Genomic DNA, 60,423 nt, shown 5'->3' on the forward strand with positions numbered 1-60,423 from the left:
ACCCAGCTCGATCAGTGGTCCTTTTCACCCGGATTTGATACTAATGCATTTGTTTTGCTCATTATTTGAGAGATATTATAGACATATTGCCATGAATTAGGTGGCCCTGGCTTAATGTGTGGTGATGTCTCCCTCTAGTAGCTGCCCCGGAAATGAAAAATGCCTCCAACTTGCTGTTTTCAAATACGTGAATTTTCCATTTCCCCATAAATAGAGAACACTGGCTTTCACTCTGAGGATAATTGGGTTGATTCATACTGTCTATACATCTCCTGTGTGGCTCGGTGCACCAATGTATCTCTGGCTGCAGTGCACAATAATACATAGCAGTAGTCCTGGCCACTGAAGGAAAAATGTACATTGTGTGAGAGCAGCGAGGATCCAGCTCCATCTGTCCTGCGCTTACTGTTATCATTTACATAAGTAAACATGAGAACAAGGGAAATGTGAGTCATTCCGCTCTGATTCAGAAGCATTTTAGACCCTGCCTGCTTGAATGGAAATGCCCCAAAAGAGCATCAGACAACAGAGGATCTACCAACCAGCCAACCAGCTGTACAAATGCGTGTGTCAGGTTCTCTCTCTCTCTGTACTTTCTGTAATTCTTCACCCCAATTTCCTTTTCATAGCGCTGCAATGACTGGGTGCTCAAAAGCCAGTCATTTTTTCCCCTCAATGATACCAATTGTTCTAATAGAAGCTATTACCTCTCCCTGCAAACCTTGTCTCCATGGAATCCTCAGACCATCATGGCCAAAGCACCGATACCGTTCTCCCCTCTTGCACATCCGTCTCATTAGCACTCTCCATCACCCCCTTGTCCTCCAGGAGATGTCCAACAACGCTCATCTGCAGACCTGGCTGCCCCCACTTTCTGCCGCCTCACGCCGTGTATCATTCCCTGTCACATTTCTCTCCTCAATAGCCCGTGACAAGAGTCAGACGTGTGACCTTTTTACAGCAGCGCACACAAGACTCTGCTCCCAAACCTGCGGTCTCTGACTTTCCCTCTGCACACCCCCCTTACCCCCTGGATTTCACCAGGTCATCTGGTGTCACGGCCCCAGAGGTAAGTGCTGCAGTTTCTACACCAAGGGGACCCATGTGCGGCAACATTTCTTTGGTTTTGCACTTTTCTCATACCAGCAAAAAATGTGCTTTTAGACATGAAATCCAAGGTCCAACTACTGACACAAACAGAGGAGTCTCTACAATCAAATGCAAAGACTTCTGCCCGTGCTCACTGTGCGAGTTTGTTTTATTTTCTTCTAAAACCAGGAATCAGAGCACTCCATGTTTCTCTGCAGAACTGTAAATTGAAACTAAAGGGTAGATTGAAAAGGAGCCACTTGTATCGTATAACCAGTGACCTTCCCAAAGAACTATAATGCCTGAAACATCTTAAAATTTGTTTTGAATCAATTCAATATCACCTCAGCACAAGCCAATCTCTATATCTGAAAAAGGCTGCAGGAGGAACAAGCTTGTCTAAGCCAGACTGGCAGTGTGCAGGTAGGATTTTGATTACAGGAGAGTAGATACCACTTCTCCTTAATGGGATTGATTAAAAGCTTCAAATGTATTATCCTTTACATGGGGTCACTTTTATCTTGGGGTGTGCATTTTTTATTTTTCCTCACAGGTGCAGGTTCATCACTTCAGCTGATGCTAATGGAAATCACACGTTCTTGCTGGCAACAGGGCCACAGAAAGTTACACAAATCCTTTTACCCTCAAGTCAAGTTGGAAATGGCTTCGTCCAGAATAATAAAGTGCATCTATCAGACAGTGCCCTGGTCTAAAGAAGATCTTGCAGTACATTGGAGAGAATACTGTGCTGAAGAAGTGCGTGGCGATTTAGAGTGAGTCATTTATCCTTTGCATTGCAGGTTTTCTACCTGTAAAAGCAGGAAAAAAACCCTTTTTTCCTGACTCTGATTTCTTCATACTCTTAGCAACAGGAGCCAGTTCTTGCAAGCAACTTGAATCATACCTAATGCAGATCTGGGTCTTTCCAGCATCCCCACCCTCCAAGAGCAAGCAGGACCTACACTCTTTGGCATTTTACGGCATGGACTAGTGCACAGGTACAATTTCTTAGGCCTGACACCACTGTTGTGCAGTGCCCTGAATGGAAGCTCTGCCAGTCACGCTGATGCCCGGATTAACTTTCCAGCACACAGCCAGCAACAGGGCTTTCCATAGGCCTGTACCATGCAGAGGAAAAATGCCATGATGTACGTGAACCCTAAATTTGCTTCCGGGAGTTTGTGGGCCCCTAAAGAAGAGCATTGGAGAGAGAGTAAAAAGCACAGGGCAGCGCATTCTTGCTGTTTCTCCCATCCCTGGACCATGGATGCTCCTGGTATCAGCCGTGAATATTCTGCTGCTGCTCTGCAGGGGAGATATTCCCATTCCGATACTTGGATCAGCTCACAGCTGCTTCCTTTCTGAGGGTGTAAGTTATATCTCTGGTAGGCTAAGGAGAAGCTGATGCTTTGCAGCCGAGCCCAGTGGCTTGTCAAAGAAATCTCAAAAAAAAAAAAAAAAGGAGGGAAGAAAAAATAAAAAGGGTTGGAATCATGAGTCTTGCTGGCCTGGGAACAAGCAGCAGCTGGTGCTGGCCAGCACTGACACTGGTGAAATGAGCTGATGACATGGGGTCACCAGGGGTGTTGCAGGTGGACACTGCCCCATGTCCCAGACGTCACTTATCCTGGTCACTGGGGAGCCAGCACTGTCTGCAGACTCGGGCGATGACATTGCCCATGGCAATGAAATGGCTGTGCTGAGAGCCTTGAGCTGCATTCTGAAGCAAACACACCTTCACTTTGGTGCTGACAAGGTTTAGGTTTTGTGTTTGTCAGCAGAAGCATCGTGTAAAAACAGCCCAGGAGTCTGGACACACTCTCCTGCCCTTGGCTTGTGCTGTGGGCCAGCGGTGCCTGAAAGCCTGGGCTGAACTCCCAGCCCAACACCCTCTCAGTTCCATTGGCTGTGACAAGAATTTGAAAATCTGAAACTGGTTCTTACTGGTACCAGGTGAGCAACTATGCTCCACGAGGAATTAATGGCTGTATTGGCTGTCTGAGTGCCTGAGAGTGACTGATCGCTGGTGTCAGCTACCAGTCAGCAAGAGGAGCATCCCTGGAAACCCAGCTGAGACCCAGGTCCTGTGATTTCCCCCTGCAAAGAAAACATCATTTTTTCTGTTTTGCTTGCAGTAAACTGAAGCTGGTTTTCTTCCTCTGCCAGGGAACATTAGGAGACCTTTGATTTCTGACCTTGCCCATGCCAGGATGATTTGTTCTTCCCTTGCATTGCCTGACAGGTTCGTCTTTATGATTCTGCTTCTGCCCCAGGCTGCATTCTCCCCTTGGGCACCCGCGAGGTGATGGATTAGGAATCACCGCTGACTAAACAGATCAGTGCGAACCTTCCCTTTCCTTGTCCTTACCCGATACCCCGGTTGCTCTCACTCTCACCAGCTGGGCGTCCTCCATCTGCAGTCAGGCCTGACTCCATGTGATGGATCATCCCTCCAGGCAGCTCAACAACATTCTCCATTAGCTGCCAGAGCCCTGGCAGTGGGAGCACCATCAAAATTGAGTGTGTGGTACCTGAGGCTTCCCTACCAATAGACTCCACAAGACCCGGGCAGGCCTGCCTTTGGAGGTGATGCTCTCCGGAATGGATGATGGCAGGCGATGCGGATGGGAGGGGGGAATTTGATTAACAAAAGAAGCAATTCTTACTCCCCCGCTCTCCTCTCATTACTGGCATTTGAAAGCTGGATTCACATTTCTTCTGAGCTCTGGTGCTGTGTACAGATGTGAAGCTGTGTCTCTCGGGAGTGCTTCCACCAGCAGAATTCAGATTTGGAGGAAATGGGCTGGCGACACCCAGCAGACAATAATCTATTGGAAAGTATCCTCTGCAGATGTGCTTCCTCTTCATCAGCACTTACTATTATCAATAAGATTCCTTCTCTTGTGCCCCATGCTAAAAAAGGACTGATGTTTTAGCTTTTTTTTCCCCCAGAGGATGAAATAAATGAGTGAAGGAAAAATAAGCCAAAGTATCCGTTCTGGGTGGGACTGCCTCCCATGCAGAGAAGATGAATGAATCTGGGTGACACTGAAGCCGAGACACTAGCTTTGCTGGGCAACATCTGTACATCAATGCAGTCCTTAGGTTTTTGCTGTGACATGCCCTGTGCTTTCACCTCCTGAAAAAAGACATAAAACATTTTTTTCCTTCCGAAACTTCTACTGGGTTCAGTGCTCCCCTGAAGGTTATAGCAGCTTTGTGGACCGTTGCTTTTTAGCAAGGGAAGCCCATGGCACTTCAGCTCCTGTTCTCCAGGCTGAACGCCCCAGGTCCCTCAGCCACTCCCATCACATGTGTGCTCTCTCGCTGGGGAGACTGTGGGCTTTAAACACCCCCCAGGCTTTTGGTCCATAGCCTGAGCCTTTTGCAGGGTTTTTCCTCCAGTGCAGTCAGGTGAGAGCTGCTCTGGGCCATTTCTCATGTCACACAGGCCACCAGACATGATCTGTGCATCCAGGCTTGAAGTGCTGAGAGCATGGAAGGCAGGGAAGCTGGATTTTCTTTCCCAGTCTTTGTCCTCTTCTAAACCGTTTCACTCCTCTCCTCGTCCAGCGTAGCCTAAGGCACTTTAGCAGATATTTCTACCCAAGGCCAGGCAGCTGATCCCTGGCAAGCTGAGCTCAAGCCTCAGCACCGTGTGATCTGTCTAGCTGAGCTGGACTCAGCTGGGTGACCTGGAGGTGAATGAGTCTGCAGCCATCCCAAGGAGCTCTCTTCAGCATTGATATTTTCCTGCTTCTGGTGCTGCTCTGGACAAAACAGAAACAACAACAACAAAAAATGAGCCAAGCTGCTTGAGTTTGCAATCTCCATAGATGTCAGAGGAAGAGATGGCCACAGAATAAAGATATCCTGTTCAGAGGAAATAAATAAGATGTTGATTGGCAAGCTAAATCCTCCACAGTGTCGCTGCCCGTATGACTGGAATCCCAAATGAGCCAAACTGCAACATGTTTTATGCTGTTTCCGCACTCCAAATGCATTTTTCAATCTATTTCCTTAAGCCTGCAGGACTGCTGCCTCAAATTCCACTTCCCATTTCTCCACTTGGGCAGAAGCACTAAATACAAGTTCTCCCTAGTGACAGCACCCTTCATTTCATTTCTCAGATTTCTAAGCACATCGGAAGGGTTAGCATGTGTTAACAGAGCCATTGTCATGAGATAATGGCCTGCTATTAGACCATCTTTTTTTTTTTTTTCTTTTTTTCCTTTTGATGGCTGTGGGCCGTTTTCCTGTGATATGAGAAATGATGTCTTGCAGTTCCTGGACATATTATGGGATCAGCCTTGTCACACAGCCCAGTCAGTTCTCTGATCTCTCTTTTGAGAGAGAAAGAACAAAGATGTTTGACAAAATCAGGCCAGTGAAGAGGAAATAGCTGATCCCAGGCTGAATAAACCCTGAGCCTAAATATCACCAGGGCATTGCAGAGTGCAGGTGGGAAGGTCTGCCAAGAAGTCATCCTCTGCCTTTAAATGAAAACCTGTCTGCAAGGGGAATGGAGCTACTTGTCCTCCTTTGCACAGCCTGGAGAAATGGAAAGCACCAGCCTAAGCAGATAAATGTTGAGGTCAAAGTCTAAGGATTTATCAACTCTGGTTACCATCTCCACTTGCCTCTCCTTAAGGAAATAAAGCAGCTTAAATGACCTGGACACATTAAGTCTGAGATAATGAGCCAGGTAAAATAGACAGGGAAGATGGAAAAAAAGAGTGTGAGCAGCAGGGGACAGCTTAGAAGAACAGCCCAGCATTGCCATCCTTGTCTGGGAACCAGCCCATCATGGGCAAAAATGTCCCGACTGTCCCCAGAGTACAAGATCAGGGATGGGGTGGCCCCTATGGTCTGTCCAGCAAGACATCCAGCCCCTCTCCATGGAGTCTCGCTCGTGCTCTGCATTAAGGGATGCAGAAAGGGAGATGAGGGGAGCTCACAGATCAACCTCAGGGTTAATTAATGCTCCCAGCATAACAAGTGAGATGGAAACCATCGTTATGGCCAGTTCTGGCTCAGTGCAGCATCATTTCAGGAGGAACAAGCATCTTTTCCTTCCTGTTCCCTCCAGTGACAGGGATGAGAAGCCAGCACAGGGGACGAGTCCTGTTGGACTGGAGGTTTACAGAGGATGCAGGAGGCAAAGAGGTGCATTGAACTGGGGCCAAAGAATAAGCACGACCTCGGTGCAACCTCCCTGGAGCCCCACGTTATCCACCAGTGCCACCGATTTCCCTGTTTAGTGCCGCACACCCTGCAGAGCCGCTTATTTATTTACTTTTTTTTTGATGCAAAGGTTAAACAAATCAAACATTACTGATTCAGTGCACATGACAGAAGGCTAAGTGGTGTTATCTTTAATTACTGTCAGTGTCAGGGAGAACAAGCGGGTGGTGATGCGGGGGTATGGGTCTGGTTTTCGGGGGGGTTTGGCAGGTTGTCATTTGTATTCAGATGGGGACATCTAGTGACCACCGTGACATATTGCAAGGCTCGAGCATCCTGGTGCTGTGAGGGAGGTAGAAAGCTTGGTCTGCAGCCTCCTGGCCCTCTGGGAAAGCGAATTTTGCATTGGTGATGCTGGTTCCGCCCCCATCACCTTCACCTGCTGCTGCAGTGGGGCATCCTTCAGAGGATGCTTCTCTGGGTGCCCAGGGGTGTCCCTGCGTGCCGGGGTCTGTGTTGTGTGAGCCTCCTCTGACATGTCAGGGTGTAGCATGGGGAAATGGAGGGGACGGGTGCCCAGTGATCCCAGTTCAGTTCATGCGGCACTGGGCAAAGGCTGTTTCCAGTTCCTCCCCACCTCTGGATCCACCCGCTGGTCCAACGCGCTGTCAGAAAAGCAGCACAGCTCCTGCTCTGCGTGTCCCTCGTCCAGAGCTGTTTCTTCAATCAGGGCATGGCCAGAGCTGTGGCTGATCACCCGCAGCTGGGTTCCTGCATCTGGCCACGTGCACCCAGCACGGAGCCTTTGATCCCCACAGCTGCTCCGCTGGTGCTGCTGTCCCAAACGTCCTCTGCTCAGGAAAACTTACCTGCAGAGAACAACCACAGCTTGTTTTTCTTTTATTCATGCTCTCAGGCAGACGGCCTCATCCAGGCCAGGATGCCATATGCATTTTAAAGCAAGGATCCTTTCACCCTCACATCTATCACCCTAATTCTGACTTTTTTTTTTTTGGACAGGCCCCTGGGACATGAAAAAAACCCCATCTTTCTGTCACTACCTTCTCTCTGTGAGTTTTCTCACTTTGTTCAGTTATTACTAAAAGAATAAAACCTCTGGGTTTGAGAAGTTTCCATTGCTGTCCTACATGCTAAAAAGATCACACTTCAGTTCCAAATATACTTCGACTATTGTATCCCTCTTCTCACATTTATGTCTACCTTAAATTTTCTTTTCCCCTTACACCTGCTGCTATCAAGATCTCCTACATATGTATTTGAAATTAATTCTTTATTTCCCAAAGTAGCCCTTGCTATCAGCTCTAGCGGTAGCGCCAGTAATTACTTTCTTCCTATTAGCTGGTGAGACACCGTGGCTAATTTGTGGGTACACGGATGGAAACCAGAAGTGTCAGGTGATTACACTGAAGTTTGCATGAAAGGTCAGGAAGTGATTTCCCCCCGTAGGTGGTTTATTAATTTTATGCCTTTCTGAAAGGTCTAATAAGAGTCCCTGAGGCCCTGGGGGCCCATGGCACACGATCTGAGAACCACTGCAATACCCAGTTGGGTTCCCAGCTGCCTGCAGAGATCATAGAATGTCCTGAGCTGGAAGGACCCACAAGGATCATTGAGTCCAACTTGTGTCCCTGCACAGGACAACCCCACAGTTCAGTGTCTGAGGACGTTGTCCATGGCTTTATGATGCTGCCTACTCTGCCTCATTAGGGTTCACTTTCTCCATCCAGAGGAACAGGACAGCAATCTGATCTGCACCAAAGACCATAGCACTACCTGAGGACGATAACTGCTCAGGATTTATTGTTATCTCTAGTCTAATCTATGCAGTATATAACAATGGGAAAGGCCACAGAACAGTAAAATACCACAACAATTGTCAAACTCACAAAACAGTTCATGCCATTCTTGGCAGTTAAAAAATAAATAAATCCAAATGACTATCTGAAGTATAAAGCCACTTACAATTTATTGCCAGAGCTCTGATCCTTAGCAAGTTCATCATTAAAGGTGTTACGCAGGGTCCTGTACTCTGGCTTGTTGAAGCCTCTTCCCAAGTTGAACATAAAATGACAAATAATAATTTGCACAACCTAAATTTACTAGCACCTTAAACTATCTGTTCATTGAATTACTTCAGAGGACTGAGAGGAAGCTCGCTGCTTTTCACAAAGAACAGTAAATTCATACAGCCTGAGACAGGTTTCACTGCTTGATGTCGCTTTGAGAAAAATAATAATAATAACTGGTCTGCTACCTACCCATTCATTAGCAGCAATTACACTATATTAGTGTTACAAATTGCTATTGAGAGATGTTACCAAGCTAGAAGCCCTTGGTTTAATTGAAAGCACTTTTTTATTTGATTACTGATGGTCCTGTGTTATAATATCAATGACCTGCGTGAGAAAATTGCATCCCCAGAGGGATCTTGTTGGCAAAATTGCTCTGCTGGAAGGCAAAGCATCCCCCTGCCTTTGGGAGCCATGGAGGCTTCGGTCTTTTGAGGGCATGCTCAGCATCCAAGGGGAGGTAAGGAAAAAACGGTCGAGGCGTTTTTCCATACCCAAAGGACAGCATTATATAAATCATATAAATTATATAAATATATAAATGGTTTTGCCAAAAGATCTGAAAGAACCTGGGACTTGGTGGCAATGTGGAGAGAAGGACCAGTTATTTGTAGGACACAGCAGCAAAGAGATAGAAGTTCCATGTCTGCAGAAGAATCATTTATAACCTGCAGCAAGAAGGATTTCGCTATAAGCAGGTCCCTCCACATTTTGAGACATATAAGTGGTTTTTTTAGTTGTATGCAGCATCTTTTGTTTCCAAGATAAGCATGTAATTAGCTGAAATAAAATGCAAAGAGAGGCTCATCGAGTAGGTTTCCATCTTGCTGCCGTTGGCGATCCATTAATGAAGTCTAATTACAATGTCAAAAGCCTATGTTCTAGCCCGGTGACTAATTGACTTTGGAGATGGGAGAGCTCTTTTGTTGTTTTAAGCCAGGAGAAGCAGAAGGGAGGAAAACTAATTGTTAATTAGTTTAGTTCTGCTTTATCTGTAACACAAAACAAAATATCAGTTACAGAAGCAATTCTATGCCTGATAATATATCTTGACCCTCCCGCTATTGCAGAACGCTGGCAAAGCATTCTTTTCTGTTTACACCTGCAATTTATGGCTCGTTCCTATTTTGTGTTCCTTGAGGAGGATTTTGCAATGTGAAGTAGGCCCGGTGATGCAGAAGGTCAGCTTGGACTGAGGTTTTCAGTGAGTGAGGAGGACCTTCTTCTCATGGAGAAGTTAGTTGTGTAAGTCTGAAGGAGTTGTTATGATCTATAAAGAGAAATATGCTCAGGTGCTGCTTTGTCTTACTACAAGGTGCACATTAGATGATAATCCTGACAGCATGACCTGTGGTGGCTCTTTCTATTGAGAAAAAAATGACAAGCTCAAGCTTAGAGGTCTAGATTTTACATGCATAAAATTAGACAACAGAAATCTTTTCCCTCGAAGTTCAGGAGTTGGTAGGGGTTACTCTGGGATCAAGACTTGACTGAGAGGATGAGGTTTTGCTATCAGGAACTGTCTGTAGTCCTCAAGCTAATGCTTGGAAATGTGTTGACTCATTCCTACAAGACCAAGACTATGCTAATTCATTTTTTGCCATAAAAGGTGTTTTTTGTTTTGAGAAGTGTCTCAGTTTCTCTGTGGAACTATTTCTTCTCTTCCATTGAAATAAAAGGCTGTGAAATAAGATGGAGGGTTTCCTACCCACTAAAAAGACTATAAAGAGGTGATGTTTTCAGGCAACTACCCCAAAGCTTACACAAATAAATAAATTAAATTCCCTTTTAAAATTTTCAGCAAACTTTTAATATTCACCCAAAACACATCTGCTATGGTGACATTTCTGAATAGGCCAAGTTATTCTGAAAAGCTTTTCACGTAGTCTCAAGTATAAATATTTTGATACAAAAAAATAAAAATAAAAAGCCCCTCCAAACTCAAGCCCTTGTGCTCACATTCAACGGTGCACCATCGTGCCGTGAACAGACACGGCCTCTCGGCTCCACGTTTAGCCAGGCTACAGCTGTAGGAGACAGGCAGCGTGAGATGCTCCCAGCCCGCGTCGCGTTTTTGTCTTGCCAGTGCTGGGAATCCAGGAACAGAAGAAGAGTCTGAAAGGTGCTGAGATGAACTTTCTGGCTTTGAAGGTGCTTCGAGGCGTGGGATGAGGAAGGAGCTGGTGAGCCCCTGGTCATGGTGGTGATGGAGGCGCCGCTTCCATCGGCAGCAGCTCCAGCAGCAGTTCCGTGTAATTGAGGTTCTAATGACGTTTTGTAGGTTGGGTTGAGGATGTGGAGAGCAGAGAGCTGAGGAGCAGGAGCACATCTCCTGGGGCTGGTGGTCACAGCCCTGCCTTGCGCTGTGCGGAGCCACAGCCGCTGGCTCATTGCATGTTGTCAGGACTTACCCAGAGCAGGTCTAGCTCAGGCGCTAGTTCACTGAGACATAGTGAGAGCATTCACTGGCTAGGAAAGCTGAGCTTTTCCCTTTTTGTACTGTACAGCAGCTATAGATAAACCCAACTAGCAGCAGCATCCTATCCTATGTCGCCTGCATTGCACACTCAAGAGATCATTACTATATTTCACCTACTTACTGACAAATGCGTCATGCTTACAATAATAAGCTGATCGGCGGCTTTGATGTTTTACACCCAGCATCTGAGTTGATTTTAAGTCACTTTGACTTTTAAATTAAATTATCTCGTGCATAGAAACAAAAGATGCAGAAGAATACAGTGAGGATTCACAGAACTCATAATCAAGTACTTATTAACACATATATATATTAAGCTTTAAATCAAAAACAAATATTTCAATATCTTTTTTTTAATATATGCACTCTATACGATGCAACAAACATTAGCATGGTCTCAGTCACACACAGTGCTCTGCCCATTATACAATGTCTGCTCTACTGTTATACTTCTTCCCTTTTAAACAAATGCAGGTAGACTAGACTCTTAATAAAAATGCAAGCTGGCCGTAGCACTGCGACTGAGCCGCCCTCTGTTACGAGTGAAGGAGTTCTAGTTTGGTTACGTTAGGGAGGGAAATCATTTTGTTTTCAGATCTCAGATGATCTTGTTCTCCAGGGCTTCGATCCTTTTTGCCACAGCTTCCAGTGAGCAAGAGTTAAGGGCGAAGAAATGACACGTAAATGATTCATGGCTCAAGCCCCCTGGCTTGCAGAACAGATGATGGAGGGAGCCACCTCACTGGGAGCAGGTAGCACAGGAATGTTGTCATCATCTGCTCTGGCATTTCCAGAGCTGCTCAGGTTTAAGAACTTTTATCGAAGGTAGAAAATATTCATGCATGCACACATACTCACAGGCATCTATAAATTTACTATTAAAGGAAGAGGAAAAAATGTGGGAATGGAGTATGTTTTGAGTGGTTGACAGGGAATTCCTGACCTTGAGCAGCATGGGCTGCATGAAGAGCAGAGCAGAGAGCTTTTCTTAGAGTTATACGGTGTGTCGCAATTTTCTGCTCTTCTCACTAATTGCTTTTCATGATGTGCCTGGGAGCAGCAACCCACTGGGTGAGAACTACTGATTTACTCTGACCTTTTGCATAAGATAAGTCATGGATTTTAATCAATTTGAGTTGAAGAGTAGAAAATAAACTGTGCAACTGACATAGATAAAGCTTTAAAAATTATATTCTCCCTTATTCTCAGTAATGAAAAATCTCCCTAACCCTGTGTGAGCCACCCCAAGGTTTCAGTAATTTCTCTTCCCATGCAAAGTTTGAATCTTGCTCACACCTTAGCGCAGTATGACAGGGCCCAACATGGCAGGATGCGATCCTACAAACTCAGGTGAGATCCAGCTCCCCAGAGATATTTGCAGCGAGCAATTCCGTGAAAGTTGTCTCGTTTCCCAGCTTCCTGAACACCTACCCAACCTCCTTCCCCCACAAGTAGACTTTCCCCAATATCGCCTCCAGAAAGCACAACCCAACCCACTGAGCTCTGAACAAAGATGTCTTCCAAAGGATATATTTCTGCTGCAGTGAATTTATGAGGTCTTCTACTTTTGTCTGGAAGTTCACGATAGATTTACATTCACATGGATCTTCCTCTGTGGATCAGAGCATCAAGAAAATGAGTTAAGTGGCACACAAAAAAGAGGATTAAATCAAAATCACTGAGACAAGTGAAACAAAGCAATTCTTGTTTTCTTCAGGAGCGTTGCAAAGTGCCAATATTTCATATGAGGCACGTGATTCCTTCAAAACAAAAATCTAAAATAACTGTGGTAATTTTTTTTTTTAATATATAGATATAATTTTTAGACTCATGTTATTTACAGGAGGAGGAAGAGAGAAAAGGGGGGAGGAAGAGAGAAGGAGAAGGCAGTTTGTGAGCGGGGGAGATGGATGAGGAGTAGGGGTGGTTGTGGTTCCGGAAACCACCCAAAAGGTTGATGTCTCCTGATCCTTCCAGGTACCCTGCAAAGTCGATACAGCAGGAACAGAGAGCTGTTCACAACATCCATTTGAAGAGGCATTTTTGTCCTCCTGCTTCCAGCCTTCAAATCCTGTGACTAAATCCCCCCTTCTCCCCAACCCTCCACTCTCACCAATGCAGATTTTCATTTGTAGCTTTTTCCCGATCTTGCTGATGGTTCTGAAGTCAGCCGTGTAGAAGTAGTGCTCTGCTACTGGTTCTGAAGCAATTTCCCTCAGCTCATCCTCGACTGCGTTGCCGACACCCACAGCAAACATCCTAAAACCTGCGAGCAACAGGAACCTCTCAGTTGGACAAGTGTGGAGCAACTTGCAGCTCTGGTACCAACCCCCTGTCAGTTTGTACATCCTCGCTCGCCTTCTCAACCCATGGTCTCCACACAGCAGAGGTGGGAAATTAACTGGGAAATTAACCCCTTTACCCACTACTATTATAGATTTATTCCAACCAGGTCAACCAGGGTTCCAAAATATTTTTTTCAGGGAAAGTCTTACTAGAATTATCCAGACAATTACAACCATCACCACAAGAAGAATGTTTTGGAGCTACAAGAAAGGACAGATGATCATAACACCGTGGCAGGATCATGCACCCAACTAATAGTGAAGCGATAATACAGCAAAAGGAAACAGTGGAAGTTTTCAAAAGAACCCGCAGTCGCTATTCATCAGCCGATGTAGTGGCGAAGTCCCCTGTGCAATGGAGATCTGTGGTTCAGCAAAACTGTAGCTGAATCTCTTTCTAAAATTACAACTCATAGTCTGTCAAGGGCAACGCGTACTGTGCGCTAAGAACACGTCCGGGTTCTGTGCTTCACTGCCAAGAGACTGACTGGCCACCTCTGGCTTAAACCTGTTTCTATCGAACAGAACTGCAGTTTTCTCATTGACTTGAGTGGTGATGCTAGTTAACCCCTGTTTTAAAAGATTTGTCTCTACTTGTCCGTGTTCAGACACTGGTAATGCTTTCCCCTCCTCCCTTCTTGCCTTGTCTTTCTACCTCTGGATGTGTCCATTTTGGTTTTTATTTTTAATTTTTTTTTCCAAAGTTCAACTCAAGGAACATGTTTGGAGTTACAACACCGTGTTATTTATCCCAGTGAAATAACTTATGAGCAGACATTGGAGATTTCTCTGGTGGGACAAGAGAGGAGGAAGAAACAAGGTGTAAATTATTATTATCACAGAGTAATAAATTCTATGGATACAGCTTATAAAGACCTTTTGTTTCATAAGAGCAGAATATCCACATAACATGTCAGCTTGCTTTGTAAACATCAACTTCTCATGAGCTCGTACCTGACCTTTATTATTATGTGCTAGCCCTTAGTCCCATCTAGTGGTTGAGACTGAAGTTAAAAGGAAGTAAAGAATTTAGCAATTCATGAGTGAATTCACATGGGCTGCATCCATTTAACAGAGATGTCAGGAGACTGGGAACTTGTTCAGCAGGTCAGCAAAGGGGCAGATCTCAAGATGTTTATACTTCACGGTGTTTAGACATATAAACTTATCAATATGTAGCCACTGTGCGCTTTTAATATTCCAGTAGAAGCCAAAGAAAGTTTCTTATTAGTGTGTCTGGGTATGTCTGGAATTTGGACAGGGAGTCCATAGCAACTCCCTTAATCTGTGTTTCTGCTTTGTTTGTTGTTTTATTTCTTCTTTTTCTCTACCAGGCCTTAAGGCTGACACAGACAAGCCACACTCTTGTCCCTACAACTCCTGTTTTTCTCCAAGGGGCTCTCTGTTGGTCGTCTTTGCCACGAGAGCCACTGATGTTGACCTGCCTTCCATTACCAACATCAGACAAATCCTCAGCTTCTCCCTGCGGTTCCCTTCACATTTATGTGAATCACGCTAGAACACTGTGCATCCCATACCAAATACATGAAACTCCATCCCACCCAGCAGAGAGACCTCCAGCAGACTTAGATCAAAGACTATGGAGGGGCTGTGGGAATGAAAACCAGCTGCAGGCAGACGAATACTCATCTGGACCCCAGCCAGAGTTGCTCCAAGTTCTCTGTGAATGTGCAGGGATAGTCAGGCAACATCTCAACAAAATGATTCTATAGGAACCTGTTTCCATCCTAGGTGAGAGACATCTCTGGGAAAAGAGTCATACCTAGGTTGACAGTAGATGCAGTACCTGGTCCAAGGGAGAAACAGGCCACTGAGAAATCAGGAGACCTACCTAAGTCTTTGGCTTTCTTCGCAGCATCAGTGATGTAATCTTGTGACCGTCCATCAGTGAAGACTATGCCCACCTTGGGGACACCAGGCCTAGCTCCATTGATGACGGAAAAGGAATTGTCAATGAGGTACTTCAGAGCCTGGCCTGTCATGGTTCCTTTCTCCATGTAGGCCATCTTCTTGACTGCTGCTTTGATGTCCTTCTTGTTCTTGAACTGCCCCAGTGGAAACTCTTGTCTGACAGAACTGGAGTACTGAACCAGGCCAACCTGGGCCTGTTTCTCTGACACCTCTAGGGAGTCCACAATTTGGTTAATAAATTTCTTCACCAGCTCAAAGTTCTCAGGCCGCACACTCTTGGAGCCATCGATCAGGAAAACAAGATCCAGGGCAGATCCTGACCCACCACTGCAAGCTGAAGCAAAATATGAGAAGAGGGTGAAAGAAGACAGCAACTGAGACCTCAATTAATCGTATAGGAAAATATAACCCTAATTTCATTTTATTGCTAATGAAATAGCTTCAATCAATCCTCAACAACACTTCACACTGATGTTTTCAAAATATTTCGTGGTTATAAATGCATGGTTTCCTTTTCTGAACAGGACACATCCACCCTGTCTCAATACTATCCCCACCACACCACTGCAGATCACAGCTCGGCTCAGTGCAAATGAAAATCATTACACACCGCTGCAGGTCTTCCCGTCGTTGTTCAGCGTGAAACCCTCTTTACAAGCGCACTTGTACGCTCCTGGGGTGCTGATGCAGATCTGCTCACAGTCGTGGTCTCCAGTGGCACACAGGTCCGACACCACTGTAAGCGAAGGAGCAGATTAAAACAAGAGACCATGTGAAGGCCTCTCAACCCAGAGCCTAGTGGGCTCATCCACAAACGTATCTGTCCCATAAACTCAATGATAACTCAAGCCACACTGCAGCAAGACAAAGTCATTACTCTTGGATAGTGGCTGAAATAGAAGAGGCAGGGAGAAATTTTCACAAGTCTCCAGACTCCAAGGCACAGCCAGGACTAGAAATAGTCTCCGTAAGTAGGGCAAAAACCATCTGTCTGTTGCGCATATCACAATACACTTCACTCTCCAAAGCTGCTGCTTGAGATTGAGTTTCCAACCTACCATCTGGGCTGGCCAATACCCATTTTTTTCCAGCTATGTAGTACAATTATGATTAGTGAGCTCAGCCTCATGTACAGTTGTCTTTTCTGGATGGGATTCGTGTGCAAACATACTTGGAATTCACTTCAGAGCTACCCTTGCACGTGCAGCTTTCAGAATCGCAATCTACAAACATTTCTGCCTGCTGATCTTAACCTGGGTCTGACTCCTGAGATGCTGAGCAAACAGAAGCTAAATTGCAGCAGTGTGAGCCAGCAGCATCCGGTGACTGACAGCACTGTCACAGCGACAGCAATGACGGTGGAAAACAAACTCAAAAGCAAACAGATCCGGCTGAAGCAATTCATTTACAAATACCAGGGAAATGTGTGGAGAAAACTGAGCATTTCTGGTTCTGTTGTAATGATGGGAGGTGGCGCAAAGTCTTCCAAACTGATTATTTCAAGTTATTTGTGTTCCGCTCTGCACGCGTTTTGTACATCTGCTGGCCTTCCCAATTCACATGTCTGCATATTGTGCCAGCACTGCTAGATCTTTCCAGCAGATATGTAGCTCGTATAATTCGGAATATTACTAACCATGCAGATGGCTCTCGGGTTGTGTTCTCTGAAGTCCTACTGGGGTCTCCCTTTCCCCGTGTGTTTGTTGAGCATTATGGGAAACAGCTTGGCCAGTGCTGCACGGTTCTTCCTGCTGTCAGAACCCACAAACCGTGCTTGGCACTAGCAGGTGGTGTTTGGGTACATCTCCAAGGGCGGTTTTGTGCAGCTGCTTGCATAGCGCGATAACAGCCCACTTGGCAGTTAATATGGTGCTATCCTCTGTTAGCGATATTGATCCTTAGCACAGCGCTTCCCTCGGATGCATCTCTGAGGGTTTTTATCATGGGGAGAACTTTGTCATGTGCATGTTACGAATTTGAAAAGCAAGGCACAGAAAGGATTTTTTTCTCTTTATCTTTTTGAATGACACCAACACCAGAACTTCAAAACACGTTTTCAGGCCTCTCCATCTCTGGCTGACTCCTGACTCCAAGGCAGCCAACACAAGCTTCTACAAATATTCATAGCCTGGATTCCACCTCCTCAAATTTTGTCTCTATCCCCTCTTTAGTATGAAGTATTTATTCCCATCTTTCATGAGCTTTTGGTGCAGTGATGCCTGATTGTAATACATGACTCACTTTAGATTCAAAATTTTGCTCCTTCCTACAGAGGAAGAAGTTTTCCTTGATGAAAAGCTGCTCACCCCAATCATTTTCAACCTGAAAGTTGAAGCATGAGATTTTACACCTCTTGAAGAAATTGGTCTCGGGGAGTTTTATGGGTCCATCTGTGTGTATGTGTTTGCAGTGCCTTGCCATAGGCACCGTGGTGTATCACACCTTTTAAAGAGTGTTGCCACACGTCTGTTCTTTGATGGGATGGGCGTGCGAAACCCCCAGGCCTCTCTTGCTGACACATAAAATGGGTATTTATAGACCACCTCCTACAGTCTTGTGGGTACGTTTGAAAGTAATAAAGCTTTCTCACTCTGTTCACCACTTTGTATAGGAGTGGATATGCGTTTGTAGGATAGTCAGGCTCTTTTTACATACGGTGTAGAAAGGCATTAGATACTGCACCAGCCAGGAGAGTTTTCTGCCTCACAAGGCTTGCGAAAACAACAGCAGAGTCAGGCAAAGGCGGTTCATGAGACCATGTCTTGCTGAACTGGGAATTCAGAAGACAATACTAGTGGGGGAAATTACAAGACAGATTCTCAGAACTGCCCATATAGACTTAAACACAAAGAGAATGATTTTAGCTGTATAAAGATCACATTTTCTCTGTTCTGTTTCAATGACTCGGGGAGCACATGGGTCACGTTTCTAAACTCTTCTGTGCCGATGAAGTCTGGAGACTTTTTAACTGGAACCTGAAATTCTCTAAACAAAACCTGAAATTCTTGAAAGGCAACTTCAAAGAGCATCTCTCTTCCATACTGCTGCGTGCTGCTGCAGACCCAAATCCTTGGAGCAAGGAAGCAGATGGATGAAGGACGATCACACATACAACTTCCACCTGAAACTCTTGCTGGCAGCCACCTGCAGCTCTTGGCTAGGAACCCAGGGGCTGTGGCGAGGACTTACCACAGAAAGCTTCTTGGAACTTGTGGGTCAGCTTCTCTATGACACTGTAGCTCTCCACGTAGTCCACATGATCATCCAGGGGCTGGCTGGCGATCTGCCGCAGCGTGTGCATGTCCACCCGGCCAACCCCGATGGCAAAGATCTCGATGCCGGCTGCTCTGGCCCTTGCCGACACGTCCTGCACTCCGTCCTGGGGACGTCCGTCGGTCACAACAATCGCCACCTACGTAGAGGAGGGCAGAGACGAGGTGTATGCTTGGATGGGCATTAATATCACTATTGCTTGTGGAACAGCCGGGATTAGTATAGAAGGCTTTGTATTTTCTAAAATTAAAGAAAAAGGAAAGGCCACCCCTTCTTCTCTCTCTTCCCATTCTTCCTGAGATCACACAAGACATTCTTCTAGATGAGGTTTGTTTCTTCCTGAGCTGGAAAGGTGAAACTGCCAGGGACCTGACTGATTTAATTAAGGGAAAACTGGTGCATCTCACCCCTCAGGAAACCAAAGTAAAGGTTGTGTTCTTCATATGCAAACTAATGCTCAAACCAAACTATCTTCATGATGCTAAGGACAACTCTGACTCAGTATGAGACTTTAAAAATCTCAGGAAATCTCATGGAAACATCATAAGATGAAGACTGTCTCCCATTTTATAGATGGAGAAGCTGAAGCAGAGAGAGGGGAAGATCTGCCTAAGGTGACAGTGTGTGTCCGTGCCTGCCGTGATTTCTGATTCCCTGGTCCACAACAAATAACAGAGCTGAAATCCTAACCCTACTAACACCAGCATTAAAATGACAACTGATTTAAGTGGGAACTGGATTTCACCCTGGTTTAGATGGACCCCTGAAATAGTTGAAAGCCTCCAAGAGTCCTGCTCCTGTTGCTAGATTGTCCATTTTCCTCTTTATTTTTCTTCTGATAAGTGACCTTCTCAGAAAACCTTCGTTTTTGTTCTTTGCCAGTTCAACTCCTGCCACTTTTTCTTACAACTGTTTTCTTGTGACACAGCTGTCAATTCCAAAGCCACTGATTGGGATGTAATGCAGTATGGAGAAATATAATCAGCCGGAGCAGGTGAGCTGTTAAACAGAAAAAAACTCCACATCACAGGCAAATGCCCTTAGTAATACAGAAAGTAAAGAAACATCAAAAGAAAAAGGCAGAAAAAAAATCCATCTGGCAGCAACAGTGAATTTGAATGAGTTTGATCTGATCATTAAGGCATCATTTGCTATTCTCCTCTATGTCTTAGATGCTCTCCACCTTTCTGAAGATAAAAACAGACCCACCAACTGCTCGGTTAGGACAGTGGTGGCTGTTTTACATCCTCAGGTGGAAAAATGCCATCTCAGGTAAGGTCAGTGGTGGGATTCCCTGCTCCATGTGTCCAAGGGGCCTTGGCCATGCAGATAAAGTGGGTCCTTCCCCCTCTGCCCACCCTTCAGTGAGGGATAACACCGCAATACTAAATCTGCTGCCCCATGCAGAGCTTTCCTTCTATGCAAAAGATGGGCGAACCTGGAAAAAAGTAGAGCTTTTCAACCTGGTGAAGGTCTGTGAGTTCAGATGTTTACCTGCACTTCCTAAGCGCTACAAAACAAAAAATTCTGGGGTGCAGAGCCAGCCGTGCAACCGTGCGTTCTGCCAGGAGAGAGAGCCCTCGGCTCAGCCGCTCGCTGCAGGCTCACGGCTCTGCTTGCTGCATCCTCCAGCAGCTCCGAGACGGGGGCTGCCAATTAGAGCTTATCAAAAGCCAACCTGTCAGCAGACAAGCTGTACTATCAAGCAGCTTCCGCGAGCAACACCACCCTACGAACAGGTTTCTGTCAGTAGCTGTGGATCTTCCTTGCATCGTTTGTCACAGGATGGAGGTGTTGCATGTCCTCCTGGCATTTCTTTGTCTAAATATAGTGATTCTCCAAGTTTAATCAGTTCCTTTGGTTCTTCGTGTCATCTTCACATAGGCCTGAGGCTCAGATACAACCCAGGATCCACACCTGGATCTGATGGGAAAGATCTTCATGATGCATCTGTGTGAAAATCTACTCTAAAGCACTCAGAATTCATGATGCTTTCTGACCTGCTGTTGGAGAAAACAAAACTTCCGGGTACAAAGAGTCTGGATCAGAAATCGGGAATTAATCAGTGAACCCATGGCTAAAATGAACATTAACGGCGAATCAGACCAAGCACCAACCAGCCAGGGAACATGCCTGTGACCTTGATCAGGACCAGGCACTTACAGAAAGAGTGTAAAAATCCAACATGTATAAAGTAATCTTGCTATCATATGTAGTTATCTTGATAATTAGGAGATTCTGATTTTTCTTAGGACTCCGCCCCAGACTTTTGCCCTCCCTGTCAATCTGATGCAGTGAGTTCCAGTGTGAAAATACCCCATCCTTTAAACCTACCTCCAAATGATTTGCAGTCACAAGGTCTCTCTAATTCTCTGTGTTACAACCTTGTCTCATTTAAAAAGCAGAGAGCCCTGGCGTGTGCCTCGTTTGACAAAGAGCAGAGACAGGTTGGGGGAAAGGAGCAGCTGCCGCCGGGAGATGCTGACCCTGCTCTGCAGCACGGGGCCGTGCTGGACCCAGCAGGTGGCCATGGGACACGAATTAAGAAAAGGTGAAGGCTTTTGCTGTCTCCAATAGCTGAGCAGGGTCTCCAGCTTCGCCCTGAGAAAACTCACAAACTTTTGCTTTTCAAGGTCAAGCATCACATTTAATTTTCCTGTGAGTGCCTAACTTTCTTGTGTTACTTCTGTCATATAGAAATCCCCCATGTTCTCACGACACAATTTATTCTTGGTTAACTAAGACACCAGAGTATTCGCAGGCATCCCTAGGTACTCACACTTCAGGGTTGCCATGTGTAGGCAATCCAGCAGCTAACGAGGTGGCTGTGTCTCATTATGCAGTGTGTAAGGTGAATGCTGTAGCAGCACTGAAAGGGGAATTGGGTACAAAGTTGAATAAGCCCTTGATTTTCTCAGTAATTTGACAATCTAGTTGTTGTTCCTCTTAAAGGAAAGATAAAAGTAATTGGGCACCCCTGTAGTTCTTGATAAAGGTATAAACAGACTTTTCTCTGAGCTGCTACAGCAACAAATAGTGCTTTTCCCTGTCCTGGGGTGACATTTGCTGCACAGAGCACAGCAAGACCGAATGATCTTGTGATGCTTTGACCAGTGTCCCATGTGGTTGACAGTCACAGCCCAGATTTTTCCTAAGGTCTTGCTGGATTTCTGCTGTGTGAAGGAGCGAGGACTGTGTCCAATGTTTATGGAAGTTTCACCACACTCAAAGCAAAGAGAAAATAATCATTCCTCCTTTTTGGATTTTTCCAACCACTCCATGATGAGCCACATGAAAGAAAGGAGCACAGAAGAAATAGATAATTTCCTTACCTTATTAAAGTTGGGAGACTTCACCCTGGCCCCTTCAGAGTCATTAAAAACCCGGCTAATGGCAAACTGGATGGCCAGGCCGGTCATGGTCCCAGTGGAGAGCGGCTCTATCTTCTGGACCGCTTGCAGAAGCCCCGCTTTGGTTTGGTGGGTCTTGAGGGAGAACTCGTTCTTGACGGCGCTGGCATAATTGATCACACCCACCCGCGTGGAGTTGTGGCCCACGTCCAACCCCTCGATCACCCGGGACATGAACACTTTGACTTTCTCAAACTCGTGTGGGCGCACGCTTCGAGAGCTGTCGATGACGAACACCAGATCGGTGGGTTTGGTTCTACACAGCGTGCCTGGAAAGGGTAAGGAGGGACGAGAAAAATAAAAGGGGAGAAAAGTATACTAGGAGGGAGAGGGTGGTCTTGGAGCAGCAGCTGAAGGTAGAGGACCTGCAAGCTTCAATCCTTTCTCTGCCTGGCTCAGCAGCCCAGTGAGACCACTTTAACCTAATAGTTCTGAATGTTCTTTTTCCTTTCGTAGGAAAGTGTCTGTAAGAAAAGCACAGTTACCGGGTGACAACGTGCTGCTGAAGGAGCTGATGAGATACCAGCGCTGCGCTTCAGGGAACAGGTTACCCACTTGTAACCCCAGGCTATTGCTAATGTCTACGTGAAACTTAATTCACTTATAGCAGCGTGCAGGGAGGAATAGAGCTGAGAACTAAAGCTGGTGTGTGCACTTCTGCATCAAACAAGGTCTCAAAAGGAGCTATTGCATTTGGACACTGATAAGTAATCTACATGGAGATTCATTAATGAGATTATATCTTCATCATGCATGACCAGAACCAGGCAGGAAACTCAGAAGTTCAGGTTCAGTCATGAATCAAAATGCTCAGATTAACGAACGAACATAACATGAACCACTTTTGTGTTTTTCAGCTAGTGGCACTAATAATGTAACACTATAACACAGCAAAGATGAGTGCTGCTTTATTTCTGTGAGCTGGTGAGGGAGAATACAATGGAGAAGTGTAGAGCCACGTAATTGATAGTTAATCTCTACAACCCCACAGTAAGACGTGAATATCCACTGTAAAAAGTAAATGGTATAAACAGGAAGCACCAGCAATGCAAAGAGCTGAGGGATTTGTTTTTTGTTTCTCATTTGCATGCTGTTTTCCATCCTGATTTTCAACTGTGGCAAAACATAAAAAGGACTGATATTTTTTATTATTTTCTAAATGAATCGTCCCATTTTCCCCACCAGATCTACGGCATTCTGTTCTTTTAATTTTTTTCTATCATTTAGCCTGTCTCTGTAGGGGCATCAAGTGCTCTGTTAATATTTGATTTCTGCAGAGAGGGATGATATAGGTTATATCATAAAGGAGATTTCTGTGGACAGATTTTTAAATGTGAGCTTTTGGGCCAACAAATCTGTTCCAAATTATGACATAAATACTATAGCTAGTCCTCAGTGTGAAATCTAAGGAAGCTATCAGTCTTTCAGACAGATGAAAATAAATACCCTGTGATATATCCATAAAGAATATAACCAGGTTAGTTGTCTGAGAGACACTAATGCTGAATTTGCTTCTGGCTCCCAGAAAGGTCTCTCTAAAGCTGCTGTGTGTGGAAGGGCAGCAGGCAGTGCTTGCTTTGTCAGATACTCTAGTTTCCACTAAAATGCAGTATAACCTTTTCCCATGGGGGTGACTATTGCTGTGCCACCAATAATTCAGTGCATAGGAAGGAAAAACATAGTTGTCTGTCCATTTACCCCTTTACCAGGGGGTGGTTATGCCCATTTAGCAGATGAGAAATGATGGTATAGAGAAAGGCTCAAATCCTTGCAATCTGTTCCTTCAGGAATAAAGTGCAGATTCCTCTTTGCCACTGTAGCTAATGCATCACCTTTGTTTTCAGTGACAAATCAAGGAAAAAACCTTTTTTTGTATTTTTTCCCTAGGAACAGTTGGATCCAATAGTAGTTTTTAAGTATATATATCTATATTTAATGGAAGCCCTGTGATTTTGCCCTAAATAACATTTTTAACCTCTTTTTATGACAATGAAGTATATTCCGTAGAAATGAGGAGAAAAGATGCGATATCAGATGGGAGCTTTGGGATTTCAGCCACAGCTCCGGGTCTGCAGGACAGGCCTTGGTGACTCCAGCAGGTGACAGTCAGGGCTCTGAACGGCATCTGGACTCAGTGTAGTTTATTTTAAAGTTGAATTAAACCAGAAATAAATTCCTCCTCTGTTTTTAAAAATGTCCGCACTTGAAGTTATTCAGAAACAGCTGAACTTCATGCACTGATTTAGCAGAAAATATTTCTTAAGGCATCTTTGCCATGTTCTTTAAAAGAACAGGAAACCTGTCTCATAACTCAGAATTAAAAGGTGTTTATTTTAGAAATAGCAATCGCTCACGGTAGAGCTAAGCTGAACAGCTGATCTGTTTAGTTTCCTGACTTTAGCAGTGCTTAGTGGTTCTGCAGCAAAGATATTATAACTCTTCCTTTCCAAATTACTGAGGAGAAACTGGTCAGTATAGCAGAAAACTCCCCTTCATACGCAACAGCTCGGACTGCAGTCACTGTCACACCTGTTTTACAACTGTCAATCTGCCCAGGTATGTGAATTATGCATCATCATAAGATCATTCAAGTGTTTTTAAAACCCAGCAATAATTTTTGCCTTGGTCACCTCTCCAGCAGCATCCTGCCCCTGGCACAGGAGAGATGCTTCCTCACTACCGGATACTTGCTGACACTAATTGCAGACAAAAGACCTGCAACCTCAAAGAGCAGGCAGATCATCCCTCATCAGATCATCGCCCCTTGGAAAGACAGACAGAGCAGGATTTTGCTCAAATATGGATAACGTAAAACCTAGGAAAAGCCCATCCTCAGCAACCTGACCAGAGGTTCCTGCTCTGTGAGGTTAACCAGAGCTCGGGGTGTCTGGCCAGCTCCTCCTCGAGCTCCCAGCAAAACCAATCCCCTGCAGAGCTGTGGAGAGCAGAAGGTGGAGAGCAGAAGGTGGAGGAGAGCCCTTCTCCTGCCCGGCCACCTGCTGCCAACAGCAGTGAGCCCGAGGCTGATGCTACACTGGGAACTCGGGCTGACCTGATACCACCTTTGCTGTTCCTCCGTACACACCTCCCACTACTTCTCTAAAGCAAAGCAACAGGCAGATGCGAGCACATCGCCAGGCTTTACTGCCTTGGAAAAATATTTGAGAAAGCTCCTTTGCTTCCCTGACTGATGTTGGGTATTTCTTTTTCCTTCATCTCCTTCCCAGTCCCGAAGAAAGCTGGTGGCAAGGAGACAGAGGACGGACACCACACATCCCACCGCTGAGCTCCCTGCTTACCTCGGGGCTGCGGAGGTGCCCCATAAACTCCGTAGCTCTGGAGGAGGAGCAGCAGAGAGAGCAGCAAGGCAGAGAAAATCCTGTCCATGGCTGTGGAGGAGCTGGAGGCTGGATGCAGAGTAGCAAGCAAGAGCCTTGGCCCGGAGGTATTAACCTGCCCTTGCTCAGGGAGGCATGGGGCCAGCCCCTGCCACGTGTTGAGGGGGCACCGAGGGGAGAGGGACGAGAAGGACAAGGAGAAAATATTGCATGAAGGTGGGGAGAGGGAGGATGTCCAGCCCTGCCGGCCCCCAGCCCCTCCACAATGGCCTCATTGCTCCACCAAGCTGTAAAGAGACCTGCGAGGGTTTGGTATGTGGGGAATCCAGGACCATAACAGTGGGACCAGTGAAACCAGCCCTGGGGAACTGGGTTTAACCTGCCAATCGCCAGCTCCCGTCTGCAAATCCTGGGCTTTGCCACATTAAGCAAATGGTCTGCGGTGTGTCAGGCTCGTGTCCTTCCTCTGGCAAAGCCCGGGGAGCAGGGGGGACACGGGAATAAGGTCACACAAATCACCTCTCAGTCCCCACGTTTGCCAAGTGCAGGGCTGGAAACCAGCCTGTGGGACTGGGGGGGCTTTGCTTCTTTGGCTTAATTTGCAGGTGAATGCTCGGTTGCAGGAGGAAGAGGAGAGCAAGGTTTGGGGAGGCACGGGCTGAACTGTACAATGCAAACCAAATTTCTTCCTGTGGGAAACAGTCACTTTTCTATGAGGCTGTGCCCCCTGTGCAGGAGAGCAGGGACGGAAAGAACAAACTCAGTAGCCTAAACTAGATAAATAGACAAGAAACTTGGGATAGACAGACAGATTAGAAGTTTGATTTATTATTTACGGCATAACGTTCAGGTCTGTACACACAAGGGACATAGAGCTCCTGCCACAAAAAGCCAATAATCTAAATCAACAGATAAGACTGATGATGCTGCAAGTGAGCAGAAATCCAATGTTTTCTTTATGGAAGAACAGCAGGGAGATTTGGTACTAGAGTAAGATGAATTTAATGATGGGTTCATCACAAAGCAGTGCATCTATTTTATTTATTTTTTTTAACTACTGTATTACATTACTGTCAGTTGATTAAAGCCCTTCTCTGATGGATTAGTCTTTGCACACCTTTGCAGCCACACACCCTTGGAGCACTCATCCATTTAATCTGCATCGTGTTAGCGCAGGGCCATGGCAAACTACCTTTAATTCAAAGCCCAGTTTCTCTCCCCTTATCCAGAGTCACTCTTTACTCCAAAAGTGCTTCAGCAGAGACTGAGAGCTCCTGTGGAGAAAGGCTCTTTGATTAGGAAAAAAAGGGCCCGTCCTTAGTGAAGTTGCCAGGCTATTCTTAACCTTTTCTACATTAAAAATGTTAATTAAAGTATTAAAAGATGGCTATGTTCTTATGCAAAATCAGCATGGATTGTCCCACTGCTATCTTCCCAGGTACATACAGGCTTTCCACCATCTCTGGAGCTAGCCAGAAATCTTTAGCCATAAGGATTAAATGCTCCAGATGAGCTTTTTTTTTGCTCTCATTTCACCTCTTTCTATCATTGGGGCCCTTTTCCAAGCTTGGTGGCATCTTATTTTATTTGCTAGTTATCTCAGAGCCCCCAGTATTAAAAGAATCACTGTGCGGGACGTGAAAATTTCAGATTACCATCTAGTCTAGAAAACACATGCAGATCTTCATGTATACATATGCAAGCCCAAGGAGACCATTATAAAAACTTCACGTATAAATGCTTATACCTGTGGATGGATGCATAAATATTTACACGTGACCATACATGCATATAAACATGATTGCATGTATGTGTTTATGTATATAAATATGTATGTGTGCACATACATGTTCATGTATTTAAATATGTACGTGTGCACATACATGCAGACACATAACTCCCCCTCCACTTCCAGGCCTTTTTTATTTTAAAGCTGCCAATGAGGAGAGCCTTATTGACACATCATGGACTTAGATGAGTGCTAATATGTATAAATACTATTAACTGATATCCTTGGGTATATGCACACAGATATGTGTGCTCCCCAAATGCATAGAACAGCTACACTCCTACATTTATGAGGGAACAAAGTGAAAGAAAAGCATAAAATCTGGGAGATTTTGCCTCCAGCCCTGTCTAAGATGGGGTTTCTCCTGTCGCTCTGCCGTGCACACAAGGATCTCTTGGTGCAGACAGTACCTGCCTGCCATGAATAGGGATCATTCAGAGCCCTCTGTAAATGAAGTCTCTATGGCTGTTCTTGTTGAAGAAAATATAAAGTTTCTCTATGTCATTTTGCTGTTAATTAGCAAAGAAAGATAAATACATTTCAGGTGAATATTTTCACTAGTAGAGGTTGTGGCACACAAGCAACATTAAAGCTTTGAAAATGAGGCGAGAGGCAAAGGTGTGCTGGGTACTATAGGTCTGCATTTATACCCCTGTAAAAGCAGTGTTTATTTTTAAAATATGAAACATAATTTTTCCCCAGGCCTCCAAAAGTGAAAACACTGCATTCAATATTTCAAGAGGAAAATATACATTTAAAGCTCTTCCCAAGCCTGGTTGCAACGTAAACAGACAAACCATTAACGTCTCGTGCTGGCCCCAGGGCGGCCCTGCCGTTCTGCAGAGCCGCTGTTCCAGACTTCATGTGTCCTGGCCCAAGGAAGTTCTGCCTCTTCCTCAAACACATCCAAGTCCATGTCCCCTTACTAAAAAAGTGCTTGTTTTAAATACCAGTTCCCCGCTTTCCTTCCACTGCGCGATGGTCAGCAGAAGATCCCGGTCCCACCTCGCTCCTGCTGAAATCAAAAGCTTCAGACTGATGGGAAATTGTTGTGTACAGCCAGGGAGATTTTAACCCAAACCCATGGTCCCATTGTATTATTATCTGAGTGCAGATGGAGGAGAAAAGGCACATGGATGTGTTGTATTAAGTAAAAAATGTGACAGTGAAAGACAACATGTGCACCCATATGGGTTTTTCTAACGGGGATTTGCACCTCAGTCCCTTACTTATAGAATAATAGAATCATAGAATCAGAGACTCACAGAATAGTTTGGGTTGAAGGGACCTTCCCAGCTCCCCCAGTGCCACCCCTGCCATAAGTGAGTCTGATGGCATAAACTATATAAATGCAGATTCTTTCTCTATCACTATATGCACAACATTTCACAGGAATATAGATCAGATGGGAAAAACCAAGAAAAATGACATTTTAGTTTCAGTAAGGCAGACATGCTTTGTTTTAATTTGGCATTTTACTTTTCCAATTTGTTTTGCTCAAGTTTTATTTTAAAACTGTATTTTAGTTTCATATTTACATATTTCCAATAAACATACTGTTATTACATTTAATACCTTAGTATAAATTTCACACTGTAACAAACCAAAATGATAAAATCAAAATGAATCAGTCCCTAAGGCGCTTCCATGTGAATGACCCAGAACAATGTGAAAGTTTTCTGCCGGAAAAAAGAAATCAAACTTCAGGGACCTCAAGGCATTTCCAAACTTCCAGGAGAGTTCAAGCAGAAGGCATTTAAAGTATTGGATTTCTCTTTACAGAAAAGCACAGTGTTTGTAGCCCTGGACCATAATACTTCTTAGAAGGAGTCTGGAGATGAGGTTAAGTCACGCAGATTGAGGCAGCAGAGCAAAAAGAGGGACAAACAGCTAAATCTTGAGTAGTTTGCTGTTGATTTTTATTTCATTCTAAACAAAACTGGTAGTAGTAGTAAATACAGTTTTCTTGCCCTCCAGTCTTGGAGAAAACTCCAAGGTGTAGCAAAACACTCAATGATTTTTTTTTTTTGGTCTTTTTCAGGCTTCCTTTGATGTTCCTGTGTGAGCGTTTCTGAGCTGGATTCACAACCTCCATTTTTCAAATACTCAGAGAAATGTGGACAAAAGCTGCCATTTAGTCGAAGCTCCAATTCTTGTATTTTACCCCCACGATGTTTCTATTTCAGTCTGTGACAGGGGGTGGTGCAGTCCCTCCTACCCCTCTTCATTACCAGAAAGGATATTTACTGCACCACCGCTGTATTGCGAAAGTTTTATTTACAGCAGTGAGATCAGTGCAAAGCATAAAACAAATGGTGTAAAAGGTGAAAGACTGAAGAGAAATGAATGGCTCTAAAAACAACCCTTTTGACAACTCAAGATCAAAAGAACTGCTGTTTATCCTTTAAGCTGCAAATGGCTGGCAAACATCCTTGTGCTCTGATGCTGTAAATAGTAAATGCTGTTTATGGCTAGTTGATGTTTATGTATTTTATGGGTCACATTGATTTCAGAGAGATCATTTTTTATTTGCCATGTTAACCTTGCCCGCATCCCCACCCTGGCCTCCTGGGCTGACCACCTGCAAAACTTTGGGTAGCTCGTGTATAAGACAGCGGTATAAGACTTATTATTTGTAAAGATGAAGGTCACTGTGTGGGCGGCTCATTTTCGCTAAGGTGAATGAGCCAACCTACCGGCAGGACCAAGGCAAACCTTACAAAGGATGAAGGTGGGAAAAAGTAGTAATAAAGGCTTTGGGATCATCCAAGAAGAGGAACAGCTTTGTAAAATGAGTTTCACTAGGAGAAACATTACAAAAATCATGTGGGCAGACACATGGATGAGAGATCCTCACTGGAGTCCATGGGGGTGTCTGGCCTGTCGGGTGAGCGTGTAGATGGAAAGTAAATGGCAGCAAAAGGATTTGGGCTGATGCACGACCACACTGCCAGTGTCTGTCATTCTGGGCCCACCACCGGGGACAGCAGTTGCATCAACTTCGTTCAACTGATATGAGTAATTATCTTAATGAACTGTCTGCAGGAAAGCTAAAGTAAAGCTTGTCTTTTTTTATGGTGCTTGATTTATGCAATTGTAACGGTGCCTGTCCCACGCTCTAGAGTCTGAATCCTGGAAGGTTTACACATGTCATTCAAATCAGTAGGAACCAAGACAGCAAGGAGAGCAAGGAGGGCAGCACAGTGCCCGTGGTGCGGGGTGGTCGGCAGCGACAGGCTGCTGGAGGAACGCCACACATCCATCACCCGGGATTCCCTCCACCGCGGCAGCGCCAGGCGGCACGCTGGCTCACGTCAGCTCGAGCAGATGCCAGGGAACGCTGCCAACTTGCTGTCTTTGCCCTCTTCAAGGTCTATTTATACCCACTCACGAACATCAGAATACCCTTGGGATAGGAGAGACCTTTCCATCACAGCGGACGCTATGACTCCATCCGCCTGGTTCTCAGCACTGTTGTTCCTATTGCATTATGCAGCATTTTTGCCAAGTTGCTGGGAGCTCCGTCATGTTTCCAGATGCCATTTCAAAGCCTGATAGAAGCCAGCACTAGAAAAATGTTTCTGATCCTCCCCAGGCTTTACTGACACTGTATTTTCTGCCAGCTTTGGCACTGTTAAACCTCCAGGAGGATTTGTAGAATCTGAAGTTTTACTGAGTTTCCATGTCAAAGGGCCTCTTACAAAAAGGTGTGTCCTGGATTGCTGGAGCAACCTGTACTGGTCACCTTCACCAGCAAACATCTCCCACCAGCGGAGAGGTTCATCAGACGTTTGACTACAAGGCTGTGAATGTTGCATGGGAGCACTTCCAGTGAAGTGTGTTTGGCTGTTTTTTTTCAGAGCCGAGGGAGAGGCATGTCTCCTGCACCTGAAGGCGGTGGCACCAGAATCCCGGGAGAAGAACAAGAAATCAAACAAAGCAGCAGCACTCAAAGCAACATGAAATACACAGACACTCAAAGCAAAAAGCCCTTTTCCACTGGAGATTTTGCTCCAGGTCAGATGAACGGAAAAAAACAAAGTCAGTCAGGTAATTTAATGAACATCTTTGGTATCCTGGAGCATCTCCACCTCCATGAGATGCTGCTGCTTCTAAAGGTGGTCCCGTCCCTCTTACATATCTGTTCTGCTAGTGCTGAGGTCATGAGCTCAATCTACACTCTACATCAAAGAATTGCTGCTCGTTTCTCCTCTGAATTGGAAATTAAAAAGCAATTTGTGGAGCAGCATTAAGCATATTTGTGTGAATTGGTTCTCAGCCTGTGTTGGAGAGACTCACATCAGCAAATCAGTTTAGAGAAGAACAAACAGTATAACAGTAGCATATTAAAAAGAGTCTTTTATCAGTTTTAAAACCAGCATTGATAGCACCATCATCTGACTTCAGCCTTGGGACAGCTTGGGTTCAGTTTGTGTTGGCCAAGTTATCCAACATTTCAGAAAACCAAAACCACTTCCTGTCTAGAACTCAGACCCTGACCTGGCTGGAAACTCACAGTAAATCTATACATTTTATCAGATTTCTGGATTTTTTTTTTTTTTTTTTTTTTTTTAGCCAGTCTTTCATGGGGAGCTATTCTAAGCCCTGGAGAGAAAAATACTGCGTTGAGCAGAAGGATCGTTTGGCTTGCTAGGAGCCATGAAGCATCAGGCTCATTTAGAAGATCAGGTGTGTACCCAAAGGCTCGGCTCCCCACACATGTTGAAACAAACCCCATTTCTGGAAGAGACGGCTTTGAGGACTGCAGCCAAGGTGGGTAGGTAGCTGGGGAGAAATGAGAAGCAGCCAGTTCAAACTGCCAGGTTGGTTGTTAGAAATTTTCCTTTGTGAGCAGCACACACATGAGATAACATAGGTCTACAGCCAAATAACCATTTTTGCTAACTAATTTTTTTAGAAAGCAAACTATTGCTTCCTTGTGACGTACTAGGACAGCATCATTCGGAAATCAGACAGCAAAGTGTTGAAGCCATTAACTTTTTTTTTAATTGAAACTCATCTCTCAAGTCACACTAAAAGCAAAAAAAAATGCAAACACTCAGGTATAAAATGACAGAGCAATACTGTGACAATTCCTGCATGTCGTATATTCTGGAGTACACACTATTAATCATCATCATAAGCGGACGGGATGAGAGCTGCATTGTAGTTCGTTTGAGACCTTCATTCTTTTGCTGATCCCTTTCCCGCAGGGTCCTCATTAAAAGATGCTGGTTAGCACAGCTGCAGGGTTGGACTGTCTCAGTGAAAAGGTTCTTGCCTTTTTTGCCCCCATTCCGCTTCCTAAATGTCTCAGCTGCTGAGTTAGATGTGAGACAGATGAGGAACAGCATCTCGCTGGCATAAAGCAAGCCTGACAAGGGATTCAGGCCAGTGCCTACATCTCACATTAGCCAGATGTCAGAGGCCAGGAATGGGAACCTCTGTAGTGCCTGGTGCCAGGTTAATTAAAATTAGCATTGCAGCTTGATAGTATTATACTAAGTCAAAACTGCCAGTGTAGGACAAGGCACCAGCTCCAGGGGTTCGCCATCACTCTTCGTAGGCTCATAAAGTGAGGTGGATTGGAATAAGCATGATACTGCTATAAAGTTAGAGCTTCTCAACGAGGCTGACTATCTGACAGAAGGGGGAAGAGGCACCAACAGCAATAGAGATGTCTTATCTCCATAAGTGGAGCTTAGATTGCGGCATAGGGCGGTGGGGAATCCTTGGAAGTCAACTCTAAGGCTTCATCATACGACGGCAGCACGGCCTGAAAGAGAAGACCATTAGTTATGCTCTGGGGATCACATGAAGGTTTTCCAGTGGATTTGATCTCAGATGTGTTTCCCTGCCCAGTTCAAAGTAGAGTAATAGAACCACATGGGCTGTAAGAGATAAAGGGCAGAAATCCAGAAGAGTTAGAGGTCAGCAGCACTTCATAACCGCTTTGATGCCAGTCCCACCTCCTTCTCTTGAAACATGGCTGCAATAAATGGACCAAGGCTCTTTAATGCCTCATTACCTAAGCAAAGAAGCGAAGCTGAGATCATTGCAGAGGCCCATGATGTGTGCACAGCGGCGGCACACACTGCTGGTAAGACACGGCTCATCATATTTGCCGAGTTTCAACAAGACAAATGCCTACACTTAGCATTCCACATTCTTCCTCTTTACTTCTCATCCATCTTTATAGTGTCTCTTATTTTTGGAAGGTCTTCAATATCTTTCCATTGTGTCAGAGCAGCTGGATGCTACTATTAAAGAGATCATGAGTAATCTAAGTAAGGACATTGATATTCATTATTTAGCAAACTGTTAAAATGAAGGGCAATGCACAAAATCTCTCAGATGTTGACCCAGTGAAAGGTGAAGACAAACTTAATTTTGAGCATGGGTAGCACTATTAGGCACAGAAACCAAAGTTCAACTGAAATTAAAAACGGATCTCTGGATCAAAGAATAAAAGTTATATATTCCCATTTATCTGCTTTGCCTGAAGCCCGAGTTTCAGGTTCCTTAGAGATACCATTGACTTTGAAAGGTTTTATACAAAAGTAAAGTTAAAGGAACATAATATAATTGGAAACTGATTATTGGTACCTGTTACTGCACATTTGAAGGGTTGAACTATCTCTCATCTCATTAAAGACCCAAAAGGAAGAACTGTCGTGCATCTCATCACCATAAAACGTGAGTTTTCATGGTGTAAATCTGAAGCAGTCTTTACTCACCTTTTCAACTGCTTGTGGGTCAACTTTCTCCTCCTCTCTCTTGCTGGCTTTAATAAACTTAAAGCAGCTCAGGACACATTTGAACATATAGGCCTGCAAAGGAAAGGGAAAGGGAAGTCTGCTGTTGAACTGCAAGTCAACAAGAGCATTTTCACTTTTGCCATCAGCCTGCTATTGTCCTCCTCTCTTCTCTGGAACCACGTGTCCCAAGGCCTTAAATCAGTCTTTTGGGGAAGTCAATAGGACTAGTAACACTTTTAAATATAAAGCACATACTTAAGACCTCTGAGAGTATGATGTTGTCAGGTAGGGAAGGACGCATGTCTTTCATGTTCTTTTTCTTAGCAGGCTACAAAGTTTGGATGTCTCAGAAAAGCACCCTGGGCACAACATCCACCTCTCAGAGATCCAAGACTCCCTGGTCAACTAGGACTGACCTGAAAGGCCAAAAAATATCCTGTACTTGCAATAGTTACACTTTTCTGGCAAGACTGCTTTGCGCCTCACAGAGTTACAAGATGCAATAAATAGAGAGCTTTTCTGAGCAAAATGGATCGATTGATGGATTGTGGTACAAGAAAATAAGCAAGGCCTGTGAAACATACCATATTAAATAAATATTTTCCCTACTCTGTGCAGTGAAGGAAAGTCGTGTGCCTCTTATTTTTATTGGCATAAGACTACGTTAAAAACAGTTGGCATTTTCAAAGGAACATAGGGAGTTATATGTCCCGAGAACAAGCCATGTAGCTTAGGATTTCCTAGAACAATAAGGACTGTTTGTCTTGACACAAAGCCAAGACAAAGAACGAGAGCAAGGAATGAAGTATCCGAGTTGAAGGAATCTGTCTCTCAAACAGACTTCCAGAGTTGAGGAGGTAAATCCAAACTTTGACCACCTTTAGGGAATACTGCAAATACCTTCTGCCTTCCAAAAGCCTCTTCATACAGAGAGCAAACATGCAAGACGCTGAAACCATCATATAAACTGTACATAAAACACCACTCATCCCTGAAAAACCCCAATAAATTTAAAAAAAAATCATACAACAAAAAATACTTTCTTTGATTCTAATTCTGAAAAAGTTTGCTGCAGTGCCATTCCAGTATCTGCACCAAATTCAATGGAGTTGTCTTCAGTTGAGATTGCTGCCAACAATAGCAGGTTTGAGCAGAATGCATTAGTACACACAGCTTCTGCAAGGGCAGCCAGTGACCCTGGGATCATCCCATTACTGGCTAACTCAAAACACACACGAGTCACTGTAGGATACCCTTCTCCACACCAAAACGAAGAGGGAAAACTTCCCTGGCAGCCATTGACATTATGAGTGGATGGGAAGCTTGTCCTAGAGTTCAGGATGCGAGCTACTTCAGAAGTAATTATGTTAAACCTTTTCTTTCATTTCCCATCAGAAATGTTTAGTCCCCTTGCTTTCTGCATTCTTATCATCATGGTCGTGGAGAGATGTTATGATACAGAGGCGAGATGACGATTACTTGTGGATGCACAGATCTACAAGGGAGATGGCCCTAATGGTGCCGTGCGAGCATCACCCCTTCACTCACTTTGCTTTTGAACACTTTGCATATCTGAGGAGCTTAGACTCGAACAACTGATGATATCACTGTTGGGGCTCTACAAACAAATATAGCATCTCCTTAACATTGCCAGAGAAATCTTTCCTGCTAAAAGGGTGAGCAAAGTCTTGCAGGTCTCGTATAAGGTCACTGGCAGAGGCGTGAACGGGGCAGGTGCCCCATCTCTTCATCTGACAAACAAAATTCTAGCTGTGTTATGCTTTGATGTGGGATGCAAATAACTAATTGGGGACAGTAATTGCAAGTTGGCAGGAAAACAGCACCAGATACGCAGAAATATTTTAGTGTAAGAGCAATAAATGCTTGCAATGGGTCATTAAGCAAGTCAATTTATGCAAAAAGATCCTGAGCAAGTCCAAGGTATTTAGATGTGTGTGTATTTGGTGAATTAAAACAAATTGGCTCTAAACTGGGCAAATGGCCCTTTTAACTCTAAAATGCTTCATGTTGTTGCCACGTTCCTCTTCGGATCTTTATCACTTGGAAGGAACACTCATGAACACTCATGACAATGGCTTTGCTGCGCATGGAAATGGAAAGGGATTGTCACTAAGTTTGAAGGATGGGCTTCCTAATGACTTATTTTGGGGAGTTTAGTAGATCAAGGAGTGCTTGTGCCTTAAAAATTATCCTCCTCCTACAGATTCCAGCGCAAGAAGTCATTGCAAGTTAAGCAGTCTTGTCGTCAACCCTGTGGAAAATGTAAATCAACCCATTTGCCAGGTCAGTGAGATTTCTGCTGAAGACCCACACAGCCAGCTGGGTTTCAGGGTTATCTCCACTCCTATTGCTCAGTTTATGCAAATATTAAAAGAGATCCTCAAGTCATGTCTGCAGTGCAATCATACAAGACACTCCACTCCACACTGTCTTGTCTGGCCACCTGGGACGAGTCTGAATGACAAATGCTTTCCAACTAACAAGCGGCATTTTTCACTGTGACAGAATTTGCTCAAGTACCTAGAATGATCCGGTTTTCTTAGCTGGTCTGAAACCCCTCAGTGGAAAACCTGCTCTCTCATCCATTGAAGTAAGAAGAATAGAAATGATCTTGCAGTGGAGTTTTCTGAGATGTAAGCAGGATTTAGCAGCTCACAGGTTTTAATTAAATTTCAGGGTATCAGTGTGCATAATTCTGCTTACATCAGTGTGGATACAGTGACTTACCCAAGCGGAAGATCTAACCTGCTGCTTAATGATCTAATTTATTTTGGCACACAATAGCAGAAGTGTTTCCTATATTTGTTTTTAAACATCTTCTAGAGATGAATGGGAAGTAATAGTTTCTAGATGTCAGAGACATTTTGCTTTCTAACTCATGTGCAGAAGCAAAAAACACGGTGGTTTGAATATTAGACCTGCCTCAGACACTATGCTTACACCCAAGGAGAGACCAACAACACTTCCCAATGCCCTGGCAGATTTAAGAGAAAAGTAAAACCAATTCATCCGATCCCTCAGGCAAGAAAGCTTCATTTCAGCCTCACCAGACCCTGCAGCTGTTTACCTTCAGGAAGAGGACAGCAACGAACGCAATGGTGAAGGTGATCATCACTTTGGCATATTCCTCTGTTGGTAACTTCTCCAGCGTTGGCAAAAAGCCCTGTGAAGAGGGAGAGGGTCTCAGTCACGAACACTTGTTCCTCTACCAGGGTCACACAAGGTGGTGGAGACCCCAGCAGAATCCTCTGTCTGCCTGCCAGAAAGGTGGGACAGGCCACCTTCCTTTCCTCATCGGAAAGACTGCAGGGATGTTTTTTTCCTCCTACTGTTTACACACCTTTGGCAAAGATTTTCAGAAGACTATTTAAATGAGAACTGAAAGTATGACTGTTTAATAAAGATGAAAAGTTGATACATGTTCCATGCATGCAGGCAGGCTCGATACAAATCATTTTGCTCTACAATTTGCATCCATAAAATTCTTACAAGAAAAACAGGGCGTACTTTTAAGAAACACATGCATAAGCAAGCTGTCAGTCAAGAACACCGTGTTGGTGACAACACATGGAAAATCCTCTTTTGCCATCAAACAAAGCAGTTCTGGGTATACCACAGGGATCAGAGAATGTTTACTCGGTCTTAACAGCCACTGAAAGAACTTCGTAGGGGTTCACAGCAGGAGAAATCAACTGGCTTGCTCATGACCTACCCCATTATCTGAAGACTTGAGGCTGAGGTAGGTGGGGACCTCCATGTAAGAGCTGCAGAGGGTGAGGATGCTCAGGCAGAAATCCAGCAGCTGCAGAGCCAGGAAAGGGATCTTCGAGTGCCCCTGCTGCAAGAAGGGCAGTGAACAAGGATTTGGTTATAATTACAAGTTTGCATCGCTTCTATAGATTTTCCACATTTTACACAGGGCCTGTGTTTGTTCACATGGATAGCCTAAGCTATTTAATTCACTTATAGTAGCCAAAATGAGGAGCAAACCGTCTTGTTGGGCTGATTTACGCAAGCTCCACAGTGATATTCCTAGCTTATCTCCAGCAAACCCTTCCTAGCATAGGCACACCCACAATGACCTCCCCAGAGCCAGGAGACAGAAAATAAAACCAACAGGAAGATTCCCAGGCGTGGGAAACTAAACAATGTCCCAGCTGTCACTAGTTTTCCTTGCGCACCCTCCAGCCTCCAAGGATTTAATCCTGTCTCCAGCCAGGACAGAACCTACCTCACCATGAAGAACTATGGCCCGAGATAAAGATCCTTTATACACCACACTTCGGTCTCCATCTTACAGAGAACAGAGACGACCACCCCAAAAGTGAGCTGTCACCTACTGTGTGGCGAAGCGAGGACACAGAAATGATCGCTGGGACTTGTGTGTAGGAACTGAACATCGTCAGGAGGCTGAGGAGAAAGTCCAGGACTTGTAGAGCAAGGAACGGGATCAGGAGACGTTCCCTCTTCTGAGAAAGAAAAGCAAGGCCAATTATTTCTATTCTGAATGGGAGAAGGAGACCAGCTGCCAATACCTGAAAGGACATATATTAAGGTACTCCAAGAATAAATACTTTCCTGGAATTTCTGCATCTAATTCCACATACTGTGGTGACAATTGATTCAGGAACAATGAAAGGCAGCAATATTGATTGTTTTTCACCCTCTTGGAAAGTTTCTGTGAATTTTCGCTATATAACATTGGCACTTGATCCCATCAGAGCTGTCATTTGCCTGTCCCCAAGGTTACCACTGTAGAGAAAGCTGGGTTCTCACACCAATGCATGGTCATTTCTTCTCCTGAAACGGGAAATGAATGCCCAGTGTATTAAGGGAGTTACAGTTCCCTTCCAGGATCCAACTTGCAAAAGAACAAGGAAGTGAGGCAATAAAACAACATTTCCAAATCACAGCACTTTCATTCCTTAACACAAAAAATAGTCTTGCTGGAAATGGGCCCCAGCTTTGGTAAATCCAGCAGCCAGCAGCCTTGCAGATGAGCCTGAGACTGCAAACCAGCCGCCTTCCCCTTCTGTCAGAGAGCGGAGATATTTATCTGCTTTTTTGATCAAACTTCAGCATTTTAGTGAGCATACTCTAGTCCCCTCCTCTAACACATCCTAACTCAGAGAGGCCTCTGCCTGCAACAAGATGTCATTTGTGGAGAACGTACCTTCACCACACCAAGGAGGAGGTTGAAGCTGATGACAAACAGCATGATGATCAACAGGAAACTGGTGATGACATCAGCTGAAAGTGATAACAGTAATTACCACATTACTAAAAGCTGGAGCCTCATGTCCCCATTTGATCACACCTCTGAGGAAGAGATAAAATGTGATAACCTGGAAGAAAGAATTGTACATGTGGGAGAATGAATGCCATGCTGCTGGAAGGTAAACTACTTTTTCCCTTTCTACACACGTCTGTTTTCATTTACTTTTGAAGCTTCTGTTTCTTTAGCCACCAGGTTGAATAGGCTGTCAACAAAATCATATGTGAGACAAAAACCTTTCTTGCCTGGACTAAAGTTTTAAGTATCCTAGGCTACAATATTAGGGTAAAATGAAGGAAAAAAATGCAGAGTGCTTTCTGCTAATGATTAGTAAGTCTGAGTTGGAAATTATTGTGAGACTTAAAGACAGATAAAGTAGCCGCAAGTGAAATCTGGTGAAAGATCTGCCAGGCTCTCAAGCAGACAAGAAGTGTGAGTTGTAACCACCCACCAAACAAACCCAAACGCAGGATCTGTTTACCAGAAAGTGATGAGAATTGAAATACAGAAGAGGAAGAAAGCTTAGGAAGCAGCAAAGAAAGAAAACTCAAATCCACCCAAATGAGAAGGGAGAGGGCAATGGAGAAAGGGTTTTACTGCAGGAGAGGCTGCTCACGGCTTTGTGGCTCTCAGGGGTCACGGGGAGAACCGGAGCTTCAACGCAGAAAACCAAACACACCTCTCAGAAGCAGGAGAGCAGAAACAGGGCTGTGATTTGGTGTGCAAACCCAAAGATTAACACGAGGATAGCATAAACTCCAACTAAACGAGAGTTTAACAAAGACAGACCCAGCCTTGGTAGGAAGAGCAATAAAAAGAGAAAGCCTCAGTCCCATTAAATCCCAAACTGCCTGAAACCATTTTCACTGAACCAACAATCAGCAGTTTGGCCTGGAGAGGATTTATCTCTTTAGGATTTATCTGAGATGTTTCCCTAGATTCAAGACAACTGTGGTTTTTTTCTGCCTCTTTCTGCATGGTCTCCTGCTCCAGCTCTCTCAGCAAGCTCACTAATTAATTGAGCAACTGGCCGTTGCTTCTGCAAGATAATTAACAGCAGAACCCAGCTAAATTTTCCAAGTAGAACATACATAAAAAAAACCCCTAAACAAAATAACAAAGAAACAAAAAGCCTGCAAACCTACGGACAGAGTTGGAAAGAAAAGAAAAACCAAGACAAAACAACTTTCCATGCACTGTTTGCCTCCTGCTTGTTCACAGCAAATATAGTCACCCTTTCTGTGGGCAGCAGATCTCTCTGTTCCAGGGACATTTTAGCACCACCAGATTTGATCTCAGTAATCAAAGACTTTACTTTAACAAAGTAACTTCTCAGAAAAGGGCAAAATTTAGGAATCTTGAACCAAGCTGGTGGACCTGTATAACCTCAAACACAGGGGCATCATTTCAAGGTTTTCCCCTCTGTTCCTCCTGCATGTTCATTTGGGTGCCTATCTCAGGAATAACCTGTTTTCATCTACAGTACCTTAAAAAGTACTGGAGTATTCAGAGAATAACAGGAAGAGAGAGCATTTATTTGCCAAATTTATCTTTTTTTTTTTTTTTTTTTAACTTCCCATCAGGGTTTGTGCCCTGAATGTAGCCAGGAGGGACATTGAATGACTCCTAATATTCCTCATGAATGCAGAGAAACCCCTTTCTATTTAATGGCCAAATAAACTGGCATGGGAAATACAACCGGGGCTCATAAAGCTGTGGTTTAACAGTTGCATTCACAGATTGTCAAGGATGGTGGTGTCTGATTCAGTGCTGCTGATAAGCTATAGGGAGTTGTTTCTGGACATCTGCATCCAAAGGATGGGCAGGACCAGCAAGGGGAAGAAACCTCCCAGTCCCTTTAGCCTGGTCTGCTTTCCATCAGAGAACAGGGGAATATTTTCTGCATAGGATATGGCATGCATAGGATATGGTATATGCTGTGCACAGAGGCCTTCAGGCATAACTGAGGTATTTTTCTTGGCTGACTGGACAGAAATTGAAACAACTTTACCTGTTGTACTTTGTCCACAGTGATGGTTTTTATAGTCATTACTGAGAAGTAAAAGTGATTAACACTCAGACTGGACACCGGCATGAACTAAAGACATCCTAAAGATCTGCCCTATGGCAAGTGGTGGGGTGTGACCTTTTCAAGGCAGAATGCCATTCATGTTGCTGCCTTAGAACTGATAAGGGGGATTTAATTGAAATGGTTTTTTTGAGGATTGCTTTCTGGTTTTATTTTTCCAGCAGGAAAAGCTAGCCTGCCAAAGCTCATATGCTTTCAGGAATGAAGCTCTGCCAAGAAGACTTTTGCTAGGAAAGCTTCTCAGCTCCAGGTCGAGGTTTATAATAGACTGGAAGTGGGGGAGGCCGCATGGGGAATGGACATCCCAATTTCTGCTGTGAGACAGAGAACAGGGATGTGAACCTAATTCTTCCAAATTGCAGCTGAATGCCCCAAATCACCACATGGCAAAGTTTGCCGCCTGTTCCCTCCACCTGGCCAAATTAATCTTGTGTTATTTCTTAAATATTAGTTAGGTAGCAAATTTAGATCTGCTTATAATTAGCCAACATCCTGGCATTGACCCCGCTAGGAGTGGGAAAATCATCTTCCAGGCTCCCAAAGACAAAGGCGGCCCGTCCCATCCCCTCTTCTTAGGGTAGCAAAACGTTCTGCTTGAACTCCTATATGTATTTTTTTCCTACTGTACCATGTGAAAAGCATTTTCCCATAAACCTCGCCTTGTTTATATTCTTGGGCTATGACTATAGTGTTAGCATTCTGTATTCTGAGACGTGCTTTAATCTGGCAGGATCTACAAATAGAGCAGCAGATGCTGAGGGCATCGAGAGAACCTCTCCCCAAATTGTTCTCCAACTCTTCCATCTGGGTTTTGAAGTCAAATTGAAGTTTTGTATGGCTTTGCTGTATTGCTTCCCTGCTAGTTTCTGGAAATAGAAGGGTTGCACTGTGTTCATTCCAACTGTAATCAGAAAACACAATCTCCCAAGCAGAGCCCTTTGAAATGCTTAGGAAGAGAAGCCAAGTGGAAGTGCTGGGGATTTCATTATAAAACGTTCCTTTTTGTGTGGGAGGCAGTGGAAGCGGCGGGAGGGAGAAGATCTGTCATTTTGATTGTGTGGGAAGGGGGGGGTGTTAAAAACCAGGCCAATTTCACTTGGAACTGTTCTATTCTTAAAGAAAAGCCTCCAGATTTGCAGAAATGCACATCTTGCTTAGAAAGCGTAGAATGGTTTTGTATGGAAATTATCTGAAAAATCTGTCTCAGCCTGGCTGCTTCTTCCAGACAACCAGTGTTCTCCAAAAAACATCCGGGGCTGGGAAAACCTGGAGACGGGGACCAAAGGGACAGGTCTGGGTCTGAGCTTTTGGCCCTTCTGCTCTCAACACCAGTTTCCAATCTTTTTTGATGAAAAAGAGGGACCAGGGCAGGATCTTGGGCTTCTTCTCAAACCCACAGAGCTTTGCTGCTTCCCAGCATCCTGGTGACCTACCAATTCTGTAGTAATCCTTGTCCAGGTCTTTGCAAAAGCCTTTCCCGCTCGCCACCTCCAGGGAGTACTCAATCAGCAGCAAAACGCTCATAACCTAGGAGAACAAAAGCAAAAAACACAATCCAGAGGGTCTTGGGCCAACTTCCTATCAACAAATTTGTTTCCAGGGAGCATGCAATGGCCACAGTCCTAAATGCAGGATGGGTCTCCAAGTGAGACAGTCATGAAGGCTTTAAAATCCCGTACAAGAAAATATTGAGGCAGAAGTTATCAGCCTATTAATAGTTTGGGTTTAACTGTCTTTTCCTGCCGGCTTCTGAAGGAGGGTGGAGAAATTACAAAGTTAATGGGTTTTGTTTCAACATTTCTTATCCAGAAAGTCCTGGTTTTACATTTTGAAATTGCATTTCGCTTCAGAATTGAGCTGAATGCAACAGTACTATTTTGAAGTGTAAAAAGAAACACAAAAAGGAAAAAAAGATCTCTTTGTGAAGCTAGCTATGCTACTCCCTTGACCAAAATACCATGTTCCTTCTTCTATTTATTTGAGAAAAATCCCCAAATGTGCTTTGTTTCACATTGAACCAAAATGGTGGTGTGCAAAAAATGCAGAAATCTGTGCCAACGTGATTCTCCATCTTCACTCCACCAACACCGGGCCCGGCATTGAGTGCACCTGTTCTGCAGACCATTCTCCAGGGACAGGAGCCATCAACAAAGGTACCACCAGGAAAAAAGAGGTTGTTGGGAAGAGGTAAATGAGAAAAACCATTTTATCTGGACTCTGAATCATCAGAACCCCACAGTGACGCAGGAAGCAAGTTTTTATCTGCCACAAAGATCAACGCAAACTCGGGTACCATACAGCTGAAAGAACTTTTCCACAACAGCTACAGCAGCCTTCGGTTTCAACACACGGTTAGAGAAGTGACACAGGCAAGGAGGAACCAGAACTGTTGTGGTCTGCGCTTGTGTTTGCAAACTTTATGTATGGGAAACAGCACAAAACCAGCTACGAGATGAGGCAAACCTCTTAAGGGAGCAGAAGGGAGAACAGTTTTTGTCTTCTGCAGAGCAGTGGCTGGGGGTGCCACACAAGATCTAGGCAGTGTTCAGGTAAAAGTAACGTGCAGTCAGATGCCTCCTGTGCTTGAGCTGACATTGCAAGCAAACAAAATGAAGCAGCATGGAAAGAAAGGTGTCACATTGCCCCAGAATGGGGAAGCGAGGCTGGGAGGGATGGCCGGCAGCAGAGACAGGAACCGAATGCAGACTGTCTCTGCGTTAGCTGTGGGAGACCTAGAAACTACCTTCCAAACCAAATTCATCAGCTTTCTGCGCCACAAGCTGCAAGTATGGTTTCCAGATGAGCTGTAGCACATCCCCAGAGCCCTTTGCTTCTAGAGTGAGTGTCCACCAAGCCACAACCTCACCACAGGTGGGACTGGGACCCTGTGTCCCACCACCAGCCTGCCCTCTGGGTTTGAAATCTGTCTAGAGTCTGATGGCTGCTCCTTTTCTAATTCACACTGAATGTTTCTGCGATAAGAGCTTGAAGCCATAACGAACAGGGGGCAGTGGGGACAGTGACGTGCTGCTCTGACAGTGCATTGGATGCTTAGGAGGTTTCTGACAGCCGGACACGCAGGCAGGTGACACCCAGCACTCCAAAGACAAATAACACCACATATAAATGCCATACTTTCAGTGCTTCGCCTTTTCTTATTTTAATTTAGAAGCGGTTGTTGTGGCAGGGTAGGATGAAGTGAGGAGTGCTTTTAGCTCCCATTTGGTTTCCTTTCAAAACATTTCATCTTTTTGCTGCCTGCTGCCTCCTTCTCCCCGTCTTGTTTGTGCAAGGACGAGGGAGCAGCACAGCGACTGCTGCGCATCTCGGGTCAGCCTGCTGAGGCACGACGGACCACAGCTCGTACCAACACCAGTCATGTCTGCAGGTGGGGACTGGACCTGGGGAGAGTCCCAGAGGTGAGACTTTGCTCCTCGGGTTAAAGAGCTGCCAAATTGAAGAGCTCAGCTGCCACAGAGGCCGGGTCAAGCTGCAGACATGCTGCTTTCTAAGGCCTCCTTTGGCTCTGGTCAAAGACTAGTAGCAAATGAATTGCAGGTTTTCTTCCCATGCTGTACACACAGAAGCAACTTTCTGGCCTTGTTCTTGAAGAAAGTGTCAAATAACTTGAGCTTCTTCATGCCTGGAAGGACCGATGAGCAGAAGGACAAATTCCTCCATGCTTGCTTTGGAAGTCACCTGCCAGTCCACCCCACAACACCCAGCAAATCTTTGCTAATCACACAACTCTGTCCCCTCCTCGTTCCCCTCCTTCTTCTTTCCCATTTACTTGAGAATCCCCACGATTTATTTCAATTGTCTATGGAGAGATCAGCGGTGAGACAAATCCAATTTATAGGAGGACAAGACATCTTCCACAAAGCCTGAGAGCTTGCGTTTGATGGCATTACTATCACCCAGTATCACTATGATTCATCACTAGGACCCACAGCAATAATTTATGCTGGTACGAGCCAACAGTATTGATGTAGCAAATCATCCAAGTCACTGCTGAGTTATAAATTCGTTTTCTTTTTCCCTCCCTCTGCCCAGCTGCAGCTACATCATCAAAATTTTCAGAAAATGTAGGGGAAAAAATGGTTGCTGTTCAGTGTTATGTGTTGTGGTTCTGTCTTGTTTCCCACCTTTGCACAGACCTTTAATTTTGCCAGCTCCTCTTCAGATCTTGGCGATGGTTCCTACGAGGGTCCCATTTTTAAACAGCTCACGAGCATCCCTCTGTGACAGCTGCCCAGCACACATCTGCAGGCTGCAGCTCCCCTCACTCCACTTCTTCTATGGGTGAAGGGCCCCATTAACCTTTATCACCCTGCAGGCTCCCAGCCTGTGACTGTGCACACCCAGTGCAACAGACGGGATTATTTTAAGTGCCTCTGCCATGCGAGGAAACCACATCCTCAGTATGACTTCAAGCTACCTGAAAGCATCTCTGTGCAACCCTGTGGTGGGGAAGAACTGTCCCTCCGGGCTCTGCTGCCTCTGCTCGCTGCCATCCGTGACCACCCGGGGAAGTTACAGCAGCTGTCTGGCAGCCGAACACAGCCACAGATCAAAACAGTGAATATAGTGTCCAATGGGTCGTAGAGAGAAACCAGGCAGCTTTGCCCACCCCCGCTTGGTTGCCTGGGACCTAAATCCCTGCTCCCGCCAGTGACCCATCATTTCAGCTCTCCCACAGTTTCCATCGCCACTGTGCTGCCCGATTTCTGACCGACAGGTCCAGGGAACAGTGCTGAACCCTGGCCAGGCTACGCACCCCTGCCCGGGTAAGAGCTCCTGCATGAAGCTGCAAGGGAAAAGCAGGGAGCAGAGTGAGTTTCCATAAGCTCTAATTGGTAGAGCCAGGGAAAAGATACTTAAAAAACCCTCCCAGAATGATAAATTTCTTCCTGGCCACCTTCCCTCCCAGGCCACCTTCCCCTCTTTTGTCCATCTCTCTTAAATCATTGGTTTGTCTCTTTTTTCAACACAGAAAAGTCAACAGTCAGGAAACCTTGTGATCTGCAACAATTACATCTTCTGCAAAGATCACACCTCTGCCTCTCTCTTCTTGTCTCCCTGTCCCCTTTTCCATCCTGTAACTTACCATGTGGAAGATCCCCAGAGCGACCGTTGCTGTCGTGATGTTGAAGAAGCAACATCTGGGGGGCTCAGTGGTCGTTTGGACCGTCATTTTCTGGTCCCTCTGCACAGCCGTGAGTTAATGAGGTCAAATTTGCAGCAACTGCTCTGCTGAAAAGCGAAGCGAGCAGCGCAGCTCCACTTCCTTCCTGGTCTATAAATGTGTTAAGTCATCTACAAAGTCACATGAGGACTTTGATTTCTCAATAACAAAGTGAGCAAAATTGTGTTGCTTTTCTAACAGATCTTTAACTGCTTGCACATCCCAGATGGCAAACGTAAGCACAATCGCTGCTTTGGGCAGGTGGTGTCCGGTGGGTGAGATATACGAGGAGAGGAGGGTTGTGGAGCAGGGTGCAGCTTTGTCCTACAAAAATCATCAGAAACAAAAGCGGGGGGGCAAGAATTTCACCTTAAACTTGACCTGCTGTTTTTGCAGCGAGGCATCCACATTCCTGCGTTTGAAGTGGCTTGTTCCTTGCCAGCAGAGTCACCGTTCCTTGGACGTGCCCCTGGGAGCTGATGCTTGAGCAGCCCTGGCTGCTGGGACAGAAGGGTGGTGCGACCCCGAGGGTCAGGGTTGTTGGCTGAGACATCTGCAGATTTGCTGCTGGGGGCTGGGACAGCTGATGTGATTTTTTAAGTCAGCTCCTGGGAAAAAAAAAAAGCAACAGAGAGATCTGAGCCTGGTGACTTGGCCACTGTGCGGGATGTCAGACTCTTTATTCCCGTTTGAACTTAAGAAGTTCTACTCTTTGCTGTATATGTATTACCATTCTCATAAAAAACACTTTTTTCTTTTCCCCTTTCCACCCCTTGGAACAGAAATGTCATGCTTTAGACCTTGTGTGGAACAGATTGACCTGAGTTTCTGCTTTCCTGGGAAAGGTCTGGTATGCCACAGCAGGGTGACAGCTCTCCAGCAGGTAAATGCAAGTATTAAAAAATTAAATTAATGAGAGAGTTGGGCACACTCAACACACTCTCATAGGAGTTATGTGCCAGCATGCCTGGTTTCAGCAGGCGATGTACTCAATGAGTTTATTGTTCGATGCGTCCAGGAGTGTTCCTAGCCAGCAACATCAGGGCCCTACAGTGCTTAAGCAGAGGGTTTTCTTGATTGTTCTTATGAAACTAAACACACAAATTCCACCTCAATGCCAGGAAATAGCTGTTCTGTAGCCCTCCAAATCTGTACAGAGTGCTACACAGCCAGCTATGTGATGGGAGGTGTGCCGGAAGGCTTCAGTCTGGCTGAGAGGATGTTCCCAAATGCCGTGGAAGTTCCACAGTGTGTTTAGAGAAATTCAGGAGTTTTGGGCAGTGCTGGTATGAAATAGAAGTAGCTGAATGCCCCTGGGGACACTGCGTCTGAGACAGGGTCAGTCTATAGCTTAGATCAGGTGGTTCATAAAAGACTGGCCATGCCTTTATGTCCAGGGTCCCTCTCCAGAGCCAGCGATCTCTGCAGCACAAAGACACTGCAGGGCAGGGTCAGAGCAGCTGGGGCCCGTTGCGTATTCCCATCGTTTTCTTTGGAATCTCACCAAGTCTGACAGTTTATTACTTAAGCCCCAGATTTTGAAGTCACATGGTTCTCTCTTTCTCTCGTTTTTTTTTTTTCCTTCCCCCCGTTTAAGGATGCCTCTGTGTTTTTCAGTCTTGCATTTGTGGAAACCGTTTGCAAGTAAGAGCTAAGTGCAGCTGAGCGGAAGGAAAAAAAGGAAAGGATTTTTTTTTCCCTTTTTTTTGCACTGTTTGGTGATCATGCTGCATTTTAGCCAATATCTTCACAAGCTGTGGAAGAAGATGGACTCATATGACTAATAACTGGTAAAATTCTGACATCGCTGTTAGTTGTCACTGTTATGGCGTGTGCTTTTCAGGCTAAAAATGAGGTTGTTGTAGCACATTTTTCAGCATAGCCTCTAACTGCTATTAGAAAACATAATCCAGCTGCAAAGGTTCACTGGTGGATCCACAGTACAACGTGAAACTGAAATGTCGTCATAAGCAGGGAAAGCACAAAGCCAGAGACCAGGACCGAAGGACGCACAACCAGAGCTACGGTGAACCACAACAATGTCTGGAGCTTCTTTGGGGAAATAGGGTTAAAAATAATATTTGGGTTTAAAACTTGATCTGTTTATGCCTCTTTCATTTACAAATCAGTTCCAAATACAGGCTTCACTTACCTTTTCCACATGAAATATATTTTCCTTTGGGGTGCCTCCCCTCAAAGCCATGGTGTGGGCCCAGCTGAATGAAGGTGCAGGAGGATCAAGTATTTCCTGCTAATATGAAAAGCTGGTTCATAATTTGAACCTGAGTTCTCTTGAAAAGTGTACTTTCCCTTTGCAATCCCCCCTATCCTTTTAGAGGCAGACAGAGGCTTGCTTGTGCTTTTGAGCATACCATACCCAAACTTAGCTCACAACATGTAAAAACAAATAGAAAATGTGGCCCAGGCTGGGCTGTTGGCTTCCAATAGTCTTGCAGGGCCTGAACGCCACTGCGTATTTGGCCGATGCATTATGCTGAGCGGCCCCTTTCAGTGGTCCGCACACCAGCCTCCGCAGACACCCAGGCTGGTGCTGGAAGATCAGCCTTGTAGGAAGCCAGTCTGCTCTAAGGAACACAGCCCTGGCTTTTTTGTGGAGTTGTGGACATCTATTTTACATGGTTTGCAGAGCCTTGATGTTGACTCCTGCCTAGAAGCAATCCCAGGTGGGACCTCTCGTTTGAGGGCTCTTGGTCCTTCAGCCCGATTCACAGAAAGCATCTCCCACCCAGACGTCTCCCATAGAATCACAGAACGGTTTGGGTTGGAAGAGACTTTCAAATCTCATCTAGTGCAACCCCTGCCCTGAGCAGGGACATCTCCACCCAGATCAGGTTGCTCAGAGCCCCGTCCAGCCTGGCCTTTTGCTCTACCTACAGACAGTGCACGAAAGTCTGGGGATGCTGTGGTAACATGAAAAGCTTCCAGCATGCTGTGGTTGAGCATTATGCTGTTGTAGAGGCAGGGGAGGACAACTAGGATCAAGTCTAACAACCCCATGCAAAGCTACAGGCTCAGAGGAAAGTGGCTGGAAAGGTGCCTGGTGGGAAAGGAGCTGGGGGTGTTGGTTGACAGTGGCTGAACATGAGCCAGGGTGTGCCCAGGTGTCCAAAAAGGCCGCCAGCATCCATCCAGACACCTCCTTCAGAAAGAGCAGAAGAGGCTGAAACGAGGCACGTGCCGCTCTCCTTTGCACCCAGGGGAGCAAAGAGCTCCCCAGGTTTGGGTGTGCTGCTCCTCGGTGAGAGCAGAGTCCAACCAGGGTGGGGGACAGCCACCGTGGGTGAATCAGAGCTGCCGAACTGCCGGCTTCCTGCACACAAACCTCCAACACCCTCCCTGTAACAGGCTCCCGATTTCCATGCAGCCCTGATCCTGCTTAGTCCTGGGCCGGGCCCCAGCCAGCGGGAAAGGTTTCTTCTGTCCCTCCTAATTGGCTTCCTCTACAGCTGTGCTTCATGTATTTGCACTTCAGAAGCCAAACAACAATGTGAGGGCCTTAATGAGAGAGGTGCTGCATGCCAGCGGAGCAGTAAGTCGCCGGCAGAGGCTGGCATTGCGTCTGCTACCGCAAATTCCTGCTGCAAACCAGTTGGGCTCAGGCATCTGCTGCTGCCAGGAAAAAGGGAGACTTTGGTTAAGTGGCTGACGAATGGCTTCTGCTTGTAGAGTCTCCTAATTGAACTAAATGCACTTTCCTTTCGAATCTATTTGCAAAAGGAGGTTTGTAAAAAATGCAGCTAGTGAAGGATGCAACAGCAGCGAGATGTGCAGTTGCTGAATGATCGCTGCCTCGCCAGATCGCAGATGGAAGCACTGAGGGGAGGTGGGGGGACATGTGGGGCTTTCTCCAAAAGTCAGAGGGTCACAAAAATTTGCACCTGCTTGTGAGCTGTGACCAGAGCTCTGTGTCATGGGCTCCTACCCTGGACTGAGGATTTGCTCGTAGGCAAAAATACTCCACAATGAGGGAGTTTTAAAGGTCTGTGATTTATTAACCTCTCTGCCTGAGTCCGTTCAGCTGAACCCCACTGCAGCTCTGGTCTTGCAGGGGGGGTGTTTCCTGCTCTCTGGGGACAATTACTTGGGTTCCTCTGCTCCCTCTATAAAGCCTTTTCTTTCCAAACAGGTGAAAAGGTGAAAGCTTGCCTTCAGAAACAGTTACAGAATTACACCACCATGATTTAGTAAAACCTCAACCTTTCAAACATGTTTTTAACAAAGGTGAAAAACGATATCTCAGAGAAAGTTAACTCCTCTATGCCTTTCTACCTACATCTTATTGAGCAGACTCTCTTTCATCAGGGATATTTGGGGAAAAAATGTTTGTACAAGTGAGTACCATGGAGACGTGGCAGTGGATGGGGTTGTCGCTCAACCCAGCAACAAAGGTTTTCAACCTGACAGCCTTCTAGACCTGACGATGATATTCAGCAAAAGGTATTTGCAAGTGTTGGATATTATTAGTTTCTGAGTAAGAAAACTAGAAAGCACCCCCCATAGTCCTGTGTAGCCAGAAGCTCTCTGAGGCCTCAGAAGACAAAATGATCATTTTGCTTATTCTGAGCGACAAGAGCAATCTATCCATTAATGTGACTTTCATCCATCAGTTCATTATGCTTTATGTCTATGCTGATGTGTGTTTTGCCATTTGCTACTTTTTTCATTGCCATTATGTGACGTGCTTTATTCATTGCACCAGGATTTATATCTGCCCTGTTACCTGCTTTATTCTTTCATTGTATTTTATATCAGGTTTGCTATGCTTGATGTCCATACAGCCTCCCTCTAGATATACCTTAGTATGTCTTATACATTACTTTACGTGCCTTCTGCTTTACTGAGACATAAAAAATAATAATCTTGAGTATATTTAAGTGCTCACAGAGGTAAAAGACTATTGTTTTAACTCCACTGGATAGAGGAAGCCACTGTGTTAGCTTTTACTCACAAAGTTATGCAAGAACAAGACCATCCTTTGGTTTTATATAAGACAGCAGTTGCTTCTAGAGAGTTATCCAACAAGGAGAAATTAATAAACCACTACTTCTGTTTAATTGTTATTCATATGAATGATTAATGGAGAGATCCCTCCCACCTTGACCTAGCCTTATAAAATTAAATATGGGATTCAACTCCCCATTAGGACACTTCAATTTAGGTGTCTACTTGTGTGCCAGGTAACTAAATTGCCAACACATTTCATGAAGACCTGGCCCAATGCTGGAAGCTGTTTATGTCACCTTAGAGCAGACACTCCCTCCCCCTCTTGGCTCTGAGGGCCACATCTCCGTTGATTCTCCTAAGAGCTTCCACCAGCAGCGCACAGATGTCCCCATCTAACACCAAATGCTGCTCCTTAAACTGGAGCTAAATCCCACCCTGGGTGTCCAATCTGAGATACATGGGACAATTCTCTCTCCTGAATGTAGGAGCTGGATGAGCAACTTGGACTAAGTACCTTGCTCATAAATAGCTCATTAGCAGAGGGGAATCCCTTTTGCAATGGCAGCTGGAGCTGCCTCCACATCATTGAGGAAACCATGACCCAGATCGCCTCCAAAATGGAAAGGACAATTGGGGCACACGAGGACTTTGACGCCTCTGCCTTGGAGCTCCTGCGGCTTTGGGAGCCTCTGCCTGAGAGGTGGCTGAGACATGGGGGACCCACCTACGTGCAGCTGGAACAAGACGTCTCCAGACTCTTGCAACATCAGCACACGTATTTGGGTCCATTGGACTCCAAAGGACTGAGGGTGCTGGGAAGTGCTGGTCCTCGTCCAGCACAGGGGCCAACCTGGGATCAGGTCAGGCCGGGAGACAGGGACACGCTCCACAAGAGCGGTTCACATCCAGAGCCAAATTCACCTTCTTTGAGTGCAAAGGAGAGCCCTGTTCCACAGCTCAGACCTGGACCCTGCCCATTGCAAACCATGGGAGATTTGCCCAGTTAGTGGCTTGCTGCTTGCCACAACAGAAAACAACATATTTCTGGAACTTAGTCATCATATAAAAATCTTTTGCATTTTCCATCCCCAGGTTTGTCCATAACCTGCCCTTGTTGCTTAGTGTAAGCATCTGCAGTTACCTCCCGTTAATGATATTTTTGTTCCTAGGCTTGATTTGCTCAGGAAACAAATAAACAAGCAAACAATGGGTTATTTAGCTGCTAAAGGGAAGACTGCCTGCTGCTACATTTACAAACCCCAAAAGATTCATAAGAGACACCAAAAAAGGTGAGTTTTTTCTGCACAAAGCTTGGCAGAACATACTGTATGAATAACTGAATGACCTTTCAAATATTTACTCGTCCATAGGAGCCGGTATGGAGGCTGCTTCTGCTCCTTCACCCACTCTCAAGCTTTCCACCCAAAGTCACTTGCAGCAGAAATGCTGAACATGTTTTTTTAACAAACCAGCCATGGCCAACAACAATAGCCAAGAAATGTAGGAAAACACGGCTGATTTGGGCAGCAGAGTGAAGCCTCTTCAGTGCTGCGAAAATAAATTGAAGTCTAAACCCAGCCCAGGAAAGCAGAGAGCTCCTAGGAGTCCATCACACGGATGGAGTTGTAGGAAAGAGGGGCAAATGTGGACCTTAAAGCTGCTCTGCAGCTTGTTCTGCAGCCTCAAGAATCTGCCTCAGATGCCGGCAAAGCAGCGTGTGCTGGGCAGCTCGGGGTTGGGATCTGGCGTGTCTGGGTCGCACCTCAGCTCTGCGTGACCGCAGGGGTGGCCCTGAGCAAGTCACTGCTCTCCTCACCCTCCGCCTGCTGCCGGGGCCGCCAGCTCTGCCGAGCAGCTGTGCCTCCAGCACAGCAGTGGCCTCTTGATGTCACCAGAATACAGCTGATCAGTTTGTTGGCTCAGATGGCTTTGGATCAGGCTGGGAGCACTTTTAAGGCAGCAGAGAGAAATCTTTCCGGTGTTTTTCACCCATTCCTGAAAGGAAGCATCAATCTTACGGGGTTGCAAATGGTCTTTTCTTGTGCCTGTCCTCAGTACCATTGATCTTAAAATATTGCTGCAGTTTGTGTGCATAGATCACATAAACATTCGTCTTTTCTGCCAAAATGAGAACAACCCATTTTCTCCGTATTTGTCCACTGTGATATAGAGACAGACCCACTTGTGCAGGTGCTTTGTCTGTAGCTTTAGCGCAGGAGAAGGGCTCTGTGTCATGGGCACAAAAAGTTGAAGCCTGACCCAAACTTTTGAACTCCAAAACTCAGATGAGGATCAGCCGGTACCCTACACAGACGTATTAAAACTTTGCAGAGTGTTTTAAAAAATCCTCCACCCACAAATTGTAATAAAAAAATGGGAACATTTTGTTTTGCCATTTCCAAAATGAAACATTTCATCTTCTCAGGTTGAGAAAACATCTGACCTCGAGGTATGTTTCAGTGTTATATATGGTAAAAAAACCCTGTAGCAATCAAATCAAAATGTTTCACTTGACCAGATTTTGACAGTCTTATTTTTCAAGATGCCACATTTTTGAATACTTTACTTTCAGGTTGATTTTTTTTTTTCCTTACAATTTTCATAACTGTCTAAGGACTAGAAATGCAGTTATTCACAGATGTACTGTAATTAGCTAGAGCTTCCCTGTATCTTTTAAGAATCCAATCAATGATTACTCAAGTGAAGTACAGAGGCCTTGCAGGAATTTAAGTAGGGTAGAGTCCTTAAGCTGATTTTCTGCACAGAGATTAATTTCATCCTGGTTAGAAACAAATGGAATATATCCTGCTGTCTCTGTCGCCTTGTGATGGTCCTTGTTAAAGGTCTAAGCTTAAAATTCTTGGTCAGACCAGGCTCCCACTGAGTTAATGAGGTCTTTGAATGGGATTTTGAATTGCTTCTGAATAGAGTGCTTGGAGGTCTGGGGTTTGCACAGAGCCCTTCTCCGTTCTCCTTGCAGAAGACCCTCTCGTTGAATTGCACCCATCTATCATCCTGTAACTCTGACATCCACGTCCTACTGCAAAATCCTGCAAGAAAACTCAGTTTTAGTGAAACGGCTGAAAGTGCCACCCTCCCTGGGCTGGAGAGCACCGACTCTGCTGCCGAGGTTCCACATCAGTTAGAAAGACAAAGACCCCCCTGGCACTCATTTCAAAAGGCAAGATGCTTTGCTGCCTGCAAAACTATTAACTTGGGTGGAATCATCTGACCCAGCAGTTGAAGAATATTATTCCAATAGGAACTTTTTCAGCAGAGTCAAGAATTCTGTGGGATGGCCCTTGAGCATTCAGTCAGCATGTCTGTAGCTTTACCCGTGACAGATTAGTGCGTTCACCCAACATAAGAGTCTGAATATGGAAGAAAATATAATTTGATAGTGAATCTTGGGACAGGTCCTGTTCAGACAAACTCCAGCTGGAGCCAGGCAAAGTGGGAATGTCAGCTTAGATACACATCTCTGCTAGACAAGAGATGCAGAAACAGAGATATAAGCAACACTTCATTGAAACAAGCCTTGGGTTAAAAACCCCAACCAAAGTTATCACAGGGAGTTTCATCACCATAAGCGGAACATATAATAATTTCAGAATTTTGATCAAAAAATTCTTCAAAGTGTCTGAAATAAATTTCTTTGATAGCTTCTTGATGTAATGATTGAACTATACAGTTGAGTGGATAATTTTTTAATATTTCAGTGAAGGAAAAGGAGAAAAATAGCTGAAAACTTTTAGCAATTACTGAACCTTTCTTCTCAGGCAACACAGACTCAGAACAGAATGAAACACAATGTATCCACTTCCTCTCCTTTCCACACTCCAATATAAATGATCTAAGCAGAGTTTTATATAGCCCAGTAGGAGAAAAGAGCAGAGATTCCATTAAATTCACTGATGACTTCATCTGTTTTTTATGGACAGAATTTCCATGGCCTAGTGATAGGTCTCAATATGAAATCTCTATGACACACAAAAAGATACATTTTTTACATATTCATTTGCTGTTCCCATGGATTTTAACAGTATTATGTGTGTAGCAGCTACGTATGTTTGATAGTAGCTTTAGAGGAACCCTATCAGCTAGGAGTTTCTTTTGATCCTGGTAGCCGTCCAAAATGTTACGTTTATTTCCAAGTTTTCTTTTACGTCTTTGAAATTCCACCCAAGAGTCTCAGAAGAATTATGTTCTGGCAAAACGTCCTCTTTCAGGTCCCATTTGGACCTGAGGAGGAGTCTGGCTTTAACCAACACTTGGCATCACAATCCAGCCTTTGTGCCTGCTCCCTTCCCTGCTGGATACACTGAATTATGTGAAAAGAAACGTTTGGCAAACTTCTCTTAAAATTTTGCATAAAAATTATTGTGGGGAAAAAGCTTTTTTCCTCTAAACCAGCTGTGTCATGTATAAATGGGATCTTTTTTTTTTTTTCTTCATAGTTTGGACTATTAGACTTCAGAGAAAACTCTCCAAAATGATTCTTCTGCTGCCATCTGTGCCTCTGTTTTGGGATAGTGCCTCAGGATCCCTGGGCAAGGGCTTTTCTTGTCCGCTTGGATCAGCCATTCAAGATCTGAGCCCACCAGACCGTTTCTCTGCTGGCACTGGTTACATGGTGCAATACGCTGGATGCATATTTATCGTACCGGCATGGGGAACATCTGCTGAAAGCATATATCATCCTCACAAGTGGGTTACTGTGTATAAATTATGGAGAGGGTAAGGGAGTGGACTGTGTGGTCCAGTGGTTGGGGTCATGGAGCCAAATTTTCCCAGCGTGAATCAGCAGCATCTGCACCAGCTCCGGCAAGGCGGGAGGTGTAACACACAGCCTTCCTTGGAGAAGATCCTTGTTTACACCTGTGTGAGTCAGAGGAGCATCTGCTCCGCGAGCTCCACCTCTGCCAAGTCAAAGAGTCGGCGTGTGAGCGCGGGGAATCCTCGACCTCTTCACACTCAAGGGGCCACCCATCTAGCAGCTGCTCTCCAGACCCAAAGAGAGGACACTCCTGGACACACCTCAGAGGGAGGGTTAGAAAAACCACATTATAATTATTTAGAGAGAAGGCCTGGCCTCACCTGGGGCAGTGGGTTCCCACCATCACAGGCCCATGAGCTCCTACCAGGGAGGACACAACCACCTCTGCTCTCCTTGCTGCTCTGAGCTTTACCCTCCTTGCTGCCCACAGCCATGGCTTAATGCTCCAACTTGTCTGAAAGGTACTTCAGAGGGGCCAGATTCTGCTTATTTTCTATTGGTGTCCTTATGCTGCTTTTATTGGTGTTATTCTACATCCATTGAATCCAGGGTTGTGAACACAAAGCAACCTCACTTAAGTCAGTGGTGCAAATCCTCTACTAAGAGTGGGTTTACTTTAGTTTTATGCCAGAATAACTGCAAATTCAGTAAGAATGAAAGGAAAAAGAATTATATTCCTGGCCAGATTTTCTTTCCAAACTCCTGCCCTAGAACAATTTCATATCTATAATGTTCTTTTGCAGCTGTGGATAATAACAGAGAAACCTCCTCCAAGGTAGCAATGACATTGACTACACAGTGTTAGATTTTAAAATGAAGAAATTAAAGACTGGAACTCTTTTTTAGAATAACATAAAGAAACAACCTGAACTTCCCCCAAAACTAAATTAGCCTGTTAAAAAGTTGGGAAATAAATATAGCTCATTTTTCCATGTAAAGAAAAATGAAACAGGATTAGTTTCCAGTTAGGCTTCCTGGTTGCAGGTAGAATTCTAAAAAGGAAACCCCAAAATAAAGTAGTAAAGAATAATTTTACCATACCAAATCCTTGATGTTTTTCAGAATTGCTGTTGTTTCCCTTTCCTCAGTTTGCAGATGTGCTGTGGGAAAAAGAAAAGTTAATGTATTTCAGTTTATTAGCATGTAGAGAAGTTTTGATGTTCTAGAAGATCAGAAACAGCTTCATTAGAGGTGGAATTAATTATACCTGCAGAGAATGGGCTTCACCTGTCCTAACTAGCTCTTTAAAAGCTCATGCAGTTGCGTAAAGTCTGGGGAAGGGCCCAGAAATGGTGGAGATGTTTCCAGGATGGGATCGGTGCCAGGGCTGCAGAGCTCACTGTTTATCAGTGATGGGGCAAGTGCCACAGGTTAGACTTCACATCAGATTAAAAAAGTCCAATTCTCATTTTAAAAACCCAATTTTCCTTAGTTTCTTTAGTCGTTCATTCTCAACTTTAGCTTTGTTTTTAATAGTAGTATGTTTTAAGTGTAGCCAGACACTGAAATGATCAAAGGCAAGACTAAATTCTTTAGGGAGCAGTCCTAAATAGGTTCCCTGCCCTGGGAGTATTGGCTCAAGTTGTTCTATAGAAGTGCGTACTTGGGATTCTTTTTTCACAAGAAAATCCTGCCTTTTCTCGTTTGCCCACCTTCGCTGTTGTGTAGCCTGGAAAAGATTTGGGCTTCGTAACTGACAGTCTGCAAATGAGATTCGTGCCTTTTGATTGCGCCGAGCTGGAAATCTCATCACCGCAGCTCGTTTGGGCTTCCGTTTGCAGACAACACGTTCTGCAGGAGAGTAAAACAAAGGAGACGCAATAAACCAGGTTCTTTCTTCAGGAAGAAGGGTGGGGGTTTTTATTGTTATCCTTACAGCGCTTTTTTGACTGAAGAAATGGGACTTTGTGAAAATCCCTAAATAGGAGCACGTGGTTCAGTTTTGGAGTGTAACCCGTTCTGTTGTTGGCGAGTGGAAAACACAGGCCAGTTAAATACCACTTCTTCTCAATAGTCACATGAAAATTATTAGATCCGTTGGAAGAAAAACAATAAGAAAGGGCAGACAGGACATAAGTTCTGTACCTGCTGTACTCTGGAGCACCTAAACATTCTAACAGCGCAAATTCTTTGGTAACTTCTGTTACAGGCTGATTTGACAGCAAGAGGACTGCGGCGGTTGTCGGTGACCTTTTCTCCAGAGAACAGCTCTCAGACTACACCCCACAAATATGCCTTTTTATCTCCTAAAACTACCCCCATTTACATACTAATTTATTACCTATGCAGTCTTGCATCCCGTACAATGCACTTAGCGAGACCTCGTTCTACTGGTTAAGATTACATTCATATCACTTTGACCTTGGCAGCAGCATTCAGACCACCTAACGCATCACTTTCAGAATTCACAAATATGTAACGGACTGCTTGGTTCGTCACAGCCTCACTTCACTAATGTCTCATAAAGACACTTGATGCTAAAATAGTGTATTATCTCCTCTCTGCACACTCTAAATTTACAAGATTAATTGCTTTCATTACTCCACCATATTCATTTTCTTATGTTACAATAAGCATAGTCTACTTATTTCTAGTCTATATACATTGCTACATCTGCTAAGGAATTTAGCAAAAGCTTTGCTTAGGTCAATTAAGATTTTCCTTGTTTAACACATATTCCTTTGTCACCATTATTTTTAAAAGACCTATTCTAAATTAGTACCTTTCTCCAGACAATGCCGTGACTGCGTGATCGACGCTGGGATTTAGGGAGTCTCTTTATAGCGAGGCTGAGCGGTGGGAGAGGGAGGAGGCAGCGCAGCACAGGCTCGTTTCGGTGCTTGCGGCGGAGCAGAAACCTGGCTGCTTCCAAGGCACCGGATTTTTGCTGCGAGGCTCCAGATGATAATTTAGCTCTCCAACACCAGCTGCGCCAGACACACTTCATCTTCGGAACCAGTTACATCGGGGCATCGGGAAATATGGGAAGACTGAATATAGAGTTTGCATGTCTGTGATAAAAGCATCTGGGACCAAACTATAGTCATGTTTACATTATAACCATATAGATTCCAGCCTCACGTTGTTGCGTGTATGAGGCCATCCTGCTGTCTTTGGTGGAGTTACATCCCATTTACACCTCTGCAGCTCCAGGCAGGTTCTGCCTCCAAAAAGGGAGGCCATGGAGGAGAGGTGCAGACTCTTAGCTCCAAATTTTCCTTAGCTGTGAAGGTAACGAGCCAGCAGCACAATGACTGCTTCCTCACCTTCTGTTCGCTGTCATCTCTCAATCTGCCTTCATCACTCCTGCTCTCTGACTCATTTTCACATCTCCAATGAGCAACCAGCGAGGAGCGCTGTCGTTCCTGTGCGCTGGTGCCAGTTTTCAGCTCAGAATTCAGATCTGCAGCACAAGTGGCCGCGGTGCCGCTCGCAACAAACACATCGGGCACCATGAACCTGGCAGCACAAGCCAAAACGAACGCTCCTCCGACCTGTGCGTTGTCCCGTTCAGTCAATATTTCCAAGCTAATTGCACTAGCTTGAAACCACGGGCCGTTTAGGAACTAGGAGCTGCAGCAGCAGGAATGGTGCTGCAAAGAAACCCGCCGCAAAAAGAGGAAGGTGGAAGCAGGGGCCTCGGGAGCGCAGCCTGCGCTTGTGCATCCCTGTAACACAGAGCAGCTTTTGGCACTCAATTGTTAAATTCAATGACTGTTTTCTTTTTTTCTAGAAGCGAAAAGTATCTTGCAAAACCAACACGAACACAGTGCTCTGTAACTCTCAGCCTACAGGCCCCCTCCTTGGCTTTAACTGTAAAAACACAAGCTCTGTTTCATTCCAGACTAAATGCCGGAATGCCATAAATCCCACCGCACACCTTTTTAAAAACAGATAGCTTTTTTCCGAGGCGCTCCCGCGGGCTGGGTAACATAGACCCTGGTGTTGTGCTGGGGATGGTTGTGAGACTTCACAGCAGCCTCCCCGCTGAATTCTTCATCCTCGAAAAGTGATTCCAGCCCCCTTACCCCATCCACTTAAATAAAGACACCCTTATAAGGCATGTTTGTGTGCTGGCTTTCAAGGCTTTTCATTCATTTTTTTTTCTTTTTTTTTCCTTTAAAAAATGTATCTATATTTTATTTGTATTTTATTTTTTTCTTCCCTGCCAGAGCAATGACTGGATGTTTCTTCTCTAGCAGTGGAAAGGGAGGAAAATGTTTTGAGGGTGGGAGTGATTCAGAAAATCCTCCTGATTGTGATTTACTCTGATTATGCCCCTGCAGCAGAGATCACCCTTATCCAGAAGCACACGGAGGATTTTTGCCCCGGGCCGTGATGGTTTCCCTCAAAGACCTGATTGATTTCTCGGGTCTCCGGGTGGGTGAGGAGTGTCCGGTTCACTCTGTGCCTCAGTTACCCAG

General features: G+C 44.9%; 2 protein-coding genes across 2 annotated transcripts; both read right to left on the reverse strand.

Moving 5' to 3' along the window:
• Positions 1 to 11,440: 11,440 nt before the first annotated feature.
• On the reverse strand, positions 11,441 to 25,189 carry MATN1 (matrilin 1). The gene is made up of 8 exons (XM_065650705.1): positions 25,102 to 25,189; positions 21,725 to 22,071; positions 18,309 to 18,531; positions 15,730 to 15,855; positions 15,040 to 15,453; positions 12,956 to 13,108; positions 12,374 to 12,454; positions 11,441 to 11,490 (listed from the first exon to the last, which is right to left on the reverse strand). Exons 1-8 carry the CDS (start codon positions 25,187 to 25,189, stop codon positions 11,441 to 11,443), a joined length of 1,482 nt encoding a protein of 493 aa, XP_065506777.1.
• Positions 25,190 to 31,913: 6,724 nt separating this feature from the next.
• LAPTM5 (lysosomal protein transmembrane 5) lies at positions 31,914 to 46,420 on the reverse strand. Its single transcript, XM_065650774.1, has 8 exons — positions 46,180 to 46,420; positions 42,506 to 42,599; positions 38,882 to 38,958; positions 38,049 to 38,177; positions 37,421 to 37,546; positions 36,776 to 36,871; positions 33,667 to 33,759; positions 31,914 to 32,705 (listed from the first exon to the last, which is right to left on the reverse strand). The coding sequence occupies exons 1-8, from the start codon at positions 46,264 to 46,266 to the stop codon at positions 32,631 to 32,633; spliced, it is 777 nt and encodes a 258-aa protein (XP_065506846.1). The 5' UTR covers positions 46,267 to 46,420; the 3' UTR covers positions 31,914 to 32,630.
• Positions 46,421 to 60,423: the final 14,003 nt, after the last annotated feature.

Source organism: Caloenas nicobarica, chromosome 23, assembly GCF_036013445.1.
Source record: "Caloenas nicobarica isolate bCalNic1 chromosome 23, bCalNic1.hap1, whole genome shotgun sequence".
In the NCBI taxonomy this organism is placed as follows: Eukaryota; Metazoa; Chordata; class Aves; order Columbiformes; family Columbidae; genus Caloenas; species Caloenas nicobarica.

Excerpts from the sequence above, each read along its gene's own strand:
- MATN1 (XM_065650705.1), bottom strand. The coding sequence starts at position 25,189 with ATGGACAGGATTTTCTCTGCCTTGCTGCTCTCTCTGCTGCTCCTCCTC. Across the intron at positions 13,109-15,039 it reads GAAGAAAGCCAAAGACTTAG|GTTTTAGGATGTTTGCTGTG; the intron begins GTAGGTCTCCTG and ends TGTTGCTCGCAG. Across the intron at positions 12,455-12,955 it reads ACAAATGAAAATCTGCATTG|AGGAAGATCCATGTGAATGT; the intron begins GTGAGAGTGGAG and ends TCTGATCCACAG.
- LAPTM5 (XM_065650774.1), bottom strand. The coding sequence starts at position 46,266 with ATGACGGTCCAAACGACCACTGAGCCCCCCAGATGTTGCTTCTTCAAC. Across the intron at positions 42,600-46,179 it reads CTCTGGGGATCTTCCACATG|GTTATGAGCGTTTTGCTGCT; the intron begins GTAAGTTACAGG and ends TTGTTCTCCTAG. Across the intron at positions 36,872-37,420 it reads TCAAGTCTTCAGATAATGGG|GGCTTTTTGCCAACGCTGGA; the intron begins GTAGGTCATGAG and ends CCCTCTTCACAG.